Source organism: Pristis pectinata, chromosome 2 (genome assembly GCF_009764475.1).
Source record: "Pristis pectinata isolate sPriPec2 chromosome 2, sPriPec2.1.pri, whole genome shotgun sequence".
Classification (NCBI taxonomy): domain Eukaryota; kingdom Metazoa; phylum Chordata; class Chondrichthyes; order Rhinopristiformes; family Pristidae; genus Pristis; species Pristis pectinata.
The window spans coordinates 10,984,059-11,052,012 of NC_067406.1; the positions used below are offsets into that span (position 1 = coordinate 10,984,059).

Sequence of the window (67,954 nt, forward strand, 5' to 3'; positions counted from 1 at the left end):
GTAAGACCTCAATCTGCCTCATTATAGCCTTGCACCTCATTATCTGCCTGCACTGCACTTTCAGTAACTGTAACATTTTCTTCTGCACTGTAGTTGTTTTCCCATCTCCTACCTCAATGCACTGATGTGAATTGATCTGTATGGACGGCACACAAAGCAAAGTTTTTCACTGTACATCAGTACGTGACAATAATAAACCAATTTACCAATTTAAAGTTAGGCTTTCATCAGTTGGAATCTAGAAGAGAACGACGGGACTTGACTGAACATATAAACTCTAGAAGGGTGTTAACTGTTAGAATATGAAGAGAATGTTTTCTCATGGGATTTTCTAGAATTAGGAGTCACCATTTAAAAATAAGGAGTGATCCATTTAAGACAGAGGTGAGGCAGAATTCTTTCTCTCAGATGTTCATGTGTCTTTGGAACTCCCTGAGCACGGTGGAAGCAGAGGCTGAGGATTTTCAAGGCAAAGGTCAACTGATACTTGACAAGCAAGGGAGCAAAGGGTTACCATGAGTAAATGGGAATCAGAATTGCAGTAACTGTTGGATCATCCATGATCTTATTAAAAGGCTGAGTAAGTGGAAGGAGATGAGGGCCTGGACCTGCTCACAATGTGTACATTTGTATGTTCATACAGCGCAGTTAGTTTAACTTTGGTCATGAGCAAATCATTGGAATCCACTCTAAGAGAGGGGACAAACCTTCACCTGGAAAGGCAGAGTGTAATCAGGACACTCTTCATGGACTTAAGGGGAAGGTTGGGTTTGACGACACTGATGAACTTTTTTGAGGGAGGTAACAAGGGATGGGGGCAGAGCATTTGACGTAACTGACTCGAACTTTAACAATACTTTAGAGAAGTTGGTTGCAAAAGCAAACACTGGTGGAATACATGGGAGAGTGGCAGATTGGACCCAAACTGGCTCAGTGTCAGGAAGCAAAGGGTAGGACTCGATTAGTGTAGCTCGAAGGCCATTTCCAGTGTGGTTCCACGGGGCTTAAAACTTGGCCCATTTCTTTTTTGGACCAAATATTAGCATTGTTGACTGAAATATTGTGGGGATGATAAAGATGTTTCGAGCTGGTTGTACAGTTGACGGTGAGGGGGAAAGCTTTTGGAGGACAGAGATGGACTGGTTACTTGGCAAAGTGGAGTTTAATTCAGAGAAGTGTGAGGTAATGCATCTGGGGAGGAGCAGCAAGACAAGAGATCATACAATAAATGGAAGGGTACTAAGTGGTGTGGAGAAAGAAGGAGCTTTGAATGTACATCCACAGGTCCATAAAGGAAACAGGACAGGCCAGTAATGTGGCTAAACAGGTGCACAGGATTCTTTCCTTCATTAGTCGAGACTTAGAATATAGGAGCTGGCAGTTTCAATAACTCAATGACAATCTGTGAGGAGATTACATTTCTGCTCTTTGGCCGTGGGTTTCCTCTCACATCCCAAAGGTGGGCTACTGTAAATTGCCACTTTGTGTAGCTAAGTGGAAAACCAAAGGCAAGATGAGGGGTAAGTGAGTGAGAATAACTATGGATGCAGGGAAAGTAAGGGAAAGGAGGATGAGCATAATGGGATTTCTCCCCAGAACCTAGCATGGATGCAGAACCTAGAACAGTACAGCACAGGAACAGGCCCTTCAGCCCACAATGTCTGTGCTGACCATGATGCCAATTTAATCTGATCCCATCTGCCTGCACAAGGTCTGTATCCCTCCACTCCTGCCTGTTCATGTGCCTGGTGAACTCCTGCTGACCATGCATTACTGATCAGACTTTATTGACTCCTACACAGCAAAAGGACAATGGACATTTCTGCTTAAAATTGTTCCACCAAGGTCAACAGTTTATTGGATCTGGTCAAGAAAGGTGCTGAACATTGGTCTGTTAGAATACCTGCTATGATGTGTAGTAGTTACAAAATAAAACAAACTCAGAAAAGCTGGAACAAAAAAATCAAGCCCACCTCCAACAGTGACGGACGTGCGGATGAGCCCGCCCCTCTCTCATCGGATTGGCGGAACACTAACAATTTTACATATCTATGAAGAACTTCCATTGAAAAGGAGATAAATGCAATAGCTGTCAACTAAAGTAAGAACTAGTACAAACTACATGAGAAAGCATAAAAACGACAGTGGAAGTAGGTCTCTGCAAGCAGTCAGCCTGATATAAAAGAGTGAGGGTAAACAGGATTTGAAAGTGTCATGGGAATTGAGGTATTGCTTCTCGGCCTCTTGGCTCAGATCAAGTGTAGTTTCTGTTCTTATCAGTTTAATATCTGGTATGTCCCTCACATGGGGACTGTGTATTAAATTGATTTTTGGAGCAGGGAGTGGGACCAGGAGCTTGCTCTGTCCACTCTGAGCATCAACCCAGTATTGCAGTGTCTCTGGGAATGGTGCACTTCCCCTTTTGGGGAATATTTACAATTCAAAAGGAGGTTTCTGAGACATTGCCCAGTGTGGTGTACTTCTGTATGGTTAGGAGAATGAGGTGTGGTGATAGAAGTTATTGCTCCAGTTGTATAGACAGGAAAGAGGAGCATTGATCTTGGGCAGGCAGGTGAGTTTAGTATAGATTGGCATTGGGTCAGCACAGACACTCAGTAGAAGTAACCATTCCTGTGCTGTATTCCCTGGAAGACAAAATTTTCCTTCTCAGCAATAGACAAAAAGTGCTGGAGGAACTCTGCAGGTCAGGCAGCATCCATGGAGGGAAATAAACATTGGATGTTTCAGGCTCAGGCCCTTCATCAGGACTGGAAAGGAAGTATAGGGTGGCAGGTGAAGCAAGTCCAGGTGAGAGGGGGAAGGTAGGTGGGAGGGGGAGATGATGTAATAAGCTGAGAGGTGATGGGTAGAAGAGGCAAAGGGCTGAAGGAGGAATCCAGTAGGAGAGGAGGAGAGGGCAGTGGACCATGAGGGGAGGAAGAGAAGAAAAGATGGGCAAGTCATCAAGGCAGGGGAAAGGGAGCCAAAGGAATAAGGGAAGACAAAGGAAGTGGGGGGGGGGGGCGAAAAAGAAGGGGTGGAGTTACCAGAAGTTAGAGAAATCAATAGAGGCCATCAGGTTGGAGACTCCCAAGCCAGAATATGAGGTGTTGTTCCTCCAACCTGTTTCTGCCCTCAACATGGCCATGGATAGACATGTCAGTATGGGAGTGAGATGTTGAATTGAAGTGGGTGGCCACTGAGAGGTCCCAACTGTTGCAGCAGACAGAGTGAAGTTTTGTCTCTCCAAAACATTCCCCCTCTCACCTTAAACCTCTGGTATTTGACACCACCTTGGGAAACAGACTCTGGCCACCTACCCTATATCTCTCATAATTTTTATGTACTATCAAGGTTGCCCATGTAGGGTGATTAATCTCAGCTCCCAGCACCTGGTCCATAGCCTTCTCTGCCTGGGCAACTTAAGCCCTCATCTAGACACTTAAATCCCTTGTGGCTCAGTCATGCACCCCCAGTACCACTGTTGCTAAGCCACTGCTACAGCTCCTTGGAAAACAATTGCTGCTTCTTTTGCTCAACGTAACATTCTGAGCAAAATCATGATTCAGATTAGTTTCTGCAGAGTACTTGATCTAAGATGAAGACTTAAATGCTAAATAAAATTCCTTCAAGCATGAGAGATTTGCTGTTATTTGCCTTTTATGGTTGAACACAGACATGCTCAGTCCACTGCTAGATTTCACTGCAAAGCAGCAGCAATTTTCCAATCTGCTGGATAAAATGTTTTTATTGCAATGCCTTTCATTGATTTTATTCAAACTGAATTTCAAGACTAATGTTTATATTTAGCAAATTGACTTATTTAATTCATGTATTTAATAATTGACATTTAATTCAAGCATCCTGGTTTGTGATTTTCCTGTCTGGTAAACTGGTCGTACCCCCATGACAACTGCCACTCCATTCTTACATGCATCAAATATTTCTTGGTTTATTACCTCTGCCACTAATATTATTCAGTGGCCTATAGATAACCCCCACCAGTGATTTTTTTTCCCTTTACTGTTCCTAATCTCTACCCAGATGGACTCAACATTCAACACTACCACCTCCCTTATCTTCCTGCCTATCCTTCTGTTACCTGATACCCCACTAAATCATACCTCTTTGTATGGATTTATGCCACAAGTTCACTGACCTTGTTTCAAAAACTACAGGCATTCACATGAAGTGCCCTTACACTCTTTGACTGGCAAGATGGCACCGGAGTGTGGCGACTCGTTGCAAGCTGCTCTCTGCAGGTCTACTCATTACCCTTACTATAATCGTTCTACACTTTTAAACTTAAAATTCTTACTATTACTAATAATGTTCTTTTAAATCTTCTTACAGGGCTGGTGATCTTCCAACCTCCAAGAATGACTGTGAAGCAGACCCAACTTCCGGACCCAGAGGAGAACAACCAGCGAGGTCTAGGATAGGCCCGTTCACATGGAAGCCTTCGCAAGGCACCCTTATACGATGAGATGGACTCTGACCTCACAATCTACCTTGTTGTGACCTTGCACCTTATTGTCTACCTGCACTGCACTTTCTCTGTAGCTGTTTACTCTGTACTGTTATTGTTTTTACCTGTACTACCTCAATGCACTCTGTACTAACTCAATGTAACTGCACTGTGTAATGAATTGACCTGTACAATTGGTATGCAAGACAAGTTTTTCACTGTACTTCAGTACAAGTGACAATAATAAACTAATACCAATGCTTAACCACATTCCTCCTTTATCAAATCCATCTGCCAAAGTTATAAGATAAGATATCTTTATTAGTCACATGTACATCGAAACACACAGTGAAATGTATTTTTTGCGTAGAGTGTTCTGGGGGCAGCCCACAAGTGTCGCCACGCTTCCGGCGCCAACATAGCATGCCCACAACTTCCTAACCCGTACGTCTTTGGAATGTGGGAGGAAACCAGAGCACCCAGAGGAAACCCACGCAGACATGAGGAGAACGTACAAACTCCTTACAGACAGCGGCTGGAATTGAACCCAGGTCACTGGCACTGTAAAGCATTATGCTAACCGCTACACCACCGTGCCTGCCCATATATAATCCTTCCATATGTGGGCATATTTATATATCTCCACCTTAAGTACTTCTAATGATCTGGCCTCCACCAGCCTCATGCAGCAGAGAGTTCCAGAGATCCACTGTCCCCTGAGATAAGAAATTTCTACACACCTCAGTTTTAAGTGACCGGCCCTTTACATTTAGAATCAGAATCAGGTTTTTTAATCACTAATTTATATATCATAAAATGTGTTGTCTGTCAGCAGCAAGACATAAAATTACTATAAATTACAAAATAAATAAATAGTGCAAAAAAAGGGAATAAGGAATAATGAGGTATTGTAACTATGTCCCCTTGTTCGTGACTCTCCCATTGGTGAAAACATCTCAACATTGACCCCGTCAAGCCCCCTTAGGAGTTTACATGTTTGAATAAGGTCACCCCTCATTCTTAACCCATGGTGCTTTCGGCAGATCCAACTAAACGTGGCAGCACATAAATCTAAAACAGCAAAGCAAAATACAGTGGAAATCCAAAATGAACAGGGAGTGCTGGGAATGCTCAGCAGGTCAGGCAGAATCTTCACGGAGAAAAACAGAGATAATGTTTCTGGTTGGAGACATAAGAGATGGCAGAGGCTGGAATCTGGAGCAACTCTTGGAGGAACTCAACGGGTCAGGCAGCAGCTATGGAGGGAAATGGACAGGTGGCATTTCATCTGGACTCAGCAATGTTTCAGGTTGGAATTCAGAAGTGGAATAAGTCAGAGCTTTAACAGCCCTTCTGCAAATACAGAGGCCAGGTAAAGATGGCGAAGCAATGAAAGAACAAATATTAAGGTCTGTGACATGACAGAAAGGCGGTAGAGGTTAAGGGTTAAGTTAAAAGGGGTTAACCTTCAATGATTTACCAGGATGTTGCCGGGACTTGGGGGCCTGAGTTAAAAGGAGAGGTTGCACAGACTGGGACTTTATTCCCTGGAACGTAGGAGATTGAGGGTTGACCTGATAGAGGTGTATAAGGTCATGAGGGGCATAGACATGTTGATGAACCCACCAGGGGATCGGCTGTTTTGGATTGGGTGCTGTGTAATGAACCGGAGGTAATTAGGGAACTAAAGGTAAAGGAACCATTGGGAACTAGTGATCACAATATGATTGAGTTCAGTTTGAGAAGGAGAAGCTGATAACTGGTGTATCGATATTTCAGTGGAACAAAGGAAATTACAGTGGCATGAGAGGGAGCTGGCCCATATTGATTGGAAGAGTAAGCTAGCTGGAGGGACGGCGGAGCAGAAATGGAAGGAAGTTCTACAAGTAATAAGGAAAATGCAGGATAGATATATTCCAAGAAAAAAGAAGGTATTGAATGGAAAATGGAATGGAAAAAAGGCACAAATGTGGATAACAAGAGAGGCGAAGGCTAAAATAAAAGCAAAAGGGAGGGCATACAAGGAAGCAAAAATTAGCGGGAAAATAGAAGACTGGGCAACTTTTAAAAACCTGCAGAAAGAAACTAAGAAGGTCGTTAGGAAAGAAAAGATGAATTATGAAAGGAAGTTGGCAGATAACATTCGAAAGGATACTAAGAGTTTTTTTAAATATATAAGGAGTAAAAGAGAGACACGGGTTGATATAGGACCAATCGATAACGGTGCAGGAGAGATTATAATGGATGATAAAGAGATGGCAGAGGAACTAAATGAGTATTTTGCGTCAGTCTTCACTGTGGAGGACATCAGCAATATACCAGTTAGTCAGGGGTCTCACGGAATGGAACTGAGTTCAGTTAAGATGTGCTAGGAAAACTAAATGGGCTAAAGACTGATACGTCTCCCGGACCAGATGAGGTGCATCCCCGGGTTCTGAAGGAGGTGGCTTTAGAGATAGCGGAGGCATTGGTGATAATTTTCCAGGAATCGATAGACTCTGGCATGGTTCCGGAGGACTGAAGGGTCACAAATGTAGTTCCGCTGTATAAGAAAGGTGGGAGGCAGCATAAAGGAAATTACAGACCTTTTAGTCTGACGTCAGTGGTGGGAAAGTTATTGGAATCGATCCTCAAGGATGAGGTTATGGAATACCTAGAGGTGCAAGGCAAGATAGGTCCAAGCCAACATGGTTTCATGAAGGGAAGATCCTGCCTGACCAACCTATTGGAGTTTTTTGAAGAAATCACAGGTAGGGTGGATAAGGGAAAGGCGGTAGATGTTGTGTATTTAGACTTCCAAAAGGCCTTCGACAAGGTGCCGCATAAGAGACTGATTAATAGGATGAGAGGTCATGGAATTACAGGTAGGATAACAGAATGGGTGGAGCATTGGCTGGTTGGCAGGAAGCAAAGGGTGGGAATAAAAGGATCTTGTTCTGGTTGGCTACCGGTTACTAGTGGTGTTCCGCAGGGGTCGGTGTTGGGGCCACTTCTTTTTACCTTGTATATTAATGATTTGGATGATGGAGTAAATGGTTTTGTGGCTAAGTTTGCGGATGACACCAAGATAGGTGGAGGAGTAGAGAGTATTGAGGAGACAGGAAGGTTGCAGAGAGACCTAGATAGTGTAGGAGAATGGGCAAGGAAATGGCAGATGAGATTCAATGTTGAGAAATGTGCAGTTGTACACTTTGGAAACAGAAATAAATGGGCAGATTATTATCTAGAAGAAGAGAAAATTCAAGTACAGAAGTACAAAGGGACTTGGGGGTACTCGTGCAGGATACCTTAAAGGTTAACCACCAAGTCGGATCAGTGGTAAAGAAAGCGAATGCTATGTTGGCATTCATTTCATGAGGTATAATGTATAAAAATAAGGAAGTGATGATGAGGCTCTACGGGGCACTGGTGAGGCCTCATTTGGAATACTGTGCACAGTTTTGGGCCCCATATCTTGGGAAGGATGTGCTGATGTTGGAGAGGGTTCAGAGGAGATTTACGAGGATGATTCCCAGAATGAAAGGGCTTACGTATGATGAGCGTTTGTCAGCTCTTGGACTGTACTCACTGGAGTACAGAAGAATGAGAGGGGACCTCATAGAGACATTTAAAATGTTGAAAGGACTGGACAGAGTAGATGTGGCCAAGCTGTTTCCCATGGTGGGTGAGTCCAGGATCAGAGGGCACAATCTTAGAATTAGAGGGTACAGGTTTAAAACAGAGATGAGTAGAAATTTCTTTAGCCAGAGGGTAGTGAATTTATGGAATTCCTTGCCACGTACAGCAGTGGAGGCCAGATCATTGGAGGCATTTAAGGAAGAGATAGATAGATATCTAAATAGTCAGGGTATCAAGGGATATGAGGATAAGGCCAGAAATTGAGGTTAGAATAGTTTTTTTTTGCTCCGCCCCCTCCAAATTTCTCATTCCTTTTTCTTTTTTCCCTTTTCTTTGGAGCGGACTCGATGGGCTGAGTGGCCTACTTCTGCTCCCTTGTCTTGTGATCTTGTGACAGGGTGAGAGCACAGAGTCTTTTTCCCAGGGAGGGGGTGCTAAAAACAAGAGGGCATAGGTTTAAGGTCAGAAGAGAGAGATTTAAAAGGGACGTCAGAGGCAGTTTCTTCACGCAAAGGGTGGTGCGTATTTGGAAGGAGCTGCCAGAAATAGTGGTTGAGGCGGGCACATTAGCAACATTTAAAAGCCATCTAGATAAGTACATGCATAGGAGAGGTTTAGAGGGCTATGGGCCAAATTGTTTGGCACAGCTTTGTGGGCCGAAGGGCCTGAATTGCGCTGTAGGTTTTTTTCTATGTTTAAATGCAGGCAGATGGGACGAGCTCACTGGGCAACACAGTTGGCATGGACAAGATGGGCCGAAGGGTCTGTTTCCATGCTGTAGGATTCCATGACTTGAAGCATTAAATCTGCCACATTTGATATCTGAGCTGCTAAACACTTTCGACACCTACTGTGTAAATAAAGAATGCACCCAGTCGCAAAAGCTCAATATCCTGCCACTGATGTATTTTCATATAACAAGAGACTTGTTTGTAGATTTAAGAATGAAATGTATTTTATTTTAGCAATAGAAGGTGTTGTCACCGGCAGCCATGGCAGTCATGGTACACACAGTGAAACATACCCTGTGGTGACATTCATTGTACAGTCACCCATATTAAACAGCCATTTAAACAACATCTATCACTGCCTTTAGAAACAGAGGACATCCTCTGTAGAGTTTACTAAATACAAGATGCAGTATTCATTTTAAACTCCACTTCAATTGAAGTCAGTGGCTTAAAATTTCAGAAGAGTCTAATGCTTGTACATCACCACATCCCATGTTTAGCACATAGAACACATTTCTTCATGAAATTACAAGTGAAATCCAGCACATGAATCCTTAACATTCTTTGAAATTTCTCCCTCTGTTATTTCAGAGGAGATTTTACCTCCTTTAAAATAAGTGGATTAATGTTTCTGCCAAGTTATTACAGAGAGGAATTTGAACTGGATGTACTTTGTCATGTATTTATGCTTTGTATTAATATTCTTCAGAGAAGGAAGTATGCCATCCTTATTTGCAACTCCAGACACACCAATGTGATCGGCACCTCTCACTGCTATCTGAAACGTCCAGCTAGGTAAATTAGCAGCTGCCTCACAGCTCCAGGGAGCCAGGTTCAATCCTGACCTGGGGCAGTGACTGCGTGGAGTGTGCACATTTGCAGAGGGGTCCTATTGCGTGATCAGATTTTCTCCCCACATCCCAAAGACTCCTGTAAATTACCCTTTAGTGTAGGGAAGTGGCAAAAGAATCAAAGAGGAGCCTGTCGGACATGTGAGAGAAGTTACGCTGTTGGGTGACAGGTGACAGGGAAATAAGGAGAGGGTGAATGGGACTGCTGGAAGCCAGCATAGACTTAATGGACTGAATGGCCTCCTTTTGTGTTATAATGAATAAGTCCCAACAATCGCTCAATTCAATATATTTTAAGATATATTAAGATATTTATTTATTTAATAGTCACATGTACATTGAAACACACAGTGAAATGCGTCTTTTTGCATTGCGTAGAGTGTTCTGGGGGCAGCCCACGTGTCGCCGCTCTTCTGGCGCCAACCCATACATATTTGGAATGTGGGAGGAAACCAGAGCACCCTGGGGAAACTCACGCAGACATGGGGAGAACGTACAAACTCCTTACAGACAGAGGCTGGAATCGAACCCCGGTCGCTGGCGCTGTAATAGCGTTACCCTAACCTCTACACTATATGAATAGACAATAAATCCTGACTTGCCAGTGAGATGTCAAGCAGGTACAAGAGGCTACTAGAAGAACACTGGACAAGGTGGCACAATACAGTGTGACCCATACTTATCCACTGGTCAATGAGTTTCAGTAGCAATACCCCAGAGGGTCATTTCTTATTTGATGAGGCTATCTTCCAGAAACCATGTTCAATAGTCTCCTGAGAGAAGCCATTTACATCTGTGATGGCTTCTGCTTGTCAGGCATCGAGTACACATTTTTCCCCTGTGAAGATCATTTTCACTTAACCAAACCAGAGTACATTGATGTAACTTGGTTCAAAGAGCTGGAATTATGTCCACTAACCTAGGAAGTCCAGCAAGAGCTTGGAGAAGGGGTTCTGAAAATTATCCTCAGGGATGAGACTGGAGAAAATGAAATAGTTCACTTTGCACAGGGACAGTTGGGGGAGGGTGCAGTATTATGAAAAGATCAGATTGGACAAGGGAAAACTATTTCATAGAGTCATGGAGTTATACAGCACAGAAGCAGGCCCCTTGGCCCAACTTGTCCATGCCAAGATGACAAGCTAGTCCCATTTGCCTGCACTTGGCCCATATCCCTCTAAACCTTTTGTATCCATGTACCTGTCTAAATGTCTTTAAACATTGTAACTGTACCCACCTCTACAGCTTCCTCTGGCAGCTCATTCTATACACCCACCACCCTCTGGGTGAAAAAGTTCCCCCTCAAGTCCCTTTCAGTTCCCCCTCTCACCTTAAACCTGTGCCCTCTAGTTTTAGACTCCCCTACCTTAGGAAAAAGTCTGTGACCATCCACCTTATCTATGCCCCTCATGATTTTATAAACCTCCATAAGGTCACCACTCAGCCTCCCACATTCCAGGGAAACTTCAGGTGACTTGATTCTTGGTCTTTGTGACTTGAGCACACAGATGTAAGTAACTTGCAAAAGGTCAGGAGGGATTTTAACTCACATCTGGAATCCACTGCCTGAAGTTGATGTAGATTCTATAGTAACTTCCAAAGGGAAATGGGATCCTTACTTAAATCGGGATTAATCAGTTCTTCCTTCAGGGAGGAGAGTTGATGATGTCATTCTGAACCTATGATTCCATGACTCTATGAAATTGAAATTAAGTTGAAAGGAATTGCAGCCTGATTAAAATAGAGCTCACTGCTCTTTTAAATATTGTGTTAAGTTGCTTGTTTAACTGACAGTTATGCTTTTATGTTATTGACAGTTATTTCCATAATAAACCTAATCTGTGTAATTATGTTAATAAATATGCTAATTTGTATAACAATCCAGCGCACTATTGTGTACAATCCTTTTCATGTTTCATAAAGCTGCAGCTTGACATGGATAGGGACAGAATGCAAATTACATTCTCAGCAGCAGGCAGATTTGTGAATTCCCCTTCACAAATCCCTCGACCCCGTTCACAAAATGTCTGGGAGATGCTGAGCGGTGGTGGGAGACCGGGTGGCACAGTTACTTCTGCGTCACTGTGGTATCTGCTTCACAGTGAAGCAGGACAGTTGTATAACTCCGGGTGGAATGGAGCCACACTCCAGCCTCAGCTGCATTTAAGAAAAAAAACCCAATTTGTAGTTTTGAAATGAACCTGATAAAACTTTAATTTAAATCCCTCTCAAATCTTCTCTGACCCACAGACTCCTATGGTTGCTTTGACTACATCTCCTCCCACCCCTGTGTCCTGTCACCTACTCCATTCCGTTCTCCCATTTTCTCCATCTCTGTCATATCTCTTCTGATGATGAAAATTTCCACACCAATGCCTCTGAAATATCTTTGTTTTTTTTCACCTTTCCCTCTACAAGGGCCCAATTTCATGGTCAGTTATGAACAGAGAATACAGGCAGGCCCAAGCTATGCTTGCCTACTCCTTTCCACCGGGCAGGCACAATAGTGAGGCGGTTAGCATAATGCTATTACAGCGTCAGAGACCCGGGTTCAATTCCTGCCGCTGCCTGTAAGGAGTTTGTACATTCTCCCCGTGTCTGTGTGGGTTTCCTCCAGGTGCTCCGGTTTCCTCCCACATTCCAAGGACGTACGGGTAAGGAAGTTGTGAGCATGCTAAGTTGGTGCCTGAAGCTAGAGCACCTGATCTTCCTTCCAGACAAGTAGGACTCAATACAGAATTCAGCAGTTTCAAATAACCAACTCTTCCTGTCCATTGGTTGGGATTGGCCAGTTCTGATGTAAGGCCACCCATCGGTAATATTGAGAGACTACAGATGCCGGAATCTGGAGCTACCAACAAGATGCTGGAGGAACTCAGCGGGTCAGGCAGCGTCTGTGGGGGGAAGAGGACAGTGGACATTTCAGTTGAGACCCTTCTCCTGGACACAGATGCTGCCCGACTCGCTGAGTTCCTCAAGCAATTTGTTTGTTGATCTGTAGCATAAACTCTGATTTTATCTCTCCCTGACACTGCCTGAGTGTTTCCAGCATTCTGGTTTACTTCAGATTTCCAGCAACTGCTGCATTCTGTGTCTCACAGACGCTGCATATTCTTTTATTTCTTTTTAATCGTTTTTGAGTAAGGCATAAAGGAGGCCATGCCAGCCCTCAGAACAATCCCATCAATCTCATTTCCCTGTAATTCACTCTCTCCCACAACACACCTCCCTGCCCAACTTTCTCACCAACTAACAACAATTGGGGGTAATTTACAGCAACCAATTACAAAAAACCTCCATTAATCCGGCATGCTCACGACTCCAGTGGTGCCAGATTATCAGATGTTATTCTTTATTAATACTTTAATACATTTTTAATTCACTTTTTATTAGATGCTACATAGTTGAATAATAAATTTTTCCAGTGAACTCGGTCAGTTTAAAGGGAATGAAAACGGAAAACACTGGGAAACTTAAAGGGTCAGGCAGCATCTGTGGGAAAAAGATACATTTAACGTCTCAGGTCTAAGAGTTTAAAGGGGGCATGGGAAACAAGGCCACAGTAATTCTTTAAGGGAGTGTGGGGAAACAGAATCAGGAGACCTTGGAAACCAGGGTCCCAGTGAATGGAAGAGAGCACATGAATCAGCCCACAGTGAGCCAGATACCAAGCCATCAAGATTTCTGCATTACATAGAATAGTACAGCACAGGAACAGGCCCTTCAGCCCACGATGTCTGTGCCGAATACAATGCCAAATTAAACTAAATATTTTCTGCCTGCGTGTGATCCATATCCCTCCATTCCCTGAATATTCATGTGTCCATCTCAAAGCCTCTTATACTCCACTATGGTATCTGCTTCCACCACTACCCCTAGCAGTGCATTCCAGGCATCTACCACCCTCACCGTCAGCTGTCAGATTAGCAGAGTTTTATTGTAATGATCTACCATGTCCGCATTGACCTCACCAATTTTTACAGACGCACCACAGAAAGCTTCCTATCCAGATGCATCACATCTTGGTACGGTAACTGTTCTGCCAAAGACCACAAGAAATTGAAGAGAGTTGTGGACACAGCCCAGTCGATCATGAAAACAAGCTTCCCCTCCAATGACTCTGTCCACACTTCCTGCTGCCTCAGGAAAGCAGCCAACATAATCAAAGGCCCCTCCCAGCCCGGACATTCTCTCTTCTCCCCCCTTCCATCAGGCAGAAACTTGCAAACATGCTCCACCAGACTCAAGGACAGCTTCTATCCTTCTGTTATAAGACTCTTGAACAGACCGCTCGTACGATAAAGACGAACTCTTGATCTCTCAATCTACCTTGTCATGGCCCTTGCACTTTATTTATCTACCTGCATTGCACTTTCTCAGTAACTATAACACTATATTACAGTGTTTAAAGCCACCTAGACAAGTACATGGATAGGAAAGGTTGAGAGGTCTATGGGCCAAACGCAGACAGATGAGATAAGCTCACTGGGCAACACGGTCGACATGAATGAGTTGGGCCGAAGGGCCTTTTTCCATGCTGTATGACTATGACTTTATGTCTTTATATTCTGCATACTGTTATTACTTTTCTCTTACTACTACCTCGATGTACTGATGTATGGAATGACCTGTCTGGATGGCATGGAAAACAATGTTTTTTTTACTGTACCTCAGTACATGCGAGAATAATAAATCAATTACCACAGCACCCAGGGGAAACCCTCACAATTACATGGAGATCGTGAAAATTCCACACAAGAGAAATTCCACACAGGAGAAAGGGGCAGGAGAAAGTCATGGGATAAAGCAGTAGCCAGCGAGAGAGAGTTTAAGAATTAGGACAGCCAGGGGCACATAAAGGCAGGGATACCCAGTTAAACTGCATTTATTTCAATGCACACCTTACAATAACATGTAAGGCGGACAAATTCAGAGCGTGGATTGGCTCTGAGGACTGGATGAGAAACATGTCTGAGAGAAGGGCAGGACTGACAGCTGACATTGCATAGAACATAGAACAGTACAGCACAGTACAGGCCCTTCAGCCCACAATATTGTACCGACATTTTATCCTGCTCTAATATCTATCTAACCTTTCCCTCCCACATAGCCCCCCATTTCTCTATCAGTCATGTGTCTATCTAAGTGTCTCTTAAATGTCCCTGATGTATCTGCCCCCACAACCTCTGTCGGCAGTGCGTTCCACGCACCTACCACTCTCTGTGTAAAAAAAACTTACCTCTAACATCCCCCTTATACCTTCCTCCAATCACCTTAAAATTATGCCCCCTCGTGTTAGCCATTTTCACCCTGGGATAAAGTCTCTGACTGTCCACTCGATCTATGCTTCTTATCATCTTGTACACCTCTATCAAGTCACCTCTCATCCTCCTTCTCTCCAAAGAGGACCCTACAAAGAGGAGATATAGAGGACACTACTCAGGAGGGTGCAGTACTGGGCCTTCTCTCAGGGAACAAGGTAGGGCAAGTAATGGACGTGGCAGTCAGGGACCACTTTGGCTCCAGAGATAATAATTCTATTAGTTTGAAGATAGTGATGGAAAAGGATAGGACAGGTCCACAGGTTAGGGTCCTAAACTGGAGTAGAGCTAACTTCGGGGGAATTAGGCAGGATCTAGCAGAGGTCGATTGGGTGAGCCTGTTTGAAGGGAAAGGAACGAATAGCAAGTGGGAGGCTTTTAAGAGTGTGATATGAAGAATCCAGGGGCAGCATGTTCTTGTTAGGGTGAAGGGTAAACCTGGCAAGTTTAGGGAACCCTGGCTGGTGAGGGATATTGAGGCTCTGGTCAGGAAGAAGAAGGAAGCATACATTGGGTTTAGAATGTTGGGGACGAGTGAATCCCTTGATGACTATAAAAAGATTAAAAATACTCTTAAGAGGGAAATCAGGAGGGCAAAGAGACGGTATGTAATGGATCTGGCAGGTAGGGTTAAGGAAAATCCCAAGAGATTCTATAACTATAAAGAGTAAAATGGTAGCTAGGGAGAGAGTAGGACACCTTGGAGATCAGCAGGGCTGCTTATGTCTTGACTGTAGGAGATGGGTGGGATTTTTAATGAAAATTTTTCTTCGGTGTTTACTACAGAGGAAATCACGGTTGCTCAAGGGTTAAGGGAAACTTTATCCCTTTTGGAGAAAATTCATATCACCAGGGAGGAGGTATTTACAGCCATACAGTGCATTAAGGTGGATAAATCCCCAGAGCCTGACTGAGTGCGTCCTCAGACTTTGTGGGAGGCTGGCGAAAAAATTGCGGAGGTCCTTGTGGAGATATTTGCTTTATCATTAGCCACTGGTGAAGATCCTGAAGACTGGAAGGTGGCTAATGTCCTTCCATTGTTTAAATGGAAGGCCAAGTCAGGGAACTACAGGCTGGTCAACCTGACATCAGTGGTGGGAAGTTACTGGAGGGAATTCTGAGGGACAGGATCTTCCAGCATTTGGTTAGACAGTCTACTTAGGAAGAGTCAGCATGGCTTTGAGTGTGGAAAGTCATGCTTGATGAATCTTTTTGAGATTTTTGAAGAGGTTGCCAAAAAGGTAGGTGAGGGTAGGGCAGTGGATGTTGTCTATTTAGACTTTAGCAAGGCCTTCGACAAGGTCCCACATGGTTGGCTGGTCTGGAAGGTTAGGTCCCATGAAATCCAAGGAGAGCTAGTTAAGTGGATTCAAAGTTGGCTCGGAGGTAGGAAGCAGAGGGTGGTGGTTGGAGGTTGTTTCTCGGAATGGAGGCTGGTGACTAGTGGTGTGCCACAGGGGTTGGGACATTTGTTATTCATTATTTACATAAATGATTTAGATGCGAATGCACAAGGCTTGATCAGTAAGTTTGTGGATGACACGAAATTAGGAGGTGTTGTTGATAGTGAAGAAGGTTATCGTAGATTACAGGGGATCTTGATCAGTTCAGGAAGTGGGCCGAGGAGTGGCAAATGGGTTTCAATACAGTAAGTATGAGGTGATGCATTTTGGAAAGTCAAACCAGCATAGGACTTACACTATGAATGGTAGGGCACTAGGGAGTGTAATGGAACAGAGGGACCTAGGAGTAGAAGTGCACAGCAACACACACAAGATGCTGGAGGAACTCAGCGTGTCAGGCAACATCTTTGGAGGGAAATGAACAGTCAACGTTTGGGGTCGAGACCCTTCATCGATACAAGTGTATAGTTTGTTCAAAGCGGCATCACAAGTAGACAGCATAGTGGGAAAGGTGTTTCGCATGCTGGCCTTCATCAGACAGGGCACAGAGTACAGGAGTTGGGACATTATGTTGCGGGGTTTAGGGTGAGAGGGGAAAGATTTAAAAGGGAGATAAGGGGCAATTTTTTCACCCAGAAGGTGATGAGTATATGGAATGAAAAAGTGTTGAGGCAGGTATTCAGTATCATTCAAGAAGCAATTGGATAGGTACATGGAGGGGTGGGGCTTGGAGGGATATGGGCCGAATGCAGGAAATTGGCACTAGCTGGGTGGGTACTGTGGTTGGCATGGACTGGTTGGGCCAAAGGGCCTGTATCCATGCTGAATCGCTCTCTATGACTCTAGGTAGCAACCAAGGTTGGCATTGAACCTAACATGTGCAAAGTGTGCAGGGTACAGTCACCCAGAGGGGGACACGGTCTGAGATGGGAATCATATTTAAAAATTTTCAAAACAAAGAAAAAAATTGTCCAGGACAGCTATTATCAGCCAAGTCCACTATCTGGAGCAACAGACAATTCCTTCCCTCCCACAGATGCTGCTCGACCCACTGAGTTCCTCCAGCAGATTGTTTGCTGCTCCAGATTCCAGCATCTGCAGTCTCTTGTGTGTCCACCATCTAGCTGTTTTACTGAGATCTCCTGTCAGGACAAGCAACCTCGGTAGGATACTAATGTGTTCTGCAAAATAGTCACATAATCCTGCTTGCCACAGGAGTAAATATTTGTCTGTGGAAAAGTAATCATCTGTGCTTCAGAAATAGATTCCAGGTGAGTGAACATTGCTCCTTATATTCTGCACATTTAAACAGCTTCTAATCAGGGAACAAGATGCCAGCACTTCAATTCTTCACCCTCTGGGACACGGACATTTTGTTTCTGGTTCTTTTTTTAAAGAACAACTCTACATTTACACAACACCTTTAGTGTGGTAAAAGGTCACATGACGTTTCACAGGTGGGATGAACTTTGATAACAAGTCACTTAAGGAGATAATAGAACTGTTATAGAGTAAGGTCAAAATGTCTAAAATCAGAGGCACGCATTTAAGGTGAGAGGGGGTAAGTTCAAAAGAGATGTGTGGGGCAAATTTTTACCCAGAAGGTGGTGGGTGCCTGGAATTCACTGCCAGGGGTGGTGGTGGAGGCAGATACGATAGAGACATTTACGAGGCTCTTAGATAGGTACATAAATGTGCAGAGAATGGAGGGATAACGGACCATGTGCAGGCAGAAGGGATTAGTGTATCTGTAGCTTAATTAGTTCGGTACAACATCGTGGGCCAAAGGGCCTGTTCCTGTGCTGTACTGTTCTATGTTCTATAATGGGACAGTTGACCAAAAGCTTAGCCAGAAAGGTAGATTACAAGGAAATAATTAAACAAAAAATCTTATATCTATAACAACACAGAAGGGGTCATTTGGCCAATTGGCTGAATGCCAGCTCCCAGGACACACAATCCCATCATCCCTATTCCTCCTTTCCTTATTTCCTGTACCTCTGCAACTGGTTGTCTCACAGACATGCTCATAAACTTCCCTTTGATCCTTTTAGCCACTAACCTACACTGAGGATTAATTAGCAGTAGCCAATTAACCTACTGGCACATCTTTGGAATGTTTGATGAAACTGGAACACCAAGAGAAAACCAACAAGGTCGTGGGCTGTGCAAACTCAACTTCGACGGCAACCAAGGTCAGGGTCGAACCCAGGCAACTGACGTTATGAGGCCACAGGAGTAACTGCAGTTGTCCTCATGCCCTTAGGATGAGGGCTGACAGGTTTTTATGCATCAGTAATTTGTGAAGTTCCACCTAATGGTTTCTCCCAGATCCTAGCTCCAGAAAATAACAGATTGGGAGGGAGATCTGTCCCAACTCACTTTTAATCATCTCTGAATTGTCACTATTTGAGTGGATTTAGTTGAAATCTGGGGAATAACACACTTCCTGCCTGTCTGCCAGGCTACACCATTAAACGGGAAAAAGACAATGAACCATCTTGGTCATAGAGTCATACAGGCCCTTCAGCCCAACTCATCCATACTGGCCAAGGTGCCCACCTAAGCTATTCTCATTTGCCCAAGTTTGGCCCCTGTCCCTCAAAACCTTTCCTATCCATGTACCTGTCCAATAAACGTTGTTATTGTACCTGCCTCAACCACTTCCTCTGGCAGCTCATTCCATATATGCATGACGAATTTGCCCCTCAGGTCCCTATTAAATCCACCCCCTCTCACTTTATACCTGTGGCCTCTAGTTTTTGGTTCCCTTCCCCTGGGAAAAACATTCTTAAGGCCCAGGCTTGGCTTTGAGAGGCCGAGCTGTCAGCCCATCATAAGACTGGTGGAGGCCTCTCCCAAATGTAAGTCGTTTATGGATTTGCTCTGGCCCCAACAGTCTCTATCTGCCTAAAGTCTGCAAGCAACAGTTGTAAGGTTGTCCTCACAGCTACGCTAACAAGCTGTAACAAGGGGCAGCTTGGCAAACAAAGTGTTAATGAACCCAGAAGTGGGCAGTTACCTTACTAGTCAGTGCAAAAGCCACTGCCACTGTTACAAGAGAGAGATGATCTTAGGAAGACTGGAGCAATGAATAATAAAGGTGCAAAATTCGCACTACCATTTTCTTGATACTGAACAAGACAAGTGCTTGTAACACAGATTTTAACTTGTCTTCCATAGGCCCTGATACCACTCTGTATGACTTTCTTTGTCCCTCAGTTATCGAGCTAGGCTTGAATCAGACACCCATGGGTTCAAATCTCCACTCCAGAAACCACAGCAGAATCCTTCTCATGCTGTACCAAGGGTTCAATGCGCAGTCAAAACTGCTGTCTTACAGATATGACATAAGCCGAGTGCTGGAATGGAAATTCAACCTTGTTTATCTACACTAAACACATAACGCATATTGCATTTCTGAAATAAAAACAGAAAATGCTGGGAGCATTCAGTGTCCAACCTGAAATATTGACTCTCTTTCTTTCTCCACAGGTGCTGCCTGACCTGCTGAGAGCTTCCAGCATTTCCTGTTTTTATTTCAAGTTTTCAGCATCTGCAGATCTTGTGATTTCCATTTCTGAAGGATGGCTGACTGAATGTGGCCAAATTTCAGAAAATGGCAGGTGGATACTCACTATATCACAAGGGAACAAGTGTGAATTTCATTCTCCCATGCCCACTTCCATAACACTTTTCAAAAAGAAAAACAGGGGAGCCCTTCCCAGATTCCTGTTCAATATTTACCCCTTAGATAACACCAGTAAGTTATCCAGACATTTATCACATTTCCACCTGTTCACAGACTGGCTGTTGATTGACTACATTTCAACAACAATTACATTTAACTGGCGATAAAGCGCTGTGGGACATCCTGAGGTCACAAAAGTGCAAGATAAATGCAAGTTTTTCTCTTCCCATATCCGGTTAAATGAATTTCTGAATCTGTGCTCATGCAGACACAGTGTGGCTACTTGCTTTGTGGTTTATTAACAGTGGCAGCCAAAGCTTCAGCCAAGAAGTAGCATGGACTATTGTCCTGGGTTATTCTGTACCTTGTGTCCAATTGTTACAAAAAGAGCAAAATATCCATCATCCTGATATAATCATCTTTGCAATGGTTAATGTCGAAATAAAAGCGGAATTATAACTTAGCAAATTTTCCATGGCATTCCATTCCAGCCCAGAGCCATGACATCTTCAAATGCAATAAATTTGTCCATAACGCGACATCCTTTCTTCTGTAACTTTGATTGCTTTTCGCAAATAAATCTACATTTCCTTACGGCAAGGCATCCTGGTTTCATATTTTAGGATAGTACAAAGTCAGATATAAATCTACCAACTTGGTCCAATAGTTGATCCCTCATTTTGGCTTTTTGATTTCCATTAATGCTTCGTGAATCTCTCAACATGATTCAGTCTTGCTTTCTTTCAAAGTCAATCTATAGCCGGTTTGGTGTCAGTGATCCAGACCCTTCCATTTTGCCTGGGCGTTCATAACCCAGGAGGACTGGTTGATCCTCTTGACTGCTGAATCCATTCTCATATTCACCTTCTTGACCCTTTGTCAGTCCTCCTCCAGAACATTGCTTCTCCGCGGAGTTTCCTCGTGCTCCTTTCCTCGAATCCCATGGATGCTTCTAGATGCAGTGATATGCGCTCTATCATCTGTCCATTTCATTTATATTGGTCAGCGTTTAAAGTAAATATAACGTGTCAGCCTTCACGACTGGATCACTGACCAAAATAACCAGAGTTATAATTTGTACTCGTTTGCATCTACACAAGATCAAATGTTTGGTGAAAGCTCCTACGTTTCTGGCGCTGCTTCCTGTCATTCCCATTTTCCATTGGTTATTCACTTCCAAAGGGTTGAGCTACAATATGCAATCGTGCCTCTCGGTGGCCTTGAGCGCTTCATGCATGCTGGCAGCCGACAGCCTCCTGTTGATGTTCCTGTATTTGCAACGCAGCAGGTTCCAGAAAGTAGTCCTCAGGTCCCTGTTAAAGAAGGCATAGATGAGTGGGTTTATGAGAGAATTGGTGTACCCCAACCACAGCAACGTTCTCTCCAACCTCAGCGGCATGCAGCTGCACTCGATGCCACAAATGAAGGGACGGGCAGCAGACAGCAGGAAGAAAGGCAGCCAGCAGAACGTGAAGGCTCCCACAATGATACCCAGGGTCCGGGCTGCCTTTTGCTCCCTCTTGAAGATAGAGATGTTCTTGCGGTCATGTTTGAGGAGCTTTGATAAGATGGCGCATTCCTCCGCGGCTTTGGACCTCCTGGTGGCATGGTGGGCACGCACATCCTCCTCCATAGTGTAGACCCCGTCCTGCTCGTACTGCCTGGGAATGCTCATGAACTTATGCTTTTCTGCACTTATCTTCGCAGCTTTGTATATCCGGTAGTACATAATCAGCATGACGGTCATGGGGATGTAAAAGGCAACGCCTGTAGAGTAGACAGTGTACCCAAAGTCTTGGCTAATGAGACACACTCTATCCACTGTGACATTCTTGGCCCATCCAAACAACGGCGGTAGGGTTATGGATGCCGAAAGAAGCCAAACAGTTATCACCATTTTGGCCATTGACCTCCCATTTTGTCTCACCGGGTACGTAAGAGGACGGGTTATTCCCAAGTATCTGAAACACAAGATCAAACATAAGAAATATGATAACATAAGAAGTAGATGTAGGAGTAGGCCATTCAGCCCCTTTCCACCATTCACATCTGACCTTTCAGCTCAGCGATATTTTTCTCCACTGCTCCCGAATGCATGTAGTACACAAAAAAATCGATTGATCTCTGTTTGAATAAACTCAGCGACTGAGCCCGAACGGCTGTCTTGCACAGAGAGAATTGCATAGATTAACCACCTTCTGGGTGAAGACAGTTCTTCTCATCCCAATCCTAAATGGCCAACCCCTTACTTTGGGACTGAGATCCCTCGTTCTAGACGCCACAGCCGCAGGGAGCATCGATGGGGGGTGATGGAAGCAGATACAATGGTGGTATTTAAGAGGCTGTTAGATATGAATGTGTAGGGAATGGCAGGACATGGATCATGTACAGGTAGAAGAGAATTAGTTTAATTAAGCATTATGTTCGATGCAGACATCGTGGGCCGAAGGGCCTGTTCCTGTTCTGTGTTCAATTCTTACTTCCATTCCGACAAGCCTTGAAAGAATTGTATATGTTTCAATGAGATCATCTCTCATTCGAAACTCCACAGAGTATAGGGCAAGTCTGTTTAATCTTCCTTTTATAATTATTTCAAAAATACACTTTATTAAAAATAAAAAAATACATTCCAAAGACGTACGGGTTAGGAACTTGTGTGCCATGCTATATTGGCGCCGGAAGCGTGGTGACACTTGCGGGCAAAAGATGCATTTCACTGTGTGTTTCAATGTACATGTGACTAATAAAGATATCTTAATCTTAAATCTTAAAAACTCAGTGCAAAACATTTTACGTTCTCAGTGTCATTTGGTCAATGCATTCAGTAGTGTTAACACTGAAAGTATTGATCCTCTGACACTTAACCATATGGATGTATTGACCATATGACATTAAACAATAGCACCATTGCTGCTCATGTTGCCCCCTGGGGTGAGACACAATTTCAATGTTTGACGGGCTTCCCCACCCGACTCTGCCCCTCCATGTCAGTAGAGGAAGGAGCCCAGACTGTGGTCCTTCCCCACCGAGCCCTTGCGTTGGTTGCACCCAGCTTCAGTGCGTCCCTCAGCATGTACTCCTGCAGCCTGGAATGTGTCAGTCAGCGGCATTCCCTTACGGACATCTCGCAGTGCTGGAAGACCCAACAAGTTTCGGGCAGACCAAAGGGCGTCTTTCACCAAGTCGATGATCTTCCAGCAGCACTTGACATCTGTCTCGGTGTGTGTCTTTCCTCACACCTCAAAGGCTCCTCCTCCTCCCCCCTCCCACCCCATCCCAGGTTTCATTCTGGTGAATTTTTGTCACATTCCCTCTATTGCAAGTATACCCTTCTTTAGTAAGGGAAACTAAATCTGTAAACAATATTCCAAGGGCACTATATAGTTATAATAAGGTCTCTTTACTCTTGTATTCAAGGTCTCTTCCAATGTATCATTTGCCTTCATAACAGGTTAATTTTCAGTGATTCATATACAAGGACACCCAGATTCTTCTGAGTACCAACAACTGTCAAACTGTCAGCATTTTAAGTTATCTTTATTAGTCACATATACATTGAAACACACAGTGAAATACATCTTTGTGTAGAGTGTTCTGGGGTCAGTCCCCAAGTGTCGCCATGCTTCCAGCACCAACATAGCATGCCAACAATTTCCTAACCCGTACGTCTTTGGAATGTGGGAGGAAACCCACGCAGTCACGGGGAGAATGTACAAACTCCTTACAGACAGCAGCTGGAATTGAACCCGGGTTGCTGGTGCTGCAATAGCATTACGCTAACCACTACACTACCGTGCCTGCCTAAAAAATGTACGTTGATTGACTATTTTTCCACTAATGTCCATGATTTTGTTCACCTTATATTTCATCTGCCATGTCCTCAGCTTTTCACTTAGTCTCTCTGTACCCTTTTGGTCTCGTTAAATCCTCCTCACAATCCACATTATCCCCCAGCTTAGTCTCAGCAGAAAACTGAATGTATTTCACTTGAAACCCTTATCCAAAACATTGATAAAGATTGTGAGTAGCAGGGGACCCAACACCAATCCCCATAGCACCCCAGTACTTGCAACATCCCAACTGGATATTTACCCATTTACTCCTGATATTTTCTGTTCTTAACTAATTCTCAATCCATGCCAATATATCATCCCTCACCCATGTGTCCAATTTTATTTGCTAACTGATTTGTTGCGTTTTATCCAAGGCCTTCAGAAAGTACAGTTACACAATATCAACTGGTTTCTTCAATTCTTCCTGTAAAATTAAAGTCAAAGTCGAGTTTATTGTCATATGCACAAGTCCATGTGTGCACAGGTGCAATGAAAAACTTACTTGCAGCAGCATCACAGGCACATAGCATCATATAAGCAGCATTCACAAGAAAAACATAATTAAACATAAATTATACACAATTTTCACAAGAAGAACACAATTAGAACAAAAGAAATGCCCAATGCAAAGCAGCAGAAGTGGTCATAGTGTTGGTAGACTGTAGTGATTTGTCTTTTGTCTTTCAAGAACCAAATAGTTGAAGGAAGTAGCTGTTCTTGAACCTGGTGGTGTGGGACTTTATTCCTCAGCCCACTACTCTACTCCCTATACACTCATGACTGTGTGGCCAGATTCTGTTCTAACTCCATCTACAAGTTTGCAGATGATACCACAGTAGTGGGCCGTATCTCAAATAACGATGAGTTGGAGTACAGGAAGGAGATAGAGAGCTTAGCATCATGGTGTCATGACAACAACCTTTCCCTCAATGCCAGCAAAACAAAAGAGCTGGTCATTGACTTCAGGAAGGGGAACAGTGCACATGCTCCTGTCTACATCAATGGTACTGAGGTCAAGAGGGGTTGAGATCTTCAAGTTCTTCGGAGAGAACATCACCAATAGCCTGTCCTGGTCCAACCATGTCAATGCCACAGCCAAAAAAGTCCACCAGTGCCTCTACTTCCTCAGGAGACTAAAGAAATTTGGCATGTTCCCTTTGACACTCACCAACTTTTATCGATGCACCATAGGAAGCATCCTATCTGGATGCATCACGGCTTGGTATGGCAACTGCTCTGCCCGGGACCACAAGAAACTGCTGCTATAAGACTATTGAAGGTTTCCTTAGTATGATAAGATGGATTCTTGACCTCACAATTTATCTCGTTATGACCTTGTGCCTTACTGTCCACCTGCACTGCACTTTCTCTGTAGCTGTGACACTTTATTCTGCATTCTGTATTGTTTTACCTTGTACTACCTCAATGCACTACGTAATGAATTGATCTGTGTGAATGGTATGCAAGACAAGTTTTTCACTGTACCTCAGTACATGTGACAATAATAAACCAATTCCAGTTTCAAGTTCCAATTATCCACCTCCTGCCAGATCGTCGCTGTGAGTAGATGGCATGGCCCAGATGGTGGGGATCTTTGATGATAGATGTTGCCTTCTTGAGAAAGCACCTCCTGTAGATACTACCGATGGTGGGGAGGGATGTGCCCGTGATGTAAAGGGCTGAGTCCACTACTCTCTGCAGCTTCTTACATTCCTGTACATTCGAATTGCCGTACCAGACCATGATGCAACCAGTCAGGATACTTTCAACAGTAGATCTGTAGAAGTTTGTTAGAGTGTTCGGTGACAAGCCGAACCTCCTTAATCTCCTAAGAAAATAAAGACGCTGGCGTGCTCTCGTTATGATTGCATCTATGTGCTGGGCCCAGGATGTCATCTAATATGTTAACGCCCAGGAGTTTATAACTGCTGACTTTCTCCATTGCCGATCCCCCAATGAAGAATGGCACAAACTAATAGATTTGCCAAACGTAATTTCCTTTTCAGAAAGCCATGTGGACACATGGAAGAAGCACCAAAAGTAGCAAGGACAGGGAATGCACTGTGGAAATGGGGGACCGCAATCTCCACCACTAAGAGGGGTTTGGCAGCACCACCACGGAATGAGCTGGTCAAGTCCTGAAGGACAGAAGTGCCAGACTAGGTCTGCAGCAGGTAGTGAATGAACCAACATGAGCCCGACCTTGTCCTTATCAATTCCACCTTCTCTTAACCTTGCCCACCAAGGTGATCCCAGTTAATCGTGGGGGAGTTGAAAACCCCTCCTACTATAACCCTATTAGTGTTTTACCTCTCTGTGAGCTGCTGACATATTTGCTCCTGTATCTCCCAATGGCTGTGATATGCTCCCAGAAAAGTGATTGCTCTCTTTTTGTTTATAAGCTCTACCCATGTTGTCTCATTCGGAGACCCTTCCAGGATATCCTCCCTTAAGGCACGGTAGTGTAGGGGCAGGCATGGTAGTGTAGCAGTTAGCATAACACTTTACAGCGCCAGCAACCCGGGTTCAAATCCGGCCACTGTCTGTAAGGAGTTTGCACGTTCTCTCAGTGTCTGCGTGGGTTTCCTCCGGGTGCTCTGGTTTCTTCCTACATTCCAAAAAAAAGACATACGGGTTGGGAAGATGTGGGCATGCTATGTCGGTGCCGGAAGCGTGGCGAAACTTGCGGGCTGCCCACAGAATACTCTACACAAAAAGATGCATTTCACTGTGTGTTTCGACGTACATGTGACTAATAAAGAAATCTTATCTTATATTGCAATACCTCCTCCTCTTTCACATTCCCCTCTTTCACTCATCAAGATTCTATACCCTGGAATGTTGAATTGCCAGTCCTGTTCTTCATTCAACCATGTCCCTGTGATAGCAACAACGTCATATTCTTCCATGCTACGCATCCTTACTCGTTAGAATCCTTGAATTAAAATAGATGCAATTTCGTCTTGCATTTCTCTCATGTACTGTATTACGCCTGTCTATGCTCTGCCCACAACACATAGCAGCATGATTGACAGGCATCCATCCACACCCATTTACTCACTCCACCACTGTCACTCAGTAACAGCAGTTTGTACCATCTACAGGATGCACCGCAGCAATTCACCAAGACTCCTTAGACGGTACCTTCCAAACCCACCATCCCTACCAACTGGAAGGACACGGGCAGCAAAAGCACCGGGAACACCACCCCCCTGGAAGTTGCCCTCCAAGCCACACACCATCCTGACTTGGAAATATATCGCCGTTCCTTCACCGTCGCTGGATCAAAATTCTGGAACTCCCTCCTTAACAGCATTGTGGGTGTCCCCACAACTCAAGGACTGCAGCGGTTCAAGAAGGCAGCTCAGCAGCACCTTCTCAAGGGCAGCTATATAGGTCCCTGGTCAGACCCCACTTGGAGTATTGTGCTCAGTTCTGGTCCCCTCACTACAGGAAAGATGTGGAAGCCAGAGAGAGGATGCAGAGGAGATTTACAAGGATGCTGCCTGGAATGCGGAGCATGCCTTATGAAAGCACGTTGAGGGAACTTGGCCATTTCTCCTTGGAGAGATGGAGGATGAGGGAGGACCTGATAGAGGTGTATAAGATGATGAGAGGTATTGATAGGGTAGATAGTCAGAGGCGCTTCCCCAGGGCTGAATTGGTGGCCACGAGAGGACATAGGTTTAAGGTGCTGGGGAGTAGATATAGAGGAGATGTCAGGGGTAAGTTTTTTACTCAGAGAATGGTGAGAGCATGGAATGGGCTGCCAGAAATGGTGGTGGAGGCTGATACGATAGGGTCTATCAAGAGACTGTTAGATCGGTATATGGAGCTGAGTAAAATAGAGGGCTATGGGTAAGCCTAGTAATTTCTAGGGTAGGAACATGTTCGACACAGCTTTGTGGGCCAAAGGGCCTGAATTGTGCTGTAATTGTTCTATGTCCTATGTTCTATGTTCTATGTTCTAACGAGGGATGGGCACACTTTCCACCATCAATAAGGCACAAGTCAGAAGCGTGCTGAAAAATTCTTCACTTGCTTGGATGAATGTAGCTCCAACAACTCTCAAGAAGTTCAACACCATCCAGAACAAAGTAGCCCAGTTGTCTGGCAATTCATCCACCACTTAAACATTTAGCTTCTTCACCACTCGTGCATAATGGCTACAGTTATACCACTCCAAAATATACTAAAGTTACTTGCTCAGGTTGCTACAACAGAACCTCCCAAGCCCATGACTTCTACACCAAGAATGTTAAGGGTAGCACTGTGGGAGTATCTGCAACAGAAGGACTGTGTCTTCAGGGAGATGTCACAGGACCAAACAATTCCAGCTGCTTTGTCAGTGACCTTCCTGCTACCATAAGGTCAGACATGGAGATATTTGCTGATGACTGCACAACATTCAGTCCTATTTGTAACCCTTCAGCAGATGAAGCAGTCCATGATTGCGTACCACAGGATCTAGCCAACATGGTATGGGCTGATAAGTGGCAAGTAAAATTCGCACCTCAAAATGACAATCTCCAATGAGGAAGTATCTCACTACCTCGCCTTGACAGTCACCAAGTGCCCACCAACAGCAGTGATTCAAGAAGGTGGCTCACCAGCATCTTGTCAAGGTAAACAGTGATGGGATGGAGAATAAATGCCCAGATCCAAAAAATGTATAAATAAATCTTCTTACATTTTCCACTAGTGTAGATATATATTATAATTTCCCCTTTCTTTATCAATTTCTTGGCTCCCCTTTGCTGGAATCAGAAAATTTCCCAAATCCTCTGGCTCTTTTGACAATATTTTAAGCCTTTTCCTTTAGTCATTACTTGTTAGCCACAAGTGGAACCATTTTTCCAATTGGTTTTTGTTCCTTAAAATAACATATATAATTGTAACAGTGTGTTGATTCCTTAAATGTTAACCATTGCTTTCTGCTTATATAAAATTCAATCAGATTATTATCATATCTTTTCTTCCCTGAAGATCCCTTAACTATCAGATTATCAACTAAATATTTCTCATTGCACAATACTAGATCAAAAACGTTTTGTGCCGTGAGAATATTCATTCCCCCACACTGCAAAAAGTTATCTGTACTCGCGATCATCAAGGCAGGCCATGATGAAGGATTTGGAATAACATTTTCCGGTTGAAAATTCAGAGTTCTGACACCAAATGTGATTTGTGAAATACTCATTAAGATGTATTTAACCAAGTCAAGACACACAACTGTTTTTGAGCAGAGAACATATAGAGGAATAATCAATATTCCCCAGGTAGACAGGCAACCCGTGTTCAGCCTCTCAATTTCAGGTGTCTCTGAAAGTGCTAAGGACAGTCTCTTATGAACTGTGTCACTGCTCGTTTGGATGGCATGTCTGGAGTCAATGTGAACAAATCCATCAAAAATTAGACATTTACTTCAAAGAAAAGCACCAGATGCCAATGTGTCAACAAGTTATCACCCTGTGCTCTGTTGCCTCCCACGCAACATCAACGTACTTCCAATGTTGGTTCACAAAAATCAAAAGATATGAAATCTACAATTTCAACAAAATCTGAAACTTGCAGTTAGCTAAATTGAGTGTTAAAACAAGCTAGGTAGATATGACATATAATTTTTTTTCACTCTTTCAACCAAGATGTACCTTTTGCTTGAGAAAGTTGCCTTTGGTCATTAATGCTGAGTACTAGGCATGAGTATTAGCCATCAATTGCTGGCAACTCCACACATTCGCTTTCACTGAAGTCAATTGAATACATGAATGTCCATGCAACCAGCAACAAATATTTCCAGACACACTTGGGTGGATTTCTCCCTGATTGATTCAATGGTTACTGGCCAAGTTAATTGACCTGTGGTTATTTATTTCTCCCATATCACCCCTTTAAACATGAAAACTATTTAAGTTTTCTTCCATTCTAAGTGAACAGTCCCATATCTGGGAAGCTATAATCAAATTGCTTGTTTCCTAATTACCCAGGTTTTTGCTCTGATTAATACTGCCCTGTTTCTTTAAAGATCCAGGTGAACCTACAATTTAATTTATTTTAAAATTTTTGATTCTATCAAAAGTAACATACTCATCAATTTTAATTATAAAAGTTTTACTGTTTTACTATCATTGTTTACTGCATCCTGTTTAAGAGGGAAGACCATGTAATGTATCTCAACATTTTTTAATCTGCTCTTGAGCATTTTCTCAGAGGCAGAATGTGATCCTAGAATTTAATGCAACTAAAGGAATTCTTTCTTTTATCATTATTGTCCATCCTTATCTATTGTATCAACTTTTCAGTTGATCTAACAGCCACAATGGTTTTCTTTCTGCTTCGTGGGTTCTGGCTTTGATCTCCTGCCTATTATCTACCTCGAATCAATAAAAAAACACACTTTCCTTTTGGCTTTTGTTGGCCTTGTGTGTGTCATTGCAGCTGCCCAGATTATTTTTGTCACTCTGACTTTATTATCGTGCATGTCACGTGAGTCATGATGATGAATGCCACTTCAGATCGATACAACAGTGGAATATCACATTAAAACTTATCTGTCCTTTAAAAGGCAGCAAACAGAGGGCTTGAGTCCTGATGCAGGGTCTCGACCTGAAATGGCAACCATCTCTTTGCCTCCACAGAGCTGCAGCCTCACAGCTCCAGTCACCCAGGTTCAATGTGGCCTCCAGTGCTGACTGTGTGGAATCTGCACAGCCTCCCTGTAGCCACATGGATTTCCTCCCACATTCCAAGTATGTGCAGGTTGGTAGGTTAATTGGCTGCTGTAAATTACCCATAGTATGTAGGTGAGTGGCAGAATCTGGGGGGAGTTGATGAGAAGATGGGGAGAATATAAGTGGGATTAGTGCAGATAGGTGCTTGATGATCAACGTGGACTTGATGGACCAAAGGATCTGTTTTCATGCTGTGTGATTCTGTTCTGAATATGTCAGAGCATGATCCATTTCACCACAACTAATGGTTTAAATAGAAGCTGTTACATTCAGTCAAAACTGAATAAATAAGTGTAGGAAGGTCAGATATTTATCTCCTCAGAAAGTTCAGGTGTATTGGTATTGGTATTGGTTTATTATTGTCACTTGTACCAAGATACAGTGAAAAACTTGTCTTGCATACTGTTTGTACAGGTCAATTCATTACACAGTGCATTGAGGAAGTACAGGGTAAAAACAATAACAGAATACAGAGTAAAGTGTCACAGCTACAGGGGAGTGCATTGCAGGTAGACAATAAGGTGCAAGGTCATAACAAGGTAGATTGTGAGGTCAAGAGTCCATCTCATGGTATAAGGGAACCTTTCAATAAACACAGTTGGATAGAAACTGTCCTTGAGCTTGGTGGTACGTGCCCTCAGGCTCCTGGATCTTCTGCCTGATGGGAGGGGGGAGAAGAGAGAATGACCCAGGTGGGTGGGGTCTTTAACTATGTTGGCTGCTTTATCAAGGCAGTGAGAGGTATAGACAGAGTCCACGGAGCGGAGGCTGGTTTCCATGATGTGCTGAGCTGTGTCCACAACTCTCTGCAGTTTCTTGCGGTCCTGGGCAGAGCAGTTGCATTACCAAGCCGTGATGAATCTAAATAGGATGCTTTCTATGATGCATTGATAAAAGTTAGTGAGTGTCAGAGGGGACATGCCAAATTAATGAGATTGTTCCAACAAAGCGTAAATATTTAAGGGTCTTTAATCAGAAATATTAATTCTGCTTCTGTATCCACAGACTTTCAACACCAACAGCATTTTAACTTTTATCTCTTCGGCAGTCCCTTGACATCAAGGATGAGTTGCTTCCACTCCCATTCTGTGAGCTCTGAGGTTACAGGTGAGCCTTGTGCAGGGTCTGCAGACCCTTGTCCACCACAGGTAGGGGAGGTGGAGCCTGTTAAGGTAGGCTGATGGGACAATTGGGTCGCTGCTTGTTTCTTCTGCTCTTTGCACTTCCTCATCCTCCTGGCAGAGAGACCAGAAGAGCTCGATGCCTTTTCCCTCAGTTTAAGTGTTCACAGGCCAGAGGTTCTCATGCGTTGGTGAGATCTTGGCACGTGATCTGTCCTCCTGATAATGTCTTGCCATGATGGAGCTCGGAGCAGAGTGCAGTGTCAGGCATGTAGTTGATGTGGCCAGCCCACTGGAGTTGATTGAGTGCGAGCAGAGCAGAGTGGGAGACATGGAGGTGGGAAAGGACATTGAAGTTGGCTAAACCTTGAAGGGGCAGCACGATAGTGTAGCAGTTAGCATAGCGCTATTACGGCACCAGCGACCCAGGTCCACTGCTGTCTGTAAGGAGTTTCTACATTCTCCCCAAGACTGCATGGGTTTCCTGCGGGTGCTGTGGTTTCCTCCCACATTCCAAAGACGTACAGGTTGGGAGCTGTGGGCATGCTATGTTGGCACTGGAAGAGTGGCGACACTTGCGGGCTGCCCCCAGCACATTATCAGTAACGCAAGAAAACACATTTCACTGTGTGTTTTTATGTACATGTGACTAATAAATAAATATCTAATATCTAATATCTAATCTAATGTCTAAACCATCCCACCAAAGGATTTGGAGCATTGTGTGGAGGTCTTGTTTATGGTATACTGAGGTACCTCTGTAGCATGTCCACACCTCTCTTACATATGGGAGGCTAGAGATTATTGTTGCCCAGTGCCATGTTAGAGGTCTTGACCTTCAACATTCTTTTCTTCAGAGAGCCAAAGACTATGATGGTGCTCTGGATATAATGGTGGGTTTCATCATTGACATCTGCCCTTGTGCAGAGGTGGCTGCCGAGATATCAGAAATAGAACACATTGTCCAACCTTTCCTTATAGCTCGTGCCCTCTAATCCAAGCAGCATCCTGGTAAACCTCTTCTGTACCATTTCCACAGTCTCCACATCCTTCCTACAATGGGGTGACCAGAACTGCACACAATACTCCAAGTGCAACCTAACCAAAGTTTTGTACAGCTGCAACATGACTTCCTGACTCATACTCAATGCCCTGACCGATGCAGCCAAGCATGCCATGTGCCTTCTTTACCACCCTATCTATTTGCATTGCCACTTTCATAGAGCTATGGACTTGGACCCCAAGATGCCTCTGTACGATAATGCTCTAAAGGGTCCTGCTATTAACTGTATACTTTCCCCTTGCATTTGACCTCCTGAAGTGCAACACCTCATACTTGCTTGGATTAAACTCCATCTACCATTTCTATGATCAGTGTATGGCATGTTCTCTTGTACGCTTTGGTGAAGGAGTTCACAGTGATCCAGGGCTCACTTGTGCACGTATGCAAGTGCAGTTTGGCTCCTGTGACTGAGGTTGGTGTGACCTTGGTTCTGGAGTGGAGGTGACAAAGGCTGAACAGTTTCCTGCTCACTCTATAAGTTTCTTCCAACTCCAGCCCAACAGGACCTTGTTGGGTGCAAATATGGTCAAATGATCAGGTTCTGGGGACACTGGAGCCATTCAGCCCAGAGCCTGCTCTGTCATCAAGGAGGACAACGTTCATCTTATCTATACCAGTCTCAGCTCTGTTTCCCTTGATACTTGATCCTACAGCCATTAATTATCAACACACACAAAGTGCTGGAGCAACTCAGCAGGTCAGGCAGCATCTATGGAGGGAAATAAACAGTCGACATTTCGGGCCGAGATCCTCCATCAGGACCAGCCATTAATTATCACCTTCTGGCAAAGATTGCCTGAAGTTTTCAATTGACTCCTCAGCCTTTTCAAGGGAAAGTGTTCCAGCTTCCACTGACATCTTGTGTTAGAAATGCTTCTCGACCAATTGAGCACAGACTCAATGGCTGAAGGGCTTGTTTCCGTGTTGTATCCCTCTGTGACAGTGACTATGACACTCCTGAACAGGTTGACGTCTATTATGTTATAATGCCTCTCTGTCCTGGGTTCCCCCACCAGAGAAATACCACAATATAATTACCTTTTATTCTGTATCCAAGGGAATATAAGCATTGTCTATGCAACCTGACCTCATAATTCAACCAGTTTAGCCCAATATCATGGATTAACTGACTAGCTGTAGGGATGAATGTTGATTACTAACATCATCCCTCCCATTTCCCAATGGTTGTTCACCTTCCCAATAAGCACAGACTGGTTCTGCTCCTAGATACTGCACAACAGTGAAATACTTCCATTGATCACAGTTACTACAAGGAAACATCATTCAGCTCCCACTGGCATTTTCCTATAGGAAATGACCCGGTTTGTTATAAGACTCACCTGGTTCAAAAATATTCTTCAGAGAAAGAAATCTCCTGTCCTTACCCAGTCTGACCCACATGTGACCCCAGACCCACCAATGTGTTTGAATCTGATCTTTAGCCACAGTTCAGGGGCTATTGAGGATAGACAATAAATGCCGACACTGCCAGCGACATCCACATGGATTATTTACCCATCCTGTTCCCATTTTACCTTCAAAATATTTCCCTTCATCTAGTTGACCTTGAATGTCAATATTCTGCCTCAACCCAAACCCTCAAAGTGTCCAAAGCTTCACAGCTCCCAGTGGAAAGCAGATACATAATCTGAAAATACTTTCAGAATGACAGAATATAATCACGTGCTTCAATTCACCTGTTACAGAAAAATACTGGATCATCTCACGTTCCAACAGTACAATGTAATAAAGGTATATCAAAATCTGACTGACATTTTCAACCAATTGAAGCTCATCATCAATTTTTGTTTTATTTCTAAGCTTTGCAAGTTTGCAAATAGGGTGCAGGGCCAATGAAAGAAAGTCTGTCAACGTACGCACACCAGGGGATAGCTTCCTTCACTGAAGGCTGCCACGTTTTACTTTGAAGGATTTTTTTTTGTTTCAAGCAGAGAGAAACTAGTAAATGTTGGTATAACAAGCGATCAGGGACTATTGGTGCCTGAAGCAATTCATTCTTAGAAAGATAGTCATGGAGAGATGCAGCACAGAAATGGGCTCTTTGACCCGCTGTGACCACACCAACCATCAACCACCCATTTGCACTAATCCTACATTAATCCCTGTTTTTATCATAAAGGGATTAGGGTATTCATTCTATTTCGGGGGGTGGGGGGGGGGGAGTACTTGGACATTACTGGCAAGGTCAGCATTTATTGCTCATCCATAATTGTCCTGAACAAAGTAGCTTACTGGGCCATTTCAGGTTCAACCTCAATGCTAGGGTCTGGAGTCACATACTGTACAAGCCATACTGGGTAAGGACGGCAGATTTTCTCTCTCAAAGGACATTAATGAAGCAGATGGGCTTTTATGACAACCCAATAGCTTCATGGAAGACCAGCTGTCCTCTTTTTTAAAACATAAACTGAATTTAAATCCCACAACTACCATTGTCAGGTATCTGGATAGTTCTTCCAGACGACCGATCCAGAAATTTAACAAGTGCAACATCACTGTACATAACGAAGCCTTGCTAATGCACAGAGCTTTGGTGAGTCCAGACCTAGAGACCTGAGTGCCACTTTGGTCATTGTGCCTTGGGATATTCTGACCTTAGAGGCAGCGCCGTGTATGACTCATGAGATTGCTCGATACTGCACTGTCCCGTTATCATTTGCTCATGGCATGAAGACAGCACTGGTGAGGCTACTGTTATTGTACATTCTTAATTGCCCCTGGAAGACAATTAGGAGCTAGGTGTGCCAGGAGTCACTTATAAGGGAGTGAAATAGGTAGTTTTTTTACAACAATCCGGTCGTTGCATTCCCTCAAAGTTAAAACCCCCAGCTGCCATGATCTGAACCCACAGATACTGGAAGCACAGAAATGATAGAATCACAGAAAATTTACTGCACAGAAAGAGGCGATTCAGCCCATTGTATCTGTGCCAGTCAGCTAGAGTGTTGGATCATGTTATCCAGAGACTGAAGTTCAATTCTCACTATGCCACTGTGGAATTTAAGTTCAAGTAATTAAACTTAGAATTTAAAAGTGTGACAGTAACCATAAAACTACTGGGTAGTTGTAAAAACCTACTTGGTTCACTAACATCCTTCAGGGTGTTAATCTGCTGTTCTGTGTTGATCTGACCTATATGTGACTTTGGACCCGTTAATGTGGCGGACTCCTCAGTTCAGGGCAATTAGAACATAGAACGTAGAACAGTACATCACAGGGAAAGGCCCTTCAGCCCACAATGTCTGTGCCAAACATGATGCCAAATTACAATAATCCCTTCTGCCTGTACACAACCCCTATCCCTCCATTCCCTGCACATTCAGGTGCCTGTCTACAAGTCTCTTAACTGACACTATCGTATCTGCTTCCACCACCACCCCTGGCAGCACGTTCCTGTAAAAAAACTTGTCATGCACATCTCCATTCAACTTGCCCCCCTCTCATCTTAAAGCTGTGCCCTCTTGTATTTGACATCTCTACCCCGGGGAAAAGATTCTGACTGTCTACCCGATCTGTGCCTTTTAGGGGACAGACAATAAATGCTGGCGTTGCCAACAATATCCACATCCTCTGAATGAATACTTTAAAGAATTCGGGTTGATGTCTTTTTATTCATTCTAATGAGAGGCAATTGGCCAGGGCAATGTGGAGCATTTCCAATGCCTTCAGTCTTCACTTCAGATTTCCAGCATCTGCAAGTGCTTTGCTTTTGAGATTAGGAAGGTGCAGTTAGGACACATTAGTATTTATTTCTGAATGAAATCCAATTCAGTGCTGTGATTCTACTTTGAACATGGAACAGTACAGCACTGGAACAGGCCCTTCGGCCCGCAGTGCTGTGCCGAACCAATTAGATCCAACTCTTTGACTCAACTCTTCCACACAGTGGCATGATTGGAGTGCACTCATGTACGGCACACAGTCCTGCTCTCTTGCTGTGATTTAAAAAAGAATTAACCCTGCGGAAATGAAATTGGTCACGCAAATGTTTGATTATGAGTTGTTCTTTTCAATCATTACTGCTCCATTTCTATTCCTTAGCCAAATAATCATCTAATTTGTATTTTAATCTGCTGGCTGTGAATCTTTGCTTCTGCAAAAAACAGACATCAAAAACTTAGTTCGTTGGCCATCACCTACAAATGAATATACAGACCGGGGGCCGAAATACTCCACTCAGCCATTGAAGCCTGCTCCGCCATTATTTAATATAACCGTAACTAACCTGATTATAACCAGATCCACATTCCTACCACCAGTAACCTTTCACTCCTTTGCTTATAAATATCTATCTACCTCTGTCTCAAAAATATTTAAAGACAAATATACAGTGAATAGTAGGGCCCTGGGGAGTGTTTTGGAACAGAGGTCCCTAAGAGTGCAAGTGCATAGTTCACTGAAAGCAGCATCACAGGTAGATAGGGTGGTGAAGAAGGCGCTTGGCACGCTGGCCTTCATCACTTAAGGCACCGAGTTGGGAAGTTATGTTGCAGTTACATAAGATGTTGGTGAGGCCGCACTTGGAGTGTTGTGTACAGTTTTGGTCACCCTGTTATTAGAAAGATGTTATTAAACTAGAAAGAGTGCAGAAAAGAATTACCAGGATGTTGCCTGGACTCTAGGGCCTGAGTTACAAGGAGAGGTTGTGTAGATTACAACTTTATTATCTTATCTTATTCCCTGGAATGTAGGAGATTGAGAGGTGACCTAATAGAGGTATATAAGATCATGAGGGGCATAGACCGGGTTTTAGCACACCCTCCATTTTTTCCCAGGGAGGGGGTGCTAAAAACAAGAGGGCATACTTTAAGATCAGAGGTGAGAGATTTAAAAGGGACATCAGCTTCTTCACACAAAGGGTGGTGCGTATTTGGAATGGGCTGCCAAAAATAGTGGTTGAGGCGGACACATTAGCAGCATTTAAAAGCCATCTAGATAAGTACATGGATAGGGGAGGTTTAGAGGGATATGGGCCAAATGCGGGCAGGTGGGACTAGCTTGCTGGCCAACTCAGTCTCATGAACAAGATGTGCCGAAGGGTCTGTTTCCATGCTGTATGACTCTGCTTTCACCGCCCAAAGGCTCTCAACCCTCTGAGGAATAAAAATTCACCTCTTCTGCATCTTCAATGGGCAACACCTTATTTTTAAACAGTTACTCCTAGTTCTAGATTCTCCCACAAGGAAGCATCGTCTCCATGTCCACCTTGTCGAGACCCCTCACAGACTGATATTCGACTTCAATATATTACCGAGGAATGCCTTATGATGTCAAAACATTATCTACATTAGGCTCAGCTGTGGGTCAGTGATGAACTCTAACCTGAGTCAGGAGAGTGCAGGTTATAGAGATTTGTGTGCAGAAACCTCAGCTAACACTCCAGGTCAGAAATGCACTGCACTGCATGAACTGAGGCCCGTGATCTCTCAGGTGGACTAAAAGCTTCCACGGTGTAACTCAAGCAGAACAGTGAGTTCCCACGGATGCCCTGGACAATATTTATAGGGGAGAGATATAGCACGAAGACAGGCCCTTCGGCCCTCCGAATCTGTGGCGACCTTCAAGCACCCAGTTACACTAACCCTACCATAACCTACTTCATTCCCCCCACATTCCCGTCAGCACCCTCATACTCCGCCAACCACCTACAGTAGGGGTAACTTACTGGCCAATTAACCCACCAATCATTTTGGGGATGTGGGAGGAAACCAGAGCAGCCAGGGGAAACCCAGAGGGTCACAGGGAGAACACAGACAGCACCAGAGGTCAGGATTAACCCCCGGTCCCTGGGTGAGGCAGCAGCTCTGCTCGCTGAGCCAACGTGCTGCCACAATCTACGTTACCAATAGAAGACAATTATCAGATCACTATCTCAGTACTGTTTGTGTGAACTCTCCACACACAAATTACCTGCGGTGTTTTAAACATCACAGCAGAGACCAAACATTACTTAATTGGCTGTAGAGGAGTGCTGAGACAGAGAGAAAGGCACTGTGTTGCATTACGCTGTCTGGTAGCCAATAGCCTCCCTTTGGACACGCCTCCTGTGCCCACTATCAGCTTGTGCTGGATACTTCACAATACTACATGCGCATGGCCAAATATGAAAGCACAAGATCAGCTGTAGGACACACGGTAGTGTAGCGGTTAGCGTAACGCTATTACAGCGCCAGCGACCCGGGTTCAATTCCGGCCGTCATCTGTAAGGAGTTTGTATGTTCTCCCCGTGTCTGCGTGGGTTTCCTCCAGGTTCTCCGGTTTCCTCTCACATTCCAAAGACATACGGGTTAGGAAGTTGTGGGCATGACGTATTGGCGCCAGAAGTGTGGCGACACTTGTGGGCTGCCCCAGAACACTCTACGTAAAGATGCATTTCACTGTGTGTTTCGATGTACATGTGACCAATAAAGAAATCTTATAGAACATAGAACATTACAGCACGGTATAGGCCCTTCAGCCCACGAAGTTGTGCAAACATTTTATCCTGTTCTAATATCTATCTAACCCTTCCCTCCCACATAGCCCTCCATTTCTCTATCATTCATGTGTCTATCTAAGAGTCTCTTAAATGTCCCTAATGTATCTGCCTCCACAACCTCTGCTGGCAGTGCGTTCCACGCACCCACTACTCTCTGTGTAAAAAACTTACCTCTGACATCCCCCGTGTACCTTCCTCTAATCACCTTAAAATTATGACCCCTCGTGTTAACCATTTGCACCCTGGGAGAAAGTCTCTGTCCACTCAATCAATGCCCCTTATCGTCTTGTACTCCTCTATCAAGTCACCTCATCCTCCTTCTCTCCAAAGAGAAAAGCCCGAACTCACCCAACCTATACTCTTAAGACATGCTTTCCAATCCAAGCAGCATCCTGGTAAATCTCCTCTGCACCCTCTCTAAAGTTTCCAGCTGGCATGTACAGGTCTGGTCTCTCTAATGAAGGGATAATAAAAATCAAAAGAATTGAAGAATCTGAATGGCTGAAATAAATAATCAGAAAATACTGGAAATGCACAGAAGGTCAGGCAGCATCTATGGAGAGAGAAACACAATTTACATTTCTGGCCAGTGACCCTTCTCCTGATAGAGTGCAGTGAGTGCTCACAAGATTCACTCCTGCGATACGTGCAATGTTCTACAAAGACAGATTAAGTAGACCAGACCTATGTTTTCTATGTTTAGAAAAATTAAAGGTGTTCTCATCAAAACATATAAAATTCTAACAGGGTTTGACAGGGTAGATGTGGAGTTACTGTTTCTCCTTGCTGAGCTCTCTGGAACCAAGGGTCACAATCTGAATCTAGGGAGAACTGAGGCAAGTAGAACTTTCTTCACAGAGGGTGGGCTGGTGTAGGGATGGTGGGATTTTATTTCAGTGGGATCACTGTGGGAATAGGTAAGTGCAGGAAAATATGTAACTTATTTTGCATGAGTTTAATGTATTAATTATTTGATGGCGTTTTAATGTGCTTTTAATTCAATTTTTTATTCTTTTGTATTCTTTTTTGTTTTTTGAATAGCTTCAAAATGTCCTTGATTATCAGAGACGTTTGCAAAGTGTTGTAAAGCCTTCAAGAGCTGACAGTCAAAGGCCATCAAGGCGGGGCCTCAGGGTACACTGACACTTGGAGCTGCCTCCCCTCACCACCATCCAGACACCTAAACAGCCCTTCCAGGTGAGGCAGAGGTTCACCTGAACTTTTTCCAACCGGTTCGACCGCATTTAGTGCTCACATTGTAGCCTCCTCTACTTTGGTGAAACCAAGCATAGACTAGGCCACCATTTAGCGAGCGCCTGTGCTCTCTCTGTAACAGCCATCTTGAACCTTAGGTTGCATGTCATTCTAACTCTCCTTCCCACTCCCACACCGACCTGTCTGTCCTCGGACTTCTCCCTGGCTACAGAGAGGCCAAACGCAGACTGGAAAGACAACATCTCATATGATGCCCAGATGAAGGGTCTCGACCCAAAATGCCGACTGTCCACTTCCCTCCACAGATGCTGCCTGACCTGTTGGGTTCCTCCAGCTTTTTGTCTTTTGCTCCAGATTCCAGCTCTTGTGTCTCCATCTCATATTCCTCAGGTAGATCACAACCCAAAGGTATAAATATTGAATTCTCCAGTTTCAGATAACCCACACCCCTGGTGTTCTCCTCCCACACACACTCACCTGTCCATCTAGTTTTCTTCTCCCTTTCTTCACCTTTCCCACATCCTTCCCCCACCTGGCTCCACATCGTCCCCTCACACCCTCCCCATCTAGCTCCACCTGTCACCTACCAGCTACCGTCCCACACTCCCAGCCCCCCCACCTGGCTCCATCTGCCCATCATCCCCTCCCAATCTGTTTCCACCTATCACCTACCAGCCCCTATCCCACCCCCTTTCACATTGCTTCAGGTATGGAGTGTCAGCTCGATCAGCCCTCCAGACCTGGACAAAGTAAATGCCGGTGGCTGGGACCTTGGGCAGTGTGCCCAAAAGTGGGCTAGGACCGGGATAATCCAGCCCAAAGTGTAAGCACAAATCATTCTCTTTTCTTGCCTTGTAAAGTAATCCTTAGGAATGAAAATGAGAATGTACTAAGGAATCTAAATAGACCACATACTACAAGTGATAACTTTGGCACTAAGCCATACAGAGCAGAATGCTAGGAGGTTGTGGACAGTGGATTAGTGCAGGATCAGTGTGAAGCTGGGCCGTGTGGTCCACAATTGTCCAATGACCTGACACCACAGATATCTAAAGGACGGACACTTGAACTTAGTACCACGTGGGTTAAACAACTCCAAGTGAGAATCAGCATCTCCTGAAGTAAAACATGAAGGCAAACACACACAGGTTAGAGGACTCTTACCAAAGACAGTTGTTATAACTGGGGAAATTTATTATTTATTCAAGAGATGTAGATGTCAGTCACAAGGCAAACATTTCTTGTCCATCCTTAATTACTGAACTGAGGGGGCAGTTACGAGTCAACGCACTAGTGTAAGTTATATAAAGTTAAGGACTTCATTCCCTTAAGGACATTAGTGAACCACAGAGGGTTTTATGATAATCTGTTGGTCTCCTGGTCACCATTAATGACTGAGAATTTTGATTCCAGATCCATTTAATTAAGTAAATTTAAATTCACCAGCTGCCATGGTAAGGTTTGAATTCCTGACTTCAAATTAATGATCCAAGCTTCTGAGTCCAGTTATTTTACAACATTGTCACAGAATACTGCTTATGAATATTGATGTAAAAAGATGAGATCCAATTGTTCATAACATTTACTTCCGATTTCACAGAGGGTATTGTGAGTACCATGTCCACACAGGCAGTGGACTTTTATTTGGGACGATAGGTTTTCATTAGATGGAATTCAAAGAATTATATGCATTGTCACCTCAAACTGATAAATGACAATTTTAATAAGAGGAAATCTATATTGAACCACGATAACGTGACGGTAAGAAATGGAAGTGATTGAACTGAATAAGCCTATTCTATTGCAATTTAGAAGAATGAAAGGTGATCTCATTGAGATATATGAGGTTCTGAGACAGTCTGACAAGGTCGATGCAAAGGGGATGTTTCTCCTGGAAGACTGGAACAGGCACTATCCAGTATTAGGGGGTCAGCCATTTACACCGTGTTACCAGACCATACCCCATATTTCCTCACAACATGGAGGGAGACGCATTGAATCTGAGCCAGCTCACAGAGATGAAAAGAAATTGCTTCATTCAGAGGGCTGTGAATCTTTCGAATTCTCTCCCCTAAAAGAATGCAGATGTTTCAACTTTGAAAATATTCAAGACTGACGTTAATATATCTTTGGACACCAAAGAAATGAGGGCATATGAGGATTGGGTAGGAAGTGGATGTGACATGGAGTCAGTCTTGATCTTATTGCATGGTGGAGCAAGCTCGAGGGGCAATATCGTCTACTCCTGCTTGTACTTGTATTGTTCTTCTGATCCTCTAGTATGTGTCGTTTACATGAAGGAATGTGCTGCCATCTAGTGCACTAATCACTAGCTTGACTGAAAAAAATCAAAAACAAATTAACATGCCAAATGCTGGGAACACTTGGCAGGTCAGGCAGCATTAGTGGAGGGAGAAACAGAGCTATTGTCTCAGGTCGATGAACGTTCGTCAGAAGTGGAAAAAGCTCCCGACTGAAAAAGGTGTTGAGCTGCAGGGAAATGGGGAGAAGCAGAAACAAAAGGAGATGGTCTGTGATGGGTGGACACCAGAAGAGATTGAACATCACAAGTGGCTGCGGTGCTGACCAAGAGTGGGAGGTGAAGGCTGGTGAAGAACAGTAGGTGTGGTAGGGGAAGATGCAAACACACTCTGAATGTTTCCCTCTATACAGGATCCTGAGGGCACATACCGCCAGGCTTAAGGACAGCTTCTATCCCACTGTGATAAGACTATTGAACGGTTCCCTTATATGATGAGATGGACTCTTGACCTCACAGTCTACCTTGTTATGACCTTGCACCTGATTGTCTACCTGCAATGCACTTTCTTTGTAGCTGTGACACTTTACTCTGTACTGTTATTGTTTTTACCTGTACTGCCTCAATGCACTCTGTACTAACTCAATGTAACTGCACTGTGTAATGAATTGACCTGCATGATCGGTATGCAAGACAAGTTTTTCACTGTACCTCGGTAACACCTCCCTCTGTAACTGGATCCTTGACTTTCTAACAAACAGACCACAATCAGTGAGGATAGGCAGCAATACCTCTGGCACGATTATTTTCAACACTGGTGCCCCACAAGGCTGCGTCCTCAGCCCTCTACTCTAGTCCCTATACACTCATGACTGTGTGGCCAGATTCTGCTCTAACTCCATCTACAAGTTTGCAGATGATACCACCGTTGTAGGCCGTATCTCAAACAGCGATGAGTCAGAGTACAGGAAGGAGATAGAGAGCTTAGTGGAATGGTGTCATGACAACAACCTTGCCCTCAATGTCAACAAAACAAAAGAGCTGGTCATTGACTTCAGGAAAGGGGGCAGTGTTCAGGCACCTGTCTACATCAATGGTGCTGAGGTCGAGAGGGTTGAGAGCTTCGGGTTTCTGGGAGTGAACATCACCAACAGCCTGTCCTGGTCAAATCACGTAGATGCCATGGCCAAGAAAGCTCGCCAGTGTCTCTACTTCCTCGGGAGGCTAAAGAAATTTGGTTTGTCCCCTTTGACTCTCACCAACTTTTACCGATGCACCATAGACAGCATCCTATCTAGATGTATCACGGCTTGGTACGGCAACTGCTCTGCCCAGGACCGCAAGAAACTGCAGAGAGTTGTGGACACAGCCCAGTGCATCATGGACACCAGCCCCCCCTCCTTGGACTCTGTCTTTACCTCTCATTGTCTTGGTGTAGCAGCCAGCATAGTCAAAGACCCCACCCACCCGGGACATTCTCTCTTCTCTCCTCTTCCATCGGGTAGAAGATACAGGAGCCTGAGGGCACGTACCACCAGACTTAAGGATAGCTTCTACCCCTCTGTGATAAGACTATTGAACAGTTTTCTTATATGATGAGATGGACTATGATGGACTCACGATCTACCTTGTTGTGACCTTGCACCTTATGGCACTGCACTTTCTCTGTAGCTGTGACACTTTACTCTGTACTGTTATTGTTTTTACCTGTACCACCTCAATGTACTCTGTACTAACTCAATTTAACTGCACTGTGTAATGAATTGACCTGTATGATCGGTTTGTAAGACAAGTTTTTCACTGTACCTCGGTACGTGACAATAATAAACCAATACCAATACCAATATTTACATCTCCATTACATACCGTTTATCGTTCAGTTTCTGTTACCTTCTATCCAATCACAGATACTCCCTTTACCCCTCACAACCACCCCCCCCCCAACCCTTCATCCCTTGCTCCACATCTTGAATCTGGCTTTATCCTTAGCATCTTCTACTTCTGAAAGGTCATCGACACGAAACGTTGACTCTGGATCTATCACCACAGATACCTGACCTGTTGAGATTTCCAGCCTTTTCTGTTTTCCCTTTACATTTCAGGAAACTACAGTGTTTTGCATTCAAAAAGATAAGAACACAAGAAAGAGAAGCAGTGGTAGACCATTCAGCCCCTCAAGCCTGTTCCACCATTCAACAAGATCTTCGCTGACCTTCTCCCTCAACTCCATTTTCCTGCACTATACCTTTGATTTCTCTAATATCTCGAAATCCATGGACCTCTCACTGAACATAGAACACTACAGCACAGTACAGGCCCTTCGGCCCACAATGTTGTGCTGACATGTTATCCTGCTCTAAGATCTATCTAACCCTTCCCTCCCACATAGCCCTCCATTTCTCTCTCATTCATGTGTCTATCTAAGAGTCTCTTAAATGTCCCTAATGTATCTGCCCCTACAACCTCTGCAGGCAGCGTGTTCCACGCACCGACCACTCTCTGTGTAAAAAACTTACCCCTGACATCCCCCTTATACCTTCCTCCAATCACCTTAAAATTATGCCCCCTCATGTTAGCCATTTTCGCCCAGGGAAAAAGTCTCTGACTGTCCACTTGTTTGAATAAGATCAGTGACTGAACTCTACAGTACTCTGAGACCAGAGAGTTCCAAAGATTCATCACCTTCAAAAGTGAAGAACTTCTTTTCATTATAGCCCAGTGTGGCCTACCACTTATTTTGAAACTGTGACTCCTAGTTCCATACTCCTTAGCCAGGGGAAATAATCCCCACAATATCAAGATCTCTGAGAGCGTTATATGTTTCAATGAGATCTCCTCTAGTTCTTCTAACCTCCAGAGAATAGAAAGTTAATCTACCTAACCTCCTCTCACATGGCAGATTCGCTGTCCTAGGAACAACTTGGATGAACCTTCACAGCCCTTTGGACACAACGTTCCAAGTGCAGTCTCGGAAGGGGTTTATACAATTGTAGTAAGACATCTTTACTTGTGCATTCACTCATTATAAAGGCCAACAAACCATTTGCCCTCTGAAATGTTTGCTATTGCTACATATTAGCTTTCAGTGACCAGAATACACACACACCCAGATCCTTTTGAATATCAACATATCCCAATCTCTAACCGTTTAAAAAATTCTCAGTATTTCTCTTATTTTTCTGCTGAAGATAACCGCACATTTTTTCACATCGTACACTATCTGAAATGTTGTTGCTTATTCCATTCCCCCAAACCCTCTTTGAATTCCCATTATTATCCACATTATCAATACCAATACCAATACAATTTATCAGTCCCAATAAACCAATACCAATACATTCTCAATTAGCTTTATGGCATTAGCAAACCTGGAAGCATTGCATTTATTCCCTTCAGCTATATCATTGATAGAGATTATGAATAGTTGGGGACCAGTCACTGATCCCTGCAGTAGCCCACTAGTCTTAGCCTGACAACCCTAGAAAGACCTGTTTATTCCCACTGTTTTGTACCGACTAACTGCTCCTCCATCCATGTGGAATCCACATTTCTATTTTAAGTAAAGCTATGGGATACTGACCTGGCCCTCTGCATATAAAAAGATTTCGTTTAGTCTCTGGAACTACAAACTGAACAGAGGTAGGCTGATTGGCTGGAATTTTCCTCTTCCTGCCAGCTTAATAAAAAGATCAGTGATTCTAAACCAGTGACATAGTTGTTAAATTACTGAACATTTTGGCCATTAATCCGTAGAGATTGAATCTCTCCGTGAGGTAAAGTGAGTTTGATCTAAGCTGGCGAATGTCAGTGATTAAATAAAATTGTACTGAAAAAAGGATTAGCCTCTGTAATGGTAAATACAAAGCTACTGGATCACTGCAAATTCACATCTAGTTCAGTCATATCCATCAGAGAAGATATTCTGTCATCTTTACCTTGCATGGACCATACAGAACACCAGAACCATGAGTGTAGCCTCCATAATATATTGAGTCACAGAGTCATACAGCACGGAAGCAGGCCCTTCAACCCACCAAGTTAGTGCTGACCACCAAACACCCATTTACACTAATCATTCACTAATCCCATTTTATTTCCACCTCCCCATTCCCATCAACTCCCCCCAGAGTTTCTTCTCGTCAGGACAATTAGAGATGGACAATAGATGTTGCCATTGCCAGCAACGTGTGCTGCCACTGAATGAACAAATGTTTTAAAAGCTCAAAACAGCAACCTTGCAAGAGTTTCACTCCAGAAATCTTACACAGGTGCATTAAGCAGCTATTGTCCAGAGGCTGGAATTTGAATAATCTCTCAGGTACAGAAAGGCCTTCTGCATTGTAGTTAACTTGTGTTGACCTTTGTGGGAGTACATGATGCTGACGCAAGGTACCAAAAATGTTGCAATTATCAACATTTATGTGCTGATCCATTATGATAATGATTAAGGCATAATTTTTGTGATGAGCTGCAAATGGACAGATTCTAACAGTGTGAAGCAACAGCATCGAGGCAACGCAGGAACCTAGTTTCCAGTGATAGTTCATTTAGTCAAGACATGACCCCACTGAGGTAAAAAGTATATAAACTGAAGGCTGGTGCTAAGTTCAAAGAATGCCATGTTGAGAGATCCTTGGGATAGTGAAGCTCCTGAACTGAGGACAGTCAGGTGGGCAGGGATGTGAAGAGATAATGAGGACGATATATCACCAAGGCTCCAAGTTACAATTCTTAGTCATTGACTCCTGATGAAAAAGGCATTTGTCTGAACCTTATTCTCATATTATATTTCAACAATATCTACCGGGCAGGCACGGTAGTGTAGCGGTTAGCATAACGCCATTACAGTGCCAGTGACCCAGGTTCAATTCCGGCCTCTGTCTGTAAGGAGTTTGTACGTTCTCCCCGTATCTGCATGGGTTTCCTCCGGGTGCCCTGGTTTCCTCCCACATTCCAAAGATGTACGGGTTAGGAAGTTGCAGGCATGCTATGATGGCGCCAGAAGTGTGGCGAAACTTGTGGGCTGCCCCCAGAACACTCGACGCAAAAGATGCATTTCACCATGTGTTTCGATGTACATGTGACTAATAAAGATATCTTATCTTATCTTATCAATAGTAGGCCCTTCTGCCCATTGAGTTTATGCCGACTCTCAAAGCAATCTCTTCCTCCAGCCCACTGATTTCTCTGAAACCCATTCTCTCTCACATGCTCATCTCCTCCACCCTGATTTCCTTACCACACACCTACACACTAGGGGCGATTTACTGTACCCAATTGGCCTACCAGCCGGCACATTCTTGGGATGTGGGAGGAAACCGGAGCATCCAGGGAAGTCCATACAGTCACAGGGAGAACGTGCAACTTCCCCAAAAGACAGCACCTGAGGTCAGGATGGACCTCAGGTCACTCGAGCCGTGATGCAGCAGAAATACTTGCACACCACTGCCAGAATGATTCTTTATTTTAAAAAATAAATGGTTTCATATTTTTAAATATCAGCAATCTCATACAAGAAATAGGAGTAGGTTTAAGCAGGATAACATGTCGGCTCAACATTGTGGGCCGAAGGGCCTGTTCTGTGCTGTAATGTTTTATGTTCTAAAACTTCACACCCCTTAAACCCTGAAGATTATGGCCACTCCTACAGCTCAGTCATTACCCCTAGCTCCCGACTTCCTTACTGTCAGTTGGGGTCAGCTCGGTGAATGAGGTGGAGAATTCCAGAGATATACATTTCTGTTGACTGATTTCTCAGCTTAAAGATTCTCCTTAAGGAGCATCTAGACAAGCACTTGAATTGCTGAGGCATAGAAAGCTATGGAGGAAATGCAGGTGAATGTGATGTCTAATGGTTGGCATGGACATGTACCTGTTTCAGTGCTGTACAACTCTCTGACTCATCTCAGCTTCTTACACTGATGGAACGTCCCCTAATTCTAGACTTTCCAGTGAGGGAAAACGGTCAGCATCTACCTTGTCAATCCCTTTCAGTCTTATAAGCTTCACTTCCCAATATAGATCTCAATCATCTAAACTGCAGTGAATATGGGCCAATCTCCCTCATCCCTTCCATAATCCTAGCAATTAATGCAGTACATCCATGCTGTACTGACTCCAAGGCAAGTCTGTCTCCCTTAGAAATGGAAACCAAAACTACACAGAGAAATCTAACTGTGATCCCATAAGAACTAAGGAAGTGGAAGGAGGAGCAGACTCTTCCATAGGGCGGCACGGTGGTGTAGTGGTTAGCGTAACACTTTACAGTGCCAGCGACCCGGGTTCAATTCCCGCCGCTGTCTGTGAGGAGTTTGTATGTTCTCCCCGTGTGTCTGCGTGGGTTTCCTCCGGGTGCTCCGGTTTCCTCCCACATTCCAAAGACGTACGGGTTAGGAAGTTGTGGGCATGCTATGTTGGCGCCAGAAGCGTGGCGACACTTGCGGGCTGCCCCAGAACACTCTACACAAAAGGTGCATTTCACTGTGTGTTTCGATGTACATGTGACTAATAAAGATATCTTATTCTTTCTTATTCTTATTCAGTCCCTTATGCCTGCTCTACCATTCAACAAAATCATGTGCCTTCCTCAGAGCTTGGTCTATGTTTACTGCTTGCATGTCACGAACCAGCACACCCACTTCTCTCTGTTCAACAACATTTGCTTTTTGAAACTATTCCATATTTCCTTTCTTCCTACTGAAGTGCATACCTTCATATTGTACCACATCATACACAAATCCACCACTTCCTTTCAATACATAACTGAATAATCTGGTTCAGCAATGATGTCTTGGAACAAGAGTTATGTACATGGAACGAACTGCCAGAGGAAGGGGTTGAGGCAGGTACAACATTTAAAAGACATTTGGACAGGTTTAGAGGGATATGGGCCAAATGTGGGCAAATGGGACTAGCTCAGATGGGCATCTTGGTCGGCATGAACAAGTTGGGCCGAAGGGCTTGTTTCCATTCTATGTTACTTTATGACTCCCGCAATCCTCCTCTACCACTCATCTGCTTTCCTGCCCTGTCACTGTATGCGTTAATTCTCTTCAGCTGCTGTATGAACATCCATTCAGTTTCACACTTGAATATACTACATGTGTTGAGAACCCACAGCCCTCCAGGATTGAGCATTTAATAGATTCACAGTCTGAAAGAAGACATCCGTCCTCATTCCCTTATTCTATCCCCCTATAAATCCACCTTTTCACCCAGCCATTCTCCTTCAGGTGAATCCAATGAGGAAGGCACAAGACTGTAGCCAACACCTGTGGAACAACAATCCTCCAGTAATGCCTGTCAGACAGGACAGCAGAAGATCGCAGAGAAAGTGAAATGGATTTTAGCTCCTGTTGATGTTCTAATCCTGAATTCAATAAACTCATGCAATTAAGAGATTAGCACCAATTTTAATCCATTTTGCATTATTTGTACTTTGTTGAAACTAATTAAAAATTGCTGCTGTCTGTGAGCTATAAAGTTTAGTTAACCACTTGAGCAAAAAAATCACCATTATTGCCACCTTGCAAATTCAATTGCATTTCAGTCTAATGTGTCTCTTGGTCATATTATCTCCAACGTGCACTTTCTGGAGAGGAAGCAAATAATTAACTTGTTAATTGCTTATTAATAGTATGAGTCAAAGTTAAAAATAAAGACCAAATGATTGTTAGAGAGCTAAAACAGTCAATCATTTCCACATCACATCGTCTGTGGGTGATGCTAGCTGGTGAGTGAAAGGAAATATATCAGCTAGAGGTTTCAGGGACCAAAGAGAGGAGAGAAAGAGACAGCAGAATCCACCTACAATGATTAAGAAATGTGTATATTAAAGGTTTGCTTTATCTCAGATTGCAGTATATTAACTTGTTTAACAGCAACATTGCAGTTATATAGCAATCCAAAAGCCTCAGATGCTGAAAATCTGAAATAAAAACAGAAATGTTTGAAAATATTCAGCAAACCAGGCAGCATCTGGGGGGAGAGAAAAAGAGTTATAATGTTTCAGGTTGATGTCCTCTGGCAATTCGCCGAGCATAGTTCGGATAAATTGACAACAGGAACTTATTTGGACAGGAGGGCGGAATCTCAGTTCAAGAGTAGGAGGATCCTTCAATACAATCTTATATGAGGATTGTTGTTTTTTGGTTTCTCATTCTCTATTTTTACAAAACTTCCTCCACCCCAACCCAGCCATGCTGATTCTTCATAGTGAGGGTGGCTTGATGGAAGAACTCTCTCCAGTATCTGGGCCAACTGATTATCAAACTAGTCAACCACAGAAGCATCAAGGTTGGATCCAACCCAACTGCTACACCTTCTCTACAGACCTGTATTTTCCACGGCAAACTCCAGGAAGCAATCAAAAAGTGACTGCACTTCCTTTAACCTGGATTGAACCTGGATCTTCTGACTTGTTCAATTCAGTTACACACGAACTTGTTGGAGACAAAAGAGACGGCAGATGCTGAAATCTGGAGTGAAAGGTAACCTGCAGGTGAGGAACTGCAGGAAGAACTCAGTGGGTCAAGCAGCATCTGTGGAGGAAAAGGGATGGTCAATGTTTCAGGTCGAAACCCTGCATCAGGACTGGTGCAGATCCTGATATGGGGTCTCAACTCGAAACATCGACCATCCCTTTGCATTTGTACCAGATGCTGATCGATCCGTTGTGGTCCTCCAGCACTTCCTCACCTGGATCCACCTACCGCTTTCCAGCTGTTCCCCCCCCTCCCCCCTCTCAGACCAGATGAAGGGTCTCGACTTGAAACCTCGAATGTCTGTTTCCCTCCACAGATGCTGTCTGACCTGCCAAGTTCCTCCAGCAGCTCGTTTTTTGCCCCAGATTTCAGTATCCACACTCTCGTGTGAATCCTCCAGCAGTTTTGTTTTATGCTACATATGAAATCAGGGAGTCCTGATGATGCCTATTGCACTAAAACACTAGCTGTGTGAAGCAGTGAAGTTATCCATGTAAGAGACCTAAACAACACGACTCAAATCAGTTGGGAAAATAAAACGCAGATGCTGAAAGTCTGAAATAAAAACAGGAAATGCTGGAAACATTCAGAACTGACACAAGGTTCTCTGGTCTGAAATGTTAACTCTGTTTCTCCTTTCATAGACGCTGACTGAGCTGGTGGGCGTTTCAAGCACTTTCTGTCTTCAAATCTGTTGGAAATTTCTTTTGTTCACCAACATCCATGGCTTTCTGGGGAGTAAGTTTTATAAATCCACATTTTTTTATTCCAAAATAAACTTTATTCATCATAAAAAACAAACTATATACAACCATAAAACAGCGCAAACTTTTGTATTCATGAACGGATCAATCATTAGTGTTACCCTTTCATATATATATATATAAATAACACAGCACTGATGCCACTTGTGTGGCTCCCTGGGGTGATACCCCAATCCCATATTTACAATATTTAAGGGGCTTCCTCACCTGACCCTGACCGTCCCTCTCCAGTGGCAGAAGAACCCTAAACTGTAGTCCTTCCCCACCGAGCCCTTGCGTTGGCTGTGCCCAGCTTCAGTGCGTCCCTCAGCACGTACTCCTGCAGCCTGGAATGTGTCAGTCGGCAGCATTTTGCTACGGACATCTCGCAGTGCTGGAAGGCCAACAAGTTTCGGGCAGACCAAAGGGCGTCTTTCACCGAGTTGATGACCTTCCAGCAGCAGTTGATGTCCCTCTCTGTATGTATCCCCTTGTATGCAGAACTGCAGATAGGGTTAGACTATTAAGTGTAAAACTTAATTTTAGAAGTATGTCCTTTTCACACATATGGATCATGGTGAGTCAGAGGTGTCTTGCAGCATGTAATTTTCATAAAAGTGTTATATCATCTGATACAATTGTGTTATCATGGTTACTCAAGGAAGCTAATGAACCGTTAGTAGGAAAATGAATCAGGGAAAACATACTGGAAATAATCATGACAATTTAAAGGAAGGGAGTCAGCTGTATAAAACTTTGGGTTAAGCTGCACGGAGTTTTGTGTGCAGTTCTGGCACCCCATTATAGGAAGGATGTGGAGGCTTTGGAGAGGGTGCAGAAGAGGTTTACCAGGATGCTGCCTGGATTAGAGGGCATGAGCTATAAGGCTGGACAAAGTTGGGTTGTTTTCTCTCTAGTGTCGGAGGCTGAGGAGAGACCTGATAGGTTTATCAAATTATGAGAGGCCTCGACTGGGGAGCCAGCCAGGGTAGAAATGTCAAATACTAGAGGGCATAGTTTTAAGATGAGAGGGGGAAAGTTTAAAGGAGATGTGCAGGCTAAGTTTCTTTACACAGAGAGTGGTAGATGCCTGGAATGCACTGCCAGGGGTGGTGGTGGAAGCAGATAAACTAGTAGCATTCAAGATAGACACATGAATATGCAGGGAACGGAGGGATATTTTTTCATGGGCAAGCAGAAGGAATTAGTTTAATTTGGCATCGTGTTTGGCACAAACATGGTGGGCCGAAGGGCCTGTTCCTATGCTGTACGGTTGTTTGTTCTATGTTTTATGAATCCAGGACAATGAACTGAATTCAATCCAGCTATGTTACATCAGTAGCAGTTTCCTAAAACATTTCATCATCAATGCATTTTTATTATTAAGTTATTGTTGTGATGCAGGCAAGACTGCATTTACAGCTCACCTCAAGGGCAATTGGAGTCAAGCACATAGTAGAGGACTGTTGTAGATCAGACTGAGAGAAGGGTTATCAGGTTTTATTATCTCCAAGGGCAACAGTGAACTGAATTGATTTTTATTGCAATTGGCACATTTTATGACTATTTTCTGAAATCATAATTAACAGCACTAACTGAATTTGATTTAGTGATAAGAATCCTTGCAGACTCAAAGTCCTTGGATTGCAATTCAAAGTTCTAGCCACCAAACCACTAACATTTGCAACCACTATTCTTCAAACATTGCTTACCACTTGAATCATAGAACCATAGAACCATAGAAAACTACAGCACAGAAAACAGGCCATTCGGCTCTTCTAGTCTGTGCTGAAACATTATTCTGCTAGTCCCATTTTTGAGAAAAAAATATTGAAGTATTTAATAGAAATGAATTGGTTATGATAATTATCCTTCTCATAATAGCGCAATGAATGTAAGCCAATCAACTGCAAAACTTTTCCTTTAAGGAGAAAATGATGTCCACGGGATTTACCGCACCAACAATAAATGAGGGACTTTACCTTAAGGGACTAAAGAAACCAGGATTGAGAAGATTGAGAGGAAATTTAAGTTCACCATTGTTCTACACTGGAGAAGCCAAACCAAGCTGAACCAAGCCAATCAAGTGTTGCATTTTTCTCTTATTCATTCACATAATGCAGATGTCAAGAGCAAGCCAACACTTATTTCCCTCACCAATAATTGTTCTTGAGAGGGTGGGTAATCCCACTTTGAGTCACTGCAATCTTTGCAATGAAGTGAATTGTGTTCTTAATGCAGCTAGGTGGTTTGCCAGCCTGGTGAAGAGTCAGACTCGTTTCTGTGGGTCTGGAGTCACATGTAGTTTAGGGTGGCAGATTTCCTTCTCTGAGGAACATTTTCTGATGACAATCCTCCTGAACCCTGCTGTTTTAAGACTCTTGAACGGACCTCTTATACAATAAAGATGAACTTTTGATCTCTCAATCTACCTCGTCATGGCCCTTGCACCTTATTTGTCTACCTGCACTGCACTTTCTCTGTGGCTGTAACATTGTATTCTGTATTCTGATATTCTTTTTCCTTTTGTATTACCTCAATGTACTTAGGTTTGGAATAATCTGTCTGGACGGCATGCAAACAACTGCTTTTCACTGTATCTCGGTACAATAATAACCCAATTACAATTACCAATAGTATCATGGTCACTGTTACAGATAATTACACACCTTTGCTTGTAATGTAGGAAAGCACTTCCACTAATTTCAGAAGAGCAAGATCCCACAAACAGCAATGAAGCTTTGCCCAGATAAAATTCCTTCAGTGATGTTGGTTGAAGAACAAGTACTGGCCTGCAGACAGGAGCAAACTTCCCTGAGCTAACAGATGGGGCAATGAGTTAATGTTTGATCCTCGGACGGTGCACCATTCACTGCCTGGAGTGCTGCTTGACTGAGTCATGGCTAACAGCTAAAAAAGAAGATTTGAAGCCATACTTGTGACATTTAAAGGAATTTAATGTTTTTAATTATATGGTTTTACTGTCATAGCAACGGAGTGCTGAAAAAAAGAGCTACAGAACACTTCACAAATTTCACTCTGATGGTTCTTTGGCTCACAAGAAGACTTGCAAAAGTTATATTGATGCTTACGGAGTAAAACCCTGATATTACAGTATCCAGTCTATGTTATGACAGCAACCATTGTCTTTTATATTAGATCCCAGCATTAATGATGATGCTGAAAGCAGATAAGGTTTCTTTCTGTTTCACGTCACTCTTCCCATTGTCATCTTCCTAAAAATAACATGTACAGAATATATAGAATTTATCAGAGACATAATTTCCACCTACTTTCCCCAGTCCAATTTGCCTCCTTGTACATACATTAACTGGTATGGAGTGCAACAGAGGATGAAAACAGCAGCTGCTTTAGGTTCAGGTTGATGTTAGTAAATTCAGTGAGAAATTCATTGTGAAGGAAGGGAGGGTGGGAAGTGGGAACAACCTGTCAGAAGCAATCCTTTTACCTTGCTGTTGTCATCTCGCCCAACAAAGCCGTCCCTGAAACCATAACCTGATCACGGCCCTCAACTCTTCGCATGTCAGTGCAACAAGGGATATTTTAAAGATGGAACGGAGAACAGTACAGCACAAAAACAGGCCGACCATGATGCCAAATTAAATAAAACCTATCTGCCCGCATATAATCCTTATCCCTCCATTCCCTGCACGTTCACACATCCGTCTAAATGCTTCTTAAACACCACTGTCATGTCCACATCCACCACCACCCCTGGCATCTCGTCCCAGGCACCTACCAGTCTCTGTATAAAAGATTTACCCCGTGCATTAGATGCACAAAATAGTAAGATGGTATAAGATAAAATATCTTTATTGGTCACATGTACATCGAAATACACAAGTGAAATACATCTTTTTGCGTATATTCTGGGGGCAGCCCACAAGTGTCGCCGCGCTTCCGGCGCCAACATAGCGTGCCCACAACTTCCTAACCTGTACATCTTTGGAATGTGGGAGGAAACCAGAGCACCTTGAGGAAACCCACACAGACACGGGGAGAATGTACAAACTCCTTACAGACTGCAGCCGGAATTGAACCCGGGTCGGTGCAAGTTGGTCCTTGTTTGTGGAACCGGGTATATTACGTACAAGAGCATAATGGTTAGATTACTGAAACAGCATTCAGAGTTATGGACCATTAATCCAGAGACATTAAATCCTACCTTCTCAGCTGGGGAACATAAATCCATGTAATTAAACTATATTTTAAAATGTTGGGTAGAGTAACAATGACTCTACCAAATTATTGCAGAATCCTATCTAGTTCATTAGTGCCCTACAGGGGAGTTAACCTGTCGTACTGGCCCAGTCTGGCCTGTATGTGACTCCAGACCCATCAAAGTGGTTGACCTTTCACTGCAAGCTCAATGCAGTGGCAATTAGATTTGGATAATGAATGTCGACACCGCTTGTGATGTCCACAACCTATAGACAAACAAATTAAATCACAACAGGCCACTTGCCAGGTTGGTATTTTTCACAAGGCGAAGTACTTGTCTGACTGGTCAAGACTGTTCATTCTCTCTATGATTATGCAAGTGCTGTAATAGTATCATGGAGTCATACACCACAGAAACTGGCCCCTTCAGCCCATAGAAGAGATGGACCGACCAACTTGCACCAACAATATACCATCTTACTACTTTGTGCATCTAATGTGTGGGGTAAGTCTTTCACACAGAGACTGGTAGGTGCCTGGAACCCCACTTACCATCATAAATCTGGAATAAAAGCGTGGGATGGGGAATTTGTCCTACATGGAGACCAAAGTTTAGAAGAATGAGAGGCAATCTGATTGAGGTATCTTACAGATCTTGACAGCTTAGACGCAGGAATGATGTTTCCTCTGGCTGGGGTGCTGAGCGTCATGGGTCACAGACTCAAAATAAGGGGCTGGCCATTCAGGACTGCAATGGGAAGAAATATTTTCACCCAGAAGAGAGCTGTGGAGGTTCAGTCACTGAGTATATTCAAGATATTTTTCGATGTTATGGGAATCAAGCGATATGGATGACCTCACAGAGGTATATCAAGTCATGAGGGGCACAGATAAGTTGGATGATCACATTCTCCTTCCCAGGGTGGGGGAGTCTAAAACTAGAGGGCATAGGTTTAAGGTGAGATGGGAAAGATTTAAAAGGGACCTGAGGGGCAATTTTTTCACATGGAGGGTGATGGGTATATGGAACGAGCTGCCAGAGGAAGTGGTTGAGGCAGGTACAATTACAAGTTTAAAATACGACTACATGAATAGAAAGGGTTTACAGGGATATGGGCCAAATGCAGGCAAATGGGACCAGCTCAGATAGCTAGCTCATGGTCATCATGGATGAGTTGGGCTGAGGGGCCTGTTTCTATGCTGTATGACTCTATAACTGAGGTGGTAATGAGGTAACAGATCTGCCATGGTTTCATGGAATGGTGAAGCAGACATGAGGGGCTGAATGACTGACTACACACTCAATTTCTTAAAACAGTAAATGATGGAAGAGTGGGCAGGGCAGGTGTGAGAGGAGCTATAGTGAGTAGCTGGAACATACCTCACAGAGTCAGACAGCACGGAAACAGGCCCTTCAGCCCAACTAGTCCATGCCAACTAAGATTCCCATCTAAGCTAGTTCCATTTGCCTGCATTTGGCCCATGTCCTTCGAAGCCTCTCCTATCCATGTACCTGTCCAAGTGTCTTTTAAATGTTAATGTACCTGCCTCAACCACTTCCCCTGGCAGCTCATTCCATATACTGACCATCCCCTGGCTGAAAAAGTTGCCCCTCAGGTTCCTATTGAATCTTGCACGTCTCACCTTAAACCTACGCCCTCTAGTCCTTGATCCCCCAACCCTGGGGAAAAGACTGTGCGCATTGACTCTATCTGTGACCCTCATGATTTTACACACCTCTTATTCTCCTATGCTCCAATGAAAGCAGCCTCAACCTGCTCAACCTCCCTCCATAACTCAGTCCTTCCCGGCGCAACATCCTGGTAAATCTCCTCTGCACTCTTTCCAGCTTCATGACACCTTTCCTATGGCAGAGTGACCAAAACGGAACACACCCGTGTGTGTGTGTGTGTGTGTGTGTGTGTGTGTGTGTGTGTGTGTGTGCGTGTGTGTGTGTGTGAGAGAGAGAGAGAGAGAGAAAGAGGGAGGGGGAAGAGGGAGAGATGAAGAAGAATAGATAGATAGATAGATAGATAGATAGATAGATAGATAGATAGATAGATAGATAGATAGATAGATAGATAGATAGATAGATAGATAGATAGATAGATAGACGGACGGACGGACGGACGGACGGACGAAGGAAGTACTCACCTGTCCACACTGATCACACACAGGGTCATGATAGAAGCCGTGCAACACATGACATCCATGGCGATGAAAACGTTGCAGAGAACTTTGCCGAAGAGCCACTCTCCGCCGACCAGGTCGGTGATGATCACAAAGGGCATGACGGCCAGAGCCACCGAGAGGTCGGCGGCCGCCAGGCTCACCACCAGGTAGTTGGAAGGCTGCCGCAGCTTCTTGACGATGCAGACCGAGATGATGACCATGGCGTTGCCCGCGATGGTCCACAGGGTGATGATGGACAGCACGACCCCAATGATAACTTTCTCCACGTCGCCGTAGAGCAGGATCTCCTCTCCGCAGTCGGTGGAGTTGCTCAGGTTGGCCGGCAGCAGCTCCGCCTCATGCCCCAGGCTGGAGAAGGGGCTCTCGGTGGGGAAGGGGGAGAGAGCCAGCTCCTGCCAATGGCCAAGGGTCTCCAGAGACCTCTGGTTGAGTTGGATGAGGTCAGCGTGGACAACCATTGCTGAGCGGAGGAGGGGGAGAGAGACAGAGAGGGAGAGGCTCCGAGAGCCGCCGAGCTGGTCCAGGCACCCGCCTCGGATCTGCACCAGATCCTCTCAAGACTCGATGTAGCAGAGGCACCTGCTCCCCATCGCTTCACATCTGCCTTGCCCGAGACTCCCGTCTCCTGGTCCTGAGAGACGCACATGCATCGCTCCCCGCTGCCAGTCCTTCACCGTGCACCACCAGGCTCCAGCGCCAACCTCTCACCGCCTGACTTTTTCTGTAGCCCTGGATGGCAATTGTCCACCAGACCCCCTTACCTCCTTCAAACTCCCTGTCCGTTCGCGGCTTGCGGGCTATCCAGGAGTGAGCAGCCTCCTGCTGACTCGGTGGCCGTTCCTGACGCCTGATTTAAGGCGAGCTTCGCCCGCCTGCTAAAACCCCAGTTTACTCGACCCGAAAAGTTTGTCCGTAGCTGCAACTCAACCCCTTCCGCGAGTGTCATTGAACAGAAACGCTCGTCTTACTTATTAAAGAACAACACGATGGCGAGATAAGTTTCCCCGCCAGAACGCATTTTAATTCCAATCCACCTTCTAAACTGGTGTAGCTGGCCGGCGGACAGGTTCTCCCTCGGAGATCGAGTGCAGGAATGTAACCGAGAGGTGTGAAAGTCGCCGCGTTGATGTCAGACTGGTTCCCGTCTCTCCGGTGAGACGGGGAGGTTGAGGTAAGGGATGGAGTTGGGAGGGGAGGGGTAAACGGCCCTCACTATTTACATCAGGCAGTAGCCGTGGGGTCGGCAGTCTGTTCATGCATTGGCAGAGCCATCAGCAACGGGCTTGGGAAGTGCAGCGATATTAACCCCATCATCTCTGCGGGAGTGGATGGACAAGAGGGAGGGATCCGGGGTTAAGATAGAGCGGAGACACATGGAGACAGCAGATGCTGGAAATCTGGAGCCGCGCACAAACTGCTGGTCGGTCAGCATCTGTGGAGGTGGATGGGAATGGGTGCAGGTTCTTGACTATCCCTCTGCCTTCAGATATGCTGCTCGACCCGCTGAATCCCTCCAGCAGTTTTATTTTAAAAAGATAAAACAGGGGGGAAATGTTTATCCCCCTAATAAATATATGTTGACAATCTGTAGTGATGCATATTGTGAAGGGAAACAATATATTTCATCCGTAAACGAGTATGAAATGCCGGCATTTCACTCCGGCAATCGGCTATGACCCAAATGTCAGATATAATCGGCTCTGCTCGGCAGGCAGAACGATTCAGTAACCAATAACCTGCCTCTCCTTCACTGTTTTCTCGGCTATGCTTTGCCAGTTTGAGTGCATCTCCGCCCTCAGACACACCTCGCCTCTCAATCCCAACCTTCCCCTCACTTTTTAATACCTCCAGCATTTTCAAAAGATATCTTTATTAGTCACATGTACATCGAAACACACAGTGAAATACATCTTTTTGCGTAGAGTGTTCTGGGGGCAGCCCACAAGTGTCGCCACACTTCCGGCACCAACAAAGCATGCCCACAACTTCCTAACCCGTATGTCTTTGGAATGTGGGAGGAAACCGGAGCACCCGGAGGAAACCCACGCAGACATGGGGAGAACGTACAAACTCCTTACAGACAGCGGCTGGAATTGAACCCGGGTCACTGGCGCTGTAATAGTGTTACGCTAACTGCTACACTACCGTGCCTGCCCTTCACCCCTTGTCCATCCCGCCACAGAGAGTGAATGGGGACGCTGTACTTAGAAGTGGGTTTGTATCGCCAAGGCAGACAAGATATATTAAGAAAGATACATGTAGAGAAAAGGTTTAGAGGGATATGGGGCAAATGCCCGCAAATGAGACTAGCTCCTATAGACATTTTGGTCAGCATGGACGAGTTGGGCCGAAGGGCCTGTTCCTGTGCTATACTGTTCTATGTGTTGTGTAACTCTGTGACTCTGTATGACTCTAAGGCAATAGACCAAGTCTAGGTAAATGAGTATAGATGGTACATAATCGTGGACGTGGACATATGATGGACCTGTTTCCCCGCTCTATGACTCTGTGATTCTGTCCGCCTTCAACGAACCTTGTTTTGTGTTTGAGGTGGTTCGGATTCAGGTCAAAGCTGAGGAGAGCTTCCTGGGCTGGATGGTCTGGACTGTTGATATGGACAGTGGAAGGTGGTGCTAGGGTTAATCCACAAGCAAGTTCGATGTCAGTTGAGCTTATTTGGCTTCGAGTTGGATCAAAGTTCCCATTCACAAACCGGAGGCAACACTGCTAAATTTAAGCAGAGATAAACATCAGCATTTTTCAAACTTCAACAAGTGAAGATGTAAATCCATTGCTTGTCAGTTGCCAGGAGACATTCCATTTTGCAAGAAAAAAGTATTGGGCTTTGTAACACACCCCGTTAGACCTAACTCTAGTCCCTGTTGTGATGGAGATTTATCAACCAGAAATGTTTACCGTTTCTCTCTCCTCCAATGAGAATTTCCAGTGTTTTCTCAATTTGTTTCAGCTTTCCAGTATCTATGAGCTATTTGTTTATTTTCATTGGTTCATGGGATGAGGCTGTTACTTGCAAGGCCAGCACTTCTTACCCCATTGTGATTTGCCTTTGAGGAAGTGATGGGTCTTGAATATCTGCAGTCCTTCTGGTGAAGGAGCTCCCGCAGAACAGTTGTCGAGGGAGATTCGTTATATTGACCCAATGGCAACAAGGGAATGGTGAAACATTTCCAAATTTGGATCATACAAGCTCTAGGAGCAGGAGTTGACCAACCATTTAGTTTCCGGGTCTGGAGTCACTGATAAGCCAGGCAGGGTTAGGTTCTGAGGCAGATCCCCTTCAAAGGACGTTTGGGAACCATCTGAGTTTTTAACAACATCCTGAGGTTTCACGGTCACCATTAGCTGTTCAAGCTGTAGACAACGTGGTCAGCATGGATGATTTGGGCCGAAAGGCCTGTTTCCGTGCTGTAATATTCTATGACTCTAATTCCCAGAACTTACTTGGCCTCCCTGGTTTGATTTGAAATGTCTCCAAGGGACTGGCATGCTAGTGCAGTAACTTAACCACCATGTCACACTGCTCTACATACCATTACTGTTGAAGTGAGCTTTGCAAATTGCTGTAATACATCTCGTATAAAATATATACTGTAGCCACAGTTCACTAGAGTGGCAGGGTGCTGAGCTGCTTCAGTGCTGATGCTGAATGAATCCAGCTGAGTAGTGAACAATCTATTTCACTCCTGATAAATCCTGTCGTTGAAAGTATAGAGGGGTCAAAAGATGAGTCACTCACGACAGAATATTCAGACATTTTTGCAGCCACATTAGTGATAGGATTGGTCCAGTTTAACTCTTTGTCATTGGTGATACACAGGATATTTACACTGAAGGAACTGGCAATGGTAATGACATTCATTATTAGTGGAACTTGGGGCTTTTTTTAGATGCAGTCGTTACTGGATACCAAAGTGGTGTAAACATTGACTGCTATGCTAAAAGTCGCATCCGGTTCCAGCTCTGGTTTCAGGCCTCTCAGTTTAGTGCTAGCCAGGATCTCAGGTACATTCAATCCATTCACTACTTCTCCCAATGGTTTTCTATCCATATCCTGTGCTCTACCCTCACTGCTATGCATTATATACCTCCTGTCCCTTTTCTTCTCTCTCCCACAGCTTCAGCTCATGCTATTTCAAACATTGTGCAAATGGTTTATTATTGTCACTTGTACTGAGGTACAGTGAAAAACTTGTCTTGCATACTGTTCGTAGAGACCAGTTCATTACACAGTGCATTGAGGTAGTACAAGGCAAAACAATACAGAATGCAGAGTAAAGTGTTACAGCTACAGAAAAAATGCAGTGCAGGTAGATAATAAGGTGTAAGGTCATAACGAGGTAGATTGTGAGGTCAAGAGTCCATTTCATCGTACTAGGGAACTGTTCAATAGTCTTAAATCAGCGGGATAGAAGCTGTCCTTGAGTCTGGTTACGTGCTTTCAAGCTTTTATATCTTCTGCCCAATGGGAAGGGGGGAGGAGAGAGAATGTCCTGGGTGGGTGGGGTCTTTGATTATGCTGGCTGCTTTACTGAGGCAGCAAGAAGTATAGACAGAGCATGGAGGGGAGGCTGGTTTCCATGATGTGCTGAGCTGTGTCCACAACTTTCTGTGGTTTCTTGTGGTCCTGGGCAGAGCTGTTGCCATACCAAGCCATAATGCATCCAGATAGGATGCTTTCTATGATGCATCAATAAAAGTTGGTGAATGGCAAAGGGGACATGCCAAATTTCTTGAGCCTCCTGAAGAAGTAGAGGCACTGGTGAGCTTTCTTGGCCATGGCATCTATGTGGTTGGACCAGGACAGGCTATTGGTGGTGTTCACTCCTGGGAACTTGAAGCTCTCAACCATCTCCACCTCAACAACATTGATGTAGACAGGAGCATGTGCACCGCCCCCTTTCCTGAAATCAATGACCAGCTCTTTTGTTTTGCTGATGTTAATGGAAAGGTTGTTTTCATGACACCATGTCACTAAGCTCTCTATCTCCTTCCTGTACTCTGACTCATCATTCTTTGAGATACAGCCTACTACGGTGGTATCATCTGCAAACTTGTAGATGGAGTTAGAGCAAAATCTGACCATGGAGTCATGAGTGTATAGGGAGTAAAGTCGAGGGCTGAGGATGCAACCTTGTGGGGCACCAGTGTTGAGAACAATTGAGCCGGAGGTGTTGCTGCCTATCCTCACTGATTGTGGTCTGTTGGTCAGGAAGTCAAGGATCCAGTTACAGAGGGAGGTGTTGAGTCCCGGGTCTCGGAGTTTGCTGATGAGTTTGCTTGGAACTATTGTATTGAAGGGGGAGCTGTAGTCAATAAACAATTGTCATAAAGAAACAACATACAACTTGATTGCTATTTTTTTAATCAGCATAGAATCCAAGAACAAGAAGGTTATGCTACAGTTGCATACTTGGAAACATTGAAAATAGGAGCAGGAGTTGTCTATTTGGGCTTTGCCATTTAATATGCTCATGGCAGATCATTAATCTCAATACCACACTCTCCCCATACCCCTTGAAGACTTTTATCTATCTCATTCTGAAACATAGGACTCTATGCTCTCTGTGGAAGAGAATTCCATCCTCTGAGTGAAGAAATTTCACCTCATATCAGTCCTAAATCTTTTTCCCATAGCCTCAGACTGTCATCCTTCAATCTAGACCCCCTCCCCCCAGCCAAGGTGGACTGAAAGGTGGCTACTGTCGTTAGGTTGTTTAAGAAGGGTAGTAAGGATAAACCAGGGAACTACAGGCTGGTCAACCTGACATCAGTGGTGGGGATGTTACTGGAGGGAATTCTGAAGGACAGGATCCATCAGCATTTGGATAGAGAGAGTCTGATTAGGAGGATTCAGCACGGCTTTATGTGTGGGAAGTCATGTTTGATGAATGTTTTCGAGTTTTTTGAAGAGGTAACCAATAGAGTAGATGAGGGTAGGGCAGTGGATGTTGTTTATTTGGACTTTAGCAAGGCCTTTGACAAGGTCCTGCATGGCAGGCTGGTCTGGAAGTTTAGGTCCCAGAGAATCATTCCACACTCACACCACCCTCTGTGTGAAGTAGTTCCCCCTCAGATTCCATTTGTATATATTTCACCTTTCACCCTAAACCTATGTCCTCTAGTTCTAGTCTCATGGAGGGATGGGGAATCCATGGAAGGATGGGGCTTGGAGGGGTATGGGTTGAACGCAGGAAATTCAGGCTAGCTGTGTGGACAATGTGGTTGGCATAGACTGGATGGGCTGAAGCGCCTCATAAGTTTGTGTCATCTCTAAACTTACTGATCAAGCCTTGTGTATGTTCATCCAAATCACTTATAAAAATGACACATAACAAACCAGAGAATCCAGGGAGACCCAGTTAGGTGGATTCAAAATTGACTTGAAGGTAGGAAGCAGAGGGTGATGGTTGAAGGTTGTTCCTTGGAATGGAGGCCAGTGTCTAGTGGTGTGCTGAAGGGGTCGGTGTTGGGACCCTTGTTACCCATCAGGTACGAGAAGGCAGGTACATTAACAACATTAAAAAGGTACTTGAACGGGTGCATGGATAGGAAAGGTTTAGAGGGATATGGGCCAAACGCAGGCAAATGGGACTAGCTTAGATGGGAATCTTCGTCGGCATGGACCGGTTGGGCTGAAGGGCCTGTTTCCGTGCTATATGACACTATGACTCTATAACGAGGATTTATATGTGTTAAATAGGCAAGGCAGAGAAGGATACAGTCCTAATGTGGGCAAATGGGAACCTGAAGAGTTGTGACTTGCAGGACTGGGAGGTGGTATAGACTAAAAAGCTCTTTATCGACGAGCACAAATGAAATGGGCCTATTGCCCTCCCATGTCATAAAAGTGCCATGATTCTAAAATTCTATTTCTATCCTATTTGTGAGTCATACCATGTTCAATTACAGCTGTCGGCAACGATGGGGTTCTTCATTATTGAACCTGCACAACCATCAGCTAACATGTCAGAACAATGGCCATCGATGAAGCAGCCGAGGATCTTTGAGCCCAAGTGATTGTTCCACATTCCAGGGCAGCAATGATTGGCCACACATCCTGTATGCCAGCCCATGGAGTGCTTCACTTTGAAGAGCTGACCAGAAAGTCTCTGCCCTCTCATTATCTGCCAGTTAATGGCTACAAAATATGCCAATGCTGTCGAAAGTCAGACTGCACAATTGCAAAAGACTAAGGAATAATAATTTGTTGTTACAATCTTTCCAGAATATTTTCTGCAAAGAAATAATTTTTAACAGTGAACAAGATGTCTTTTTTCCTCAATTCTTTTCTGGATAGTGAGTCAGTTTAATCTGCATAAAAAACAATCTGTACACAGCTTTGCATTCCTCTTGAAGGTTTCCACTATTGCTAAAGTGTATCATGCAAGGTGTCAGCTGTCATCCAATAGTACAAGCAAATCTGCTCGACTTGGCACTTAAACAGACTTACATCCTCAGGAAATTATGACTCAGGGTCTCTCAGATAATGAATGCAAAGTCGTAATGGAAGAGTTCCAATTTCTCTTTGTGAAGTTCATTGGGAGAGCACTCTCTGTCCCTTCTCATGGAGTTGTAGAATTATACAGCACAACAAATGGACCCTTGGGCCCACCATGTCCATGCCGACTATTATGTATCTGTCTACACTGTTCCCATTTACTGGCACTTGGTCTGCAGCCTTTATGCCTTGGTGATTCAAGTGCTCATCCAGATTCTTCTTAAATGTTGTGAGACTATCTGCCTCCACTATCTTCTCAGGCAGTGTGTTCAACATTGTAACCTACATCTGAGTGAAAAAAATCAATTCTTCAGATCCCTTCTAGCCTTTCTATTCCTCACTTTAAACCTCTGCCTTCTGTTTTTTCGATGTACATGTGACTGTAATAAAGAAATCTTACCTTAAATATCTCCATTAAAGGGACAAAAATTCTCTCGATCAGCAACCAATACAGTCAAAGACCCCACTCCACCCGCCCAGGACATTCTCTCTTCTCCCCCCTCCCGTCGAGCAGAAGATACAAAAACCTGAAAGCAGGCACCACCAGGCTCAAGGACAGCTTCTATCCCACTGTTATAAGACTATTGAATGGTCCCGTACAATATGGGCTCTAGACCTCACAATCTACCTCGTTAAGGCCTTACACCTTATTGTCTGCCTACACTCCACTTTCTCTCCAACTGTAACACTTTATTCTGTTATTGTTTTTACCTTGTAAAAACCTTGTTTCTTGTTAAACCTTTTACCTTGCTTCTACCTCGATGCACTGTGTAATGAAATGATCTGTATGGACGGTACGCAAGACAAGTTTTTCACTGTACCGCAGTACATGTGACAATAATAAACCAATTTACCAATTTACGAATCTATGCCTCCCATAATTTTGTATACCTCTATCTTCTACCAGAACAAGTTTACGAGGCAAAGGTCCAAGCTTGTGAACTCCAATTTCTCTTCTGATGGTGGAGCTTGCGCAATAGATTTGGAATGCAGTGTCCACAGGATCATGGAAGTTTATGGCACAGAAGAAAGCCATTCATCCTACTGTTTACACGCTGACTAAAAATGGGTTTCTTTGGAAAATGAAGCTGGTGGAAACACTTAGCAATTCAGGCAGCATCTAATGGAAGAGAAACATTTCAGGTCTATGACTCCATGTCAGAGGAGGTTTCAGAAGATGCTGCTGAAACTGGAAAACTGTAGCTATGAAGAATGATTGGATAGTCGGGCGTAGTTTCCTTTGAGAGGCTGAGGGGAGAATTAAATGAGGCATACAAAAATTATGAGAGGCTTTGATAAAGTAAATAGGAAGGAGCAGAAGGGTCAAAAACCGGGGGGACATTAATTTTAAATTCATTGGCAGGAGGATTAGAGAGGGAAATGTTAAGAGCCCAGATGATGGTAGGAGTCTTCAACTCACAACCTGAAGGAATCAAGGCAGAAACTCTCCTTACAGTTAAGCAGGACTTGAATGCTTACTTGCAGAACCATAACTTGTAGCATCTGCTTTTTTTAAAATTATTTTTTTGGATCTTGTTCCAGGGCTGAAGTTTATGGCTCTTCAAGTGTTCAAGGTGCATTTCAAATGAGGTGAGGGTTTCTGCCTTCACACCCTATCAGGCAGGGAGTTCCAGACCCTCATTAATTCTTTCTAATCCTTCAGCATCAAGCTATGCCCCCTAATTACTGACTCTGGTAAGGCAAATAGATCTTTATCATTTAGCTTGCTTTGGCTTCTCTTAATCTTATACACCTCGGTTAAAGTTCCCTTCAGTCACTTTTGTTCTAATGAAAACAATTTCAGCCAAGCTGGAGTGGCCACCTGCCAATTCCCCATCCATCTTTAGTCCTCCCTGGCTAGTTTCTCCTCATAACTACAGTTCCCCAACCAGGGTAACACAAATCTCTTATGCACCCTTGCTAACGTTGTGCATCAGATTGAAAGTATGGAATCTAGAATGTGCCAATGTTACTGTCCACTATCAGCAGAGTAATTTTCTGTGAAGAAATGCAGGAAATTCAGCTCTTC

At 44.1% G+C, this 67,954-nt stretch overlaps 1 protein-coding gene and 1 non-coding gene across 2 annotated transcripts; one reads left to right on the forward strand and one right to left on the reverse strand.

The window, feature by feature from the left end:
• The first annotated feature begins 2,228 nt into the window (after window positions 1-2,228).
• Window positions 2,229-2,419, forward strand: LOC127567576 (U2 spliceosomal RNA). Its single transcript, XR_007955915.1, has one exon. It is a non-coding gene; the product is annotated as a U2 spliceosomal RNA (small nuclear RNA).
• Window positions 2,420-21,272: 18,853 nt separating this feature from the next.
• On the reverse strand, window positions 21,273-58,864 carry LOC127580088 (5-hydroxytryptamine receptor 7-like). The gene is made up of 2 exons (XM_052033300.1): window positions 58,368-58,864; window positions 21,273-22,044 (listed from the first exon to the last, which is right to left on the reverse strand). The coding sequence occupies exons 1-2, from the start codon at window positions 58,862-58,864 to the stop codon at window positions 21,273-21,275; spliced, it is 1,269 nt and encodes a 422-aa protein (XP_051889260.1).
• Between the last annotated feature and the right edge of the window lie 9,090 nt (window positions 58,865-67,954).

Excerpts from the sequence above, each read along its gene's own strand:
- LOC127580088 (XM_052033300.1), bottom strand. The coding sequence starts at position 58,864 with ATGGTTGTCCACGCTGACCTCATCCAACTCAACCAGAGGTCTCTGGAG. Across the intron at positions 22,045-58,367 it reads TGTGTGATCAGTGTGGACAG|ATACTTGGGAATAACCCGTC; the intron begins GTGAGTACTTCC and ends CTTGTGTTTCAG.